This window comes from Physella acuta, unplaced genomic scaffold, assembly GCF_028476545.2.
Source record: "Physella acuta isolate Inbredline_101_S28 unplaced genomic scaffold, ASM2847654v3 ptg001578l, whole genome shotgun sequence".
NCBI classification, from domain to species: Eukaryota; Metazoa; Mollusca; class Gastropoda; family Physidae; genus Physella; species Physella acuta.
The window spans coordinates 5,045-77,133 of record NW_026733092.1 but is presented as its reverse complement, the minus strand read 5'-3'; the positions used below and the strand labels follow the sequence as shown (position 1 = coordinate 77,133).

General features: G+C 37.4%; 6 protein-coding genes and 1 pseudogene across 7 annotated transcripts; 2 read left to right on the top strand and 5 right to left on the bottom strand.

Annotated features, from left to right (window-relative positions):
* The first annotated feature begins 14,993 nt into the window (after positions 1-14,993).
* Positions 14,994-32,735, top strand: LOC131928976 (stromelysin-1). Of its 2 annotated transcripts, none has more exons than XM_059285160.1 (13): positions 14,994-15,460; positions 17,204-17,355; positions 20,089-20,264; positions 21,973-22,057; positions 22,904-23,052; positions 24,001-24,255; positions 27,091-27,124; positions 27,849-27,949; positions 28,737-28,916; positions 29,522-29,664; positions 29,953-30,107; positions 31,056-31,154; positions 32,188-32,735. In XM_059285160.1, the coding sequence occupies exons 1-13, from the start codon at positions 15,203-15,205 to the stop codon at positions 32,261-32,263; spliced, it is 1,863 nt and encodes a 620-aa protein (XP_059141143.1). In that variant the 5' UTR covers positions 14,994-15,202; the 3' UTR covers positions 32,264-32,735. The 2 variants fall into 2 exon arrangements, with proteins under 2 accessions (XP_059141143.1, XP_059141142.1); XM_059285159.1 differs by having other exon boundaries at positions 27,091-27,376.
* Positions 32,736-35,671: 2,936 nt separating this feature from the next.
* On the bottom strand, positions 35,672-37,214 carry LOC131928970 (large ribosomal subunit protein uL11-like; annotated as a pseudogene).
* Positions 37,215-41,105: 3,891 nt separating this feature from the next.
* On the bottom strand, positions 41,106-42,248 carry LOC131928969 (adenosine receptor A1-like). The gene has a single exon (XM_059285151.1). It carries the CDS (start codon positions 42,246-42,248, stop codon positions 41,106-41,108), a length of 1,143 nt encoding a protein of 380 aa, XP_059141134.1.
* Positions 42,249-46,271: 4,023 nt separating this feature from the next.
* Positions 46,272-47,366, bottom strand: LOC131928966 (rhodopsin-like). Its single transcript, XM_059285147.1, has one exon. It carries the CDS (start codon positions 47,364-47,366, stop codon positions 46,272-46,274), a length of 1,095 nt encoding a protein of 364 aa, XP_059141130.1.
* Positions 47,367-49,777: 2,411 nt separating this feature from the next.
* Positions 49,778-56,299, bottom strand: LOC131928964 (RWD domain-containing protein 4-like). Its single transcript, XM_059285145.1, has 6 exons — positions 56,162-56,299; positions 53,103-53,183; positions 52,669-52,778; positions 52,116-52,161; positions 51,599-51,706; positions 49,778-51,043 (listed from the first exon to the last, which is right to left on the bottom strand). Exons 1-6 carry the CDS (start codon positions 56,183-56,185, stop codon positions 50,861-50,863), a joined length of 552 nt encoding a protein of 183 aa, XP_059141128.1. The 5' UTR covers positions 56,186-56,299; the 3' UTR covers positions 49,778-50,860.
* A 937-nt stretch (positions 56,300-57,236) lies between these two features.
* LOC131928965 (peroxisomal membrane protein 2) lies at positions 57,237-60,393 on the bottom strand. Its single transcript, XM_059285146.1, has 5 exons — positions 60,138-60,393; positions 59,079-59,186; positions 58,565-58,727; positions 58,083-58,202; positions 57,237-57,847 (listed from the first exon to the last, which is right to left on the bottom strand). The coding sequence occupies exons 1-5, from the start codon at positions 60,248-60,250 to the stop codon at positions 57,767-57,769; spliced, it is 585 nt and encodes a 194-aa protein (XP_059141129.1). The 5' UTR covers positions 60,251-60,393; the 3' UTR covers positions 57,237-57,766.
* Positions 60,394-60,493: 100 nt separating this feature from the next.
* Positions 60,494-67,128, top strand: LOC131928975 (uncharacterized). Its single transcript, XM_059285158.1, has 5 exons — positions 60,494-60,601; positions 61,131-61,531; positions 61,947-62,198; positions 62,394-62,525; positions 63,035-67,128. The coding sequence occupies exons 2-5, from the start codon at positions 61,348-61,350 to the stop codon at positions 66,688-66,690; spliced, it is 4,224 nt and encodes a 1,407-aa protein (XP_059141141.1). The 5' UTR covers positions 60,494-60,601; positions 61,131-61,347; the 3' UTR covers positions 66,691-67,128.
* The last annotated feature ends 4,961 nt before the right edge of the window (positions 67,129-72,089 follow it).

Below are 72,089 nucleotides of genomic sequence, written 5' to 3'. Positions count from 1 at the left end.
CCCCTAAGTCGGAGTAAAAATGTCTAGAGAAAAAACAACATGAATGAATGCTGTTAGGTGTTAGTGTAAATAGCTTTTTGCTATTCACGGATAACCAATAAATAAATTATCTTATTTTATTTCTCATCAGCGAAGTGTAGGCCTTTAGATTTTGTCTTATTAATGTATTTTTACATAGATTTTTTTGTTCTTTTAATACAAGATATTAGAAAATAAAAACGATTTTTATTACAAGTTTTTCTTGCTTCCTTGCCATGTCTGTCTTTCTCTCTGTCTAGATCAAAACGGTCGAGCGAAATTTCAAGCACTTTTAACCAACCAATTTCTTTAGTTATTAAAATATTAATGTATTTTATTATATATTTAAAGAAAATCATCTTTCTCCTTTGTTATTTAAATGTTTTTATGCATTTGTGTATGCTTTGAATACCAATTTATGTAATCGAGAATCGAACCCTTAAACTCTCCTGCCGAATGAACCAAACACACGCTACCCACATAGCCAATCTGGCCAATTAGGTCAGCCAAGAGAGACCTTCCTGGTGGCCTGATTTCAGTGCGCAAGTATGGCAGTCGTACATAGACCTCATGGGAACAATGTTCCACTTGACCCGTGGACGTTGTTCGGTAACAAAGGGCGCTCACTCTTGTTCTGGTGGCTTTGACCTTCAGATCACATGACGATGCTGACGGCCAATTAAAAAAAATAAACCGGGAGTGATCTCGCCTAAACTTTCGTGAACATTCTTATATAACACTACGGGGATGGCAACTCGGAATATAGACACGATTTTTAATCAGTTTCTACTTACTTAAACTTTCTAAACACGGAATAGAATCTCGTAGAAAAAAAGAATTGCGCGCCAAGTGAACGGCAAACAATATGTGTATAATAGTGCGGAATACTAGTAATTTAAAAATTTATATGCGTTTTTGAGAAATCGGGAAAAGCGTAAAATACTACTTCCGGTCAACGGAAATTACTCAATAGAAGCATAGAATTAGATCCAGTTTATATATAAGTGTTCAGTATAGTCCACGTAATAGAATAATGTCCTATAAAGCCGAGTCAGTAAGCCATGTCCTGCGTGCTCAAGTCAATGCAATGTTGTCAAGGGTAGTACAGCCGCTGTCCTATGTCAGATGGTCACTAGTCCAGTTAATACAAGTGTTTGTTATTGAGTTCACTTTGTAATATCATGTCCTGTATGCTTACGGTACAGCTATGTCCTGCATATTTAACTCAAGTGCAATGATTTGCAGGGTAGTAAGTCAATGTCCTGTTGTCCTATATACCACAGTCAATATTGTCCGCCCCATAATGTTCTATATAGTCTACTCAATATTGTCCGGCATAGTTCATTTGTTTAATAAAAAAAATCACTGAAAGGAAAACCTTTAATGGAGGCCACCGAGTTGACGAGAATCCTTCCATCATATTGTTGAGATGGTTTAAAAACTTGCCGTAAAAATAAAAATTTAAGCCTAAAAATAATTCAAAAATTTAACATTTTTTTAGAATCAATGTTATAAAAGTTGCAAATCCAGATAACTTGAAATTTTTTTTTTAAGTTTAAGGCTACATTTCTATTTATTTTCATCGAACCAAAGTTATAACCCGAAAGTTTCAATTTCAAAAGACAAATCTCGATTGGCTGTACATAATCTCCGAGATTGATACTCTCAAAACGCCTTTTCGTAAAAACCATATAGATCTAGTAATTTGTACTCAAAACTTTGCCTGTACAATTTTCAAATATTTTTTTTAAACCACATGATCTAGTTCAGTCATGTTTGTTGTCATTTTCTGTGATAAAATGTACACAAACAAATTGTTTTTTGGCTTTAAAAAAAAGTTGTTTAGTTATCGTTGTATTTTTTTGTTAGGTTGTATTGTCCGGTTGTGTTAAATTTTGTCATGTTGTATAAGGTTGTGTTAAGCTAGGTTGTGTTGTGTTAGTATGTGTTGTGTTGTATCAGGTTGTGTTGTGTTAGGCTATGTTGAGTTTGGCAGTGTTGTTTAAGCTTATGTTATCTGGCAGTGTTATTTCAGCAATGTTCATTTAAAGCAGGTATTTCTTTTTCATTAAATCAACTATCTGTTTTTAACTATGGAAATTGTTTACTTAATTGTGTTGGAGGGGATCCCTTCCAACACTAAAATTAAGAACGAAGAACTCTTTATTTTTTTCACGCCATAACGTGCTCATTTTTCACGTAGTGAGGGGTTCATTTTCATACATAAGAAGTCCAATTTTCATTCCATCATAAGTGTATTTGCAACTATTTTTGTTTACTTTTCTTGGATGAATACATGAGGAGCGGGTGATGGTGGGTTATAGGATGTTGTGTAGAGGGTGTTGGTATGCTACAGTGTACAGGATGCTGCTATCCAGCTAAAGAGCCGGACCCTAACACCTACTGTAGCCAACAGATTAGCAACAAGCACCAACTTCCTGTCCACATCCGGCAAGAAGTGTTGTATTACTGGGTCCGTTAAAAACTCAAACTGCAGAAACTTTTTTTTTTAAACAAAACAAAACGTTGGTTTCCGTTTGATAACCAGGTCACAGAACTTGTCCACGATCCATTATAAGTGAGGCAAAGGTTGAAGTGGGGGAAAAGAGAGTTGAGTGTCTCAACAGTTTGTTTTGTCTCCTCGATCTTAAAAATGATAATCTGTACACAGCTTGGTTAGGTCTATATATTTTAGTATACGTTTTTTTCTATTTAAAAAAAAACCCGCCTGTTTACATAAAGCATGTGACGAATACTGGTCTGGGACATTATCCCCCACCCCCTGTCACGTGGCTGTCAATGACTGTGTGAATACCTTCCAGTCTGTGGCCTCCCCCCCCCCCTTTGGAAATTTCTCCTTCTTGAGAATACGTATTATTCACGCTACAGGAACAACGATAAACACGACGTTCTATAGAATGCCTTAAATGTCCACGCAATGTACAAAATGTTTCGGGATTCGTACTTTGCATAGTGAAAATAGGAAATTTTACAATGAATATGGCTCCGTAGTCTAACAGACCATTGGATGATTGCGCATTGGAAATCCAAGCACAAAGTCTCCAGAAGAGCTAGATGCTGCTCATGTATCAGACCCCCTCTCTCTACACAGCTGATGGTACCAGGGCTCCTTGATTGTACAAGAAGCTTATTATTATATCCAGAAAATTTCGCAGCTCTAAGGCTTAGCCTGATCATAGTTTTAGCCCAACCACTAAACCAAACCGTATGACAAAATATAACCACAATCATATTTATAGCCTAACAGTGTCCAAGAGTGACCTTCTAGATAAAAACTGACTAAACTAACTCGACCAACTGTGACCTTACTCACTGGACCAAAATAGTCAAAACTTTCTAGACCAACAATGACCTCACTCATTAGACCAACAATGACCTCACTTACTAGACCAACAATGACCTCACTCATTAGACCAACAATGACCTCATTAGACCAACAGTGACCTCACTCATTAGACCAACAGTGACCTCACTCATTAGACCAACAGTGACCTCACTAGACCAACAGTGACCTCACTCACTAGACCAACAGTGACCTCACTCACTAGACCAACAGTGACCTCACTCACTAGACCAACAATGACCTCACTCACTAGACCAACAGTGACCTCACTCATTAGACCAACAGTGACCTCACTCACTAGACCAACAGTGACCTCACTCACTAGACCAACAATGACCTCACTCATTAGAACAACAATGACCTCACTTACTAGACCAACAATGACCTCACTCATTAGACTAACAATGACCTCTTACTAGACCAACAATGACCTCACTCATTAGACCAACAGTGACCTCACTAGACCAACAGTGACCTCACTCACTAGACCAACAGTGACCTCACTCATTAGACCAACAGTGACCTCACTCATTAGACCAACAGTGACCTCACTCACTAGACCAACAGTGACCTCACTCACTAGACCAACAGTGACCTCACTCATTAGACCAACAGTGACCTCACTAGACCAACAATGACCTCACTCATTAGACTAACAATGACCTCATTAGACCAACAGTGACCTCACTCATTAGACCAACAGTGACCTCACTAGACCAACAGTGACCTCACTCACTAGACCAACAGTGACCTCACTCATTAGACCAACAATGACCTCACTTACTAGACCAACAATGACCTCACTCATTAGACCAACAATGACCTCATTAGACCAACAGTGACCTCACTCATTAGACCAACAGTGACCTCACTAGACCAACAGTGACCTCACTCATTAGACCAACAGTGACCTCACTCATTAGACCAACAGTGACCTCACTAGACCAACAGTGACCTCACTAGACCAACAATGACCTCACTCACTAGACCAACAGTGACCTCACTAGACCAACAGTGACCTCACTCATTAGACCAACAGTGACCTCATTAGACCAACAGTGACCTCACTCATTAGACCAACAGTGACCTCACTAGACCAACAGTGACCTCACTCACTAGACCAACAGTGACCTCACTCATTAGACCAACAGTGACCTCACTCATTAGACCAACAATGACCTCACTCATTAGACCAACAATGACCTCACTAGACCAACAATGACCTCACTCATTAGACCAACAGTAACCTCACTCATTAGACCAACAATGACCTCACTCACTAGACCAACAATGACCTCACTCACTAGACCAACAATGACCTCACTAGACCAACAATGACCTCACTAGACCAACAATGACCTCACTCATTAGACCAACAATGACCTCACTAGACCAACAATGACCTCACTCATTAGACCAACAATGACCTCACTCATTAGACCAACAATGACCTCACTAGACCAACAATGACCTCACTCATTAGACCAACAATGACCTCACTCATTAGACCAACAGTGACCTCACTAGACCAACAATGACCTCACTCACTAGACCAACAATGACCTCACTCATAAGACCAACAGTGACCTCACTCACTAGACCCATAATGACCTCACTCACTAGACCAACAGTGACCTCACTCATTAGACCAACAATGACCTCACTCATAAGACCAACAGTGACCTCACTCACTAGACCCATAGTGACCTCACTAGACCAACAATGACCTCACTCACTAGACCAACAATGACCTCACTCATAAGACCAACAGTGACCTCACTCACTAGACCCATAATGACCTCACTAGACCAAGAGTGATCTAACTCTCGTAACGCGGACATAACCGAGTCAGGAAGATCATCCCACCAGTCGGGCAGGCCTCAACACATCAACCTCCAACTAACTCGCATTAGGAACGGAAGCTTTCTCTTCTAAAGAAATCAGTTTGATCATTGCATGTCGACCTCTATTGTCCCAACTAGACCAACTCACTGTCACTAGCAGTGACCCTACTTAATCTACAAATAATGACTTCACTCACTACACCAGGAGTGATCTCTCTTACTGAACGAACAGTGATCTTCCTTGTGCTAAGTCCTGCGCTGTTACACCATAAGTCAGGTTCCACACTGCAGGGGTAACAAAGTCGTCCATTACAATAGAATCCGGGGAAGCAACACACAGGACAAGAAATGATTGCCCAATACAATGCTAGTAGGTTTAACACCATCAAGGCGGTTGTTCGTTTAATCATTAAAAACGTATTGTATAATACGCGGAAGTCGTTATTTTAAAAATAAAATAGAAAACAACCATTGTCACAGTTTTTTAAATATAAACTGATCATATTATTAAAATCTGTCCCACGTCTGAAACCTGATTCAACTTTTGGATACGTGTGAATTTCCTGTACTTTTGAAGTCGCTTGACTTTGTCTTATTCATGTGAAGCCCCATAAGAAGCAAAGAGTTGCAGCTACACCTCCCCAACGGAGTCTGTTTTGGGCGGCTCTCTTTAGTTGGGTCCATGTCAGCCCAGCATTCCTAGCATCACTTTCACCAGTACTTCGCAGGATTTTCTTGACCTTCCCACTATCCGCCAGCCTTGTTGCGTGTTTGCGTGTTTTACCAATTATCCGTGGGTAATGAGTTTTACTGTTGCCCTATGCTAAACCTAGATTCAGAGTAATTTCGGATTTAACATCAGGCATATTTATATCATGTTTACTATTTTAAAAACATTTTCAATACATTTAACTTTTTTCTAAAAATTCGAGAAAAAATTGCAAAGTGGGCGCAATCTTCATTAATTAAAAATATACTTTAAATCTGACCGTCCCCCCGAAGAGATGCTTCGAAGAAACTCTGGTCCTTTCACTGGTGAAAGTGAAGTAGAGTTCACTTGTTTATTTGATCTCGGCATTTGAAGGGATAATGTAGTCAGCTTTTAGTTTTCCTAACGTGAGTTAGGTACCCATCAGAGCTGGGTGGACCATGGGTCGTTCCACTGACTTGAACCCGGATTCAAACTCGGGTTAGCAGTCTAGAGCTCTACCTATTGGCCACGCCGTCCCATACACTTGCGTAGAGGGTCATATAATATTAGGCCACAGTTGCGGATCTCAGAAAGATGACCGTTACTTTTAGCATCAACACATGCATTGTAATACATACGGACGTTGTGGCGCAAACCATTGTTCGAATTATACAATTTTACCCTTATACGCCCAAATTTGACTAAACCTACATTTTTTTTAGAAATCTCAAAGATCACAAAAGGGAAGCTTGGAAGGGAAGTACAGGTTGACCACAATATCCATCGAGAGGGTCATAACATTAATATAACATAACATTAACAAAAGAAAGTGTATATTTTAACCAAGAAGCATTTTAGAGAGTTTTTTTTAGATTAACATTGGTAGTTTAGTACCAATTTGGTTATCTTTTTCCTACTTATTTAGAGACGTTGCTTAGAACGTATTTTATATATAGATTCTACATCTGAATACATTTAGCGATTACATGGGCATACAAAATTTGAGTTACATTAGTAATTCAAGTCAATATTTTATTTCATAGACTTGATTATTGCCTTTGTGAAGCGTGTAGTATTCTCTTGCACTTTGTCATGTAACGCTTTAGAGTTGATGTAGAAAACACTTATGTCAAATTTTAATCCAGGTTTCTAAGAATCTACTTAATTAAAGACGAGACTCATATTTTTGACAATTGCTTGTCCATTGTTGGCAATTCATGTTAATTTTTGTATTATGTATTTTACTTCTCATAAATACAAATTAACGAAGTGAAAATACATCTAGACTATGCCTACATTAAATAAGTTAATAGCACTGTTTATGATTTTAAGTTTAAAAAAAACCAGTATTTTACATTACAATATGTTCTAGCACTCTATCAGAACTAACACTATAAGGGATGATGAAATAAAGTTCGTCATTTTCTTCGAACTCTATCTCGGAATTGTGTCGTTGGCGTTATGCCAAGCCGCATTTATTCTCCCTGTATCTTGGTTAGGTACGTGATAGAGCTGCGTGAACTCATGGAGGTATCTTCGAACTTGATATCAAGACTTTGCTGGTGAAAACACCTATGTTCCACAAATGTCATATTGACCTCATACGTCAATTGACATCATAATGACTAATACAATTTTCCGTTGTTGTTTTTATCCAAGAAGGATATCCTTATTGTTTACATATCTTAAAGCATGTTAGTAATGAACCTGCCACATCATTTTAAATTGGGTGGAACTCCCAGATAATTGCATGTAAACAAGATTCGGAACTCCCACTGACGTCATGACAACACATTTTCAATATGACTGACATGCTTCACGCTGATCCTGCTCCTAAGTGAACACTTCAAAAAGTGTTATCTGCGTTGGAAGAAGACGAAACAAAACATGTTTGGTGAGTCAGACACAGTGTTTTGGCACGCGCTGGTCACGTGAGGAGTAAGGACTGACCAATCAACAGGATTAGAGTGCAGGATTAACGGTTGAGATAAGAGGGGCGTTCTTAAATGATGTAACACTGTTGTTGTAATCCACCCTTCAATCGTTGTTTTTTTTGTATCACACAAATTTTAATACAATATGTAATTTTAAACAGAGCTGGTTGATATTCCCGTTGTAGTTTTTTAACGTGAGATAGGGATCAATATGGGTTGACAGCCACTTTATAATGGGGAAAATGCTAAGTCTGTTTGGAAGAGATATGAAATGACATCGACGCTCTTCAGTGTCAATCGTGCCAGTGGAAGATAACGAAATTCAACATTGTATGATGACACATGGGATGGCGTGGCCTAGCGGTGGAGCGCTAGATTGCTGACTCGATAGTTTCGATTTCGAATCCGGGTTCAAGTTAGGGGTCATCCATTTATGACATCCACAATTTTTTTTGGATTTTGGACCCCCCCCCCCCCGTCCACAAAAATCCAAAATTCCTTATAAAAGTCCATATGCGTCCACAAAAGTCAGTTTTTTTCGGACCCCCACCCCGCGTGTGGACGTCATAAATGGATGACCCCTTAGTGGAATGTCGCTGAGTCCATCCAACTCTGATGGGTACCTAACTCACTTTAGGGAAAGTAAAAGCAGCTGGGCATAGTGCTGACCACATTATCCATTTATACGCCGAGGTAAAAAAAAACATATGAACTCAACTTTATGCTCAATGGATCGTTAGGTCTAAAAAGGAATCATTGCTTTTACTTTTTATATGATGACACGATGATTATTGTGTATGGTTAGTTGTCAAAAATACAAAAAATACAACGTTGAATTTTTAGTAGGATGATCGAGAGTCTGCGAAAAACAATATTGGATTTAAAGAAACATATGTTATGTTAGAGTAAAATAGTCTCAATTTCTGGCACAAATCGAGATATTTGAAATTCTACACTTAAAACGGAAAAATAGCTGTACTAATTTACGAAAAACAAAATTAATTTAATCAAACCCGGATGTAAAAAGCTATAAAGAAGATCGTGACGCTAGAATGGTGGCGTTTAAGATCCATCTTTCGTGAAAATGATAAAATCAACTTCGAAAATTAGATTCGTTATTCGACTAAACTCTAAACCATACACCTATATGTTACACAAAGCACTTGCACCTCAAGTTCCATATGTAGCTGTTCCGTCACACGGAAACGACGGCAAGGTTGGGGAGGAGAGCCCATGATTTCTATTTCCCAAGTCAGAATCACGGGCAGACGAGGCTCGTTGGCTGGGGAAAGCAACTCTCCTAGGAGAGAAAACTCGAAAATCAAACAATTTTAATGCTGGCTTGTAGTTTGTTCTTGGTTGGACAACGGCTATGTAAGCAAATCCAGACAAAAAGCAGACTGAATTTGGGATACACCTAGTCATATGGCGCATGTCATGTAATACTTAATGGTGTTGGAGGATATCCATCATTATAATTAAGAACGAAGAAGAAGAAAAAGAAGCGCGGAAGTGAATTAAAACATACTTAATCAAATAGTTACATCTCGTGTTTTGACTAATTCTGCGAATAAATTTTAAAATTCTAAGAGCAATTTTGAGAGTCTGAAGTGGTTTGATGTCAGTGGAAGATAACGACATTCATCATGTCTCTAACGACACGACGATATATAAATATGTAAGGTTTTTTTATGGCTAAAAATACAAACAATGTCTAGACTAAAAAGGGGCGTACAATGTGAGAGTATTTTAACAATACATGGGAAGCGTGGTCGAGTGGTAGAGTATACGATTGTTCTGTTTCGAGTCTCGAGTTCTTTTCCGAGGGTCGAAACCGTATCGAATTTCGGAATCCACACAGTCGTGAAGGGTATTCGAGTCGGCTGGGCATAGTGCTGTCCACATAATCTATAAAGATGGCAGGGCATATTGCTGATCACAGGATCTATAAAGACGGCTGGACATAGTGCTGTCCACATAATCTATAAAGACGGCTGGGCATAGTGCTGTCCACAGGATCTATAAAGACGGCTGGGCATAGTGCTGTCCACGGAATCTATAAAGACGGCTGGGCATAGTGCTGTCCAAAGACATTATAAAAATGGCTGGGCATAGTGCTGTCCAAAGACATTATAAAAATGGCTGGGCATAGTGCTGTCCACAGGATCTATAAAGACGATGGGGCATAGTGCTGTCCACAGAATCTATAAAGACGGCTGGGCATAGTGCTGTCCACGGAATCTATAAAGACGATGGGGCATAGTGCTGTCCACAGAATCTATACTGCTGGGCATAGTGCTGTCCACGGAATCTATAAAGACGGCTGGGTATAGTGCTGTCCACGGAATCTATAAAGACGGCTGGGCATAGTGCTGTCCACGGAATCTATAAAGACGATGGGGCATAATGCTGCCCACAGAATCTATACTGCTGGGCATAGTGCTGTCCACAGAATCTATAAAGACGGCTGGGTATAGTGCTGTCCACAGAATCTATAAAGACGGCTGGGTATAGTGCTGTCCACGGAATCTATAAAGACGGCTGGGCATAGTGCTGTCCACGGAATCTATACTGCTGGGCATAGTGCTGACCACAGACATTATAAAGATGGCTTGGATAGTGCTGACCGGAGAATCTATGAAAACGACGGGCATAGTGCTGACAACATAATCTATAAAGATGGTCTTCATAGACCAAACAACAGTAAAAACGGATGACAACGTTTAATTGTTGCCTAATCGACCATGAAATCATTAAGCGTACTATAAAATATCAAATTTAAAACATTATTAGCCTTTGGCTGCCATTAAACTTTATACTAAGGTTCTTTGGTTTAGTTTAGGATTAAGATTGTGGTTTGAACTATGATCTGGGATCAGATATGGCTATGCGGGTAATCATAATCAACATTTCCTGGCTTCATTTAATTAACAACCTTTTAAAACGCTACCATTGATCATACACCTGAACAGGTCGTTCATCTTATCCTGTTGTAGTCCAGTACATATGGGGAAGACAATAGGGCCTGTAATTCTAAGGTCTTAAAATCTACTAGCTGGCAAGTACGAGAACGAGAAGTTGTGACCTACTTACAAGCCCTATAGAATTTATCGGTTTCAATGGCAATGGTGTACAGAGGGGAAGAGTCAGCACTAAGAACCGCCGCCTTTGTTTTCCTAACGTGAGTTTAGTAGGCCTACCTGTAAGGGTTGTGTGAGAATTTCCCCTTTCAACTCCACTACTAAATATTGTGAGGGTTTTTACTACCTTTCAAAAGTCAATACTTAGCCACCTGACAGAATACTTGGTACATTTCTACATCTGCGTTTATTTATATTACTATTGTATTACTGTTATCAACTAAGTAGACGATTAGAAAAGTCATTTACAATACACAAATTCCCTCTCCCTACTATTGTATTACTGATATCACCTGAGTAGACGATTAGAAAAGTCATTGACAAAACACAGATTCCCTCTTTCATCACAAGACTAGATCCAACTGTTTCTCTTCCACACCACAGCAGCACATTCTCTACTTAAAAACATCACTATCTTTTACACACGTCGTACTTTCGTACATTCAATATCACTTACACTAACATTTACTTGCAGTAAACTTTTTTTTTTTGAAAACATAACTGATAACTGCACCCGTCAGAGCTGAATCGACTCGGGAATGTCCTACAGACTTGGGCCAAGGACCCGAACTCGAGTTTTTCGGATAAGCAATCATGAGCTCTACCATTCAACCACGCCGTTCTCAACCCATACCACGTTATAGTGAATATAATTAGTCAGCCAGTAATTAAAAACAGCGAGCAGGTTCACCATGCATGAGAATCAAACCAATTACTTAGGCATGTACCGCAGACACTTAAGATGTGCTTTGATTACCGCAAACATGGGCGAGACCTCCTTGAGGTTAGCGGTCTTGCTGGTTGGTGAAATACAACATCTGCACCTGCATTGCGTGGCTTCTCGTTAAACTCATGCTGCTGATTGTGTTGACTGCTGGTCAGTGGCGTGGCAGGTTAGAGGTTGGTAAAGGTGGCAGTGGCGTAAACAAGGGAGGGGGAGTTAGGGAGTAGGTTTAGAGCCAACTACTCACGTACAGCCTAAACAAGATTGCCTCACGTTAAGTTAAAGCTATTCGTAAGTTCGTATCGTTTTGTACTTACAATTTCAAATCTTCTGAAAGTCATGAAAACAACAGTTTTATTTTGTTAACTTTTTAAATCGTTAAGGATTTATATATATATATATATATATATATATATATATATATATATATATATATATATATATATATATATATATATATATATATATATATATATATATATATATATATATATATGGTTCCATGACAAATGATCTCAGTACAATTGATCTCAGACAAAATATCTCTTAATCTTTGTAATAGCATTTGATTTGAAAAAGTAAAAATTAAAACAAACGTACTCCTGAAAGGTGTAATACATACATGCTTATGTGTAAAACAAATAAAGTAACGGTAGCTATACAACATTAATGTTCAAAACACGCGAAATATTTTTCAAAAACGTGAATGGGTCTTCAGGTTCGTAATGTAAAACTATTGTTTTTATTGTATCATCAACACAAACATAACGTTTACGTTTCTTTGCTGGCAAGTACATTGTTATGATCACACCTCTCCAATACTATGTGATCATGTGTGAACTCTAGCTCGACATGTGCTAACTTCACATTTCCAAATCTCATTGCCTGCTGCTCCACTTATGGCTTTTATAAACATAAATTCATCAGAAACTAATGTCCTATACCCTTTCTGCGAGGTAACGAAAGAGGCCATAGCTGAGTAATCACCACTTATACTGCTTTGTTTGCAAGCACAGTAAGAGAAACTTAGCTTCGCGATGACCGCTGTCGTTTAAATACGCATTTGTAATTTGATCACTAAGGTGTGACCGACGCATAACTATTGACTTTAGATGTTAGTTGTATTATGGAGGGCGGATGTCTTTATCGTAAGTCATGTCTCTGCCATCAAAGCGGGCGGCCACCTTGATACGAAGGTGTGTCTTTATTGTTATTTCATTCCCTTTGATCCAGTTTCATCCACCTGACATGGTAGGATTGTCTCATGTTTGGCAAGCCCACCTACGTTGTCTATCGAAAAATCTATTTTAACTTCACAAACTGTATTAGCAATCTTAATTTTAAAATGTTTAATGCAACATGACAAATTTATGCGGCAAACATTTCTTAAAATTATTATATAGGCCTATGAACAACATTAAATATAGTAAACAACGCCATATGACAGTCAATAAAAAAATGTTCAGATCAACTAAAATCATCCAATTTTGCTGTCAGATATTTTGTCTGAGATATTTTGTCTGAGATCATTTGTCCATGATATAATTTGTCCTGATATATTTTGTCCTGGTATCTTTTGTCCGTGGGATCATTTGTCCTTGAGATCATTTGTCCTTGAGATATTTTGCGTAAGATATATATATATATATACGGTAATTTAAATTACAAGGTATATTAAATAAAATATTACATCTGTTATTAATATACTTAATAAACTCACAATTTATTTTGACTAGATGGAGTTAGCATATTTCCCCGTTGGTGTTAAAATTTTGCTAAAATTAACAAAAAAAACCATTTCCAAATGGGGCCCCGGGCCATTGCCTATCCGGCCCACGCGTTTGGTCCGCACTGCTCTCATACTAGCATATTTCGCACACGTGTGAGCGCTACAAACATCACTTCAGATGAGATCACATGACCAACTTCCTATCATGGTACCGTGCAGTACCTCCCCTCACCGTCCCTCACCCCCCCCCCCCCCCCGGGCCAGATGTCCGCTAGAAGATGACATCTGTCACTCTGGGACCAGCCGACGATGAAACACTTGAGTACGTTGACCCCACTCTACTTCCCCCCTCGACAACAGTTTTGGACTCGGCAACTGTCGTTTGACCAGGTCCGATTCCATCATTATTCAATGATCTGGTGCTAAATATAGATCTCGCAATGGCACAATTAGTGCACAAAAATAGGTCAACCCCACGTGTTTATACAACATAGATTCCCCCCCCCCCCCTAATTGTTCCTGAAGAGGCATTTCATTGTTTCTTGAGTAGACTCCATATAAGACGGCCTAGTAACCTCGATAAGTTTTAACTCTTACTAAGAAGTAAAAAAAATATTCACAGATCAGCAATACATAATAACCCGCTCTCCTTTATTTCACAACTTTACGTTGCTTACGTTGGTTTCCTCGTTAAACGTTGCTCCATTTAGCGCTTAACTTCTCTATAGCGTCATCATAGAGCATATATGTTTTTGTATTCGTCTTTATGCTACAATTCACTAGTTCTTACAATATCACTTCTATGTCTTTGGTGATTTGTCTTTGCTTTTGTTCAACCCCATATAGTTCAACAACCGCATTGTTCAACACCTGTATGGTTCAACACCTACCACAGCCGCACCTCCTTGCGTATGTCCTAACCACAGCTTGAATCACCAGAAAATACAATGGCAAGAAATACAGTTTGTGTTCTGAGAGGAGAGGCACTCGGATAAGAACGATATTATAACTGGATAAATGTATTTAAAAAAACACAAATTTACCTGTGTAACGCATGCAATAAGGGAGGAAGGGGTGATAGTGAATTCACGATCACACATAAACAGATTAATTAAACTATTCCAAGCATTATTTTTAAAAAAAAAGTTTTTATTTTTTTTTATTTTTATTTTTATTTTTTGTAAATTGTGGTAAAAAATAATTTCTTGACTTAAACTTCTCTGGGGAGGGTGAAATAAGCTGAAAAAGTGACGTCATTTATGAACAATACCTTATTATCTTTGGTCTGTTCACAAAAAAGATGACACATATTTTTATAAAACAAATTTCCGTCCATTCATTATTCATAAATGAAGAAAGCTAGAAATTTAAAATTTTTTTTTTTAATCTACCAAAAATGTAAACACAAGATAAACAATCAACAATCTATAAGGAAGCGCGAGTCAGCTAGGCTATGACGTAGTAGGTCGTCCATGTTGAAATGGTAAGTGGGTCACTTGAAGCGTTGCGAGAGTATAAAACCCGACACATTCCTTTCTCAGCCAGTTGATTTACGCGGATGTAAAAATAAATCAAGTTCGACAACTTGTTTTATTGTGTTTTTACTTTCAGTATTACTAAGCTTCGTGTCAAAGTGTAGATAAAAAATTAGTTTAAAAGTAAGAAAAGTAAATAATCGTTGTGTTATTTATACATTTATATTTTGTGAGAGCTAAAAAGTTAATATAAAGAAAAATTTAAAAAGTGACTGTTTTTAAAATGATAAAGACGAATAGAAATCCAATGTTGTGCATACATTGTTTCGACAAAAAGTCTTCGTCAGAGAAAACACATTTGAAGATGGTTGTGAAAAGAAACAGTTCTATTTCATCTTGTTTGACTAAATTATCGGTTTTTAACTTATCATCGACTTTTATATGGTGTGTGCTGCTGTTTTCGTTATCGGCATCTGGGGTCATCGGGAGGCCAGAGGCTATAGGTCAACAGGCGGAGAAAGATGAAACGGCTTTTGTAGATGTGAGTATTTTTTTTTTTTACATTTTGGTGCGGGGATTTGGCGGGAGGCGGAAGTTGTAGGGGACAAAATTTCGGGGCGTCTAAGTTTAAGGGGACAGTATTCACGGGGCGTCGAAATTACAGGGTATCATTTTTTTGGGGGAGGGGGGGGGGGTTAAATGTCGGTTTTCCTGACAGAGTTTCTTTCAGGCATCTCTTCGAGCAGGGAAGGATGCACTGCCACCTCGAGGTATGTCACCCCCAATCCCTATAGAACGAAATAGAATTTATATAGAAAATATATACTTTTACCAGTGTCCGCCCCCCCCCCCCCGGAAAATGTTGACCACCCCCCCCCCCCTCGAAAATATCAAGTGCCCCCCCCCCGGAGAAAAAAGTCTAGAAGAAACACTTTCCGCCTCCCCCATTAAAAATGTAGTCCTCCCCCACCCACCCACCCACCACCCCCAGGCCGAAATAGAATTTATATTGAAAATTTATACTTATACCAGTGTCCGCCTCCAGAGTTTCTTCCGGGCATCTCCTCGTAGAACCCCTACCGCCGACGAAGAAAGTCTACCGCCCCCCCCCCCCCCCACGAAAGAAATGGAATTTATATAGAAATTATATACTTTTACCAGTCTCCGCCCCCCCCCCCCCAAATGTTGCCCCCCCCCCCCCCCCCCCCCCGAGAAAAAAGTCTGGAAGTAACACTGTCCGCCTCCCACATTAAAAATGTAGTCTCCTCCCCCCCCCCCCCCAAAAAAATGATTAAAGTGTCCAAACCCCCCCCCCCCCCCCCCTACCCGAGAGCGTCTGAAAGAGATACTGATTCTTGAGCTTCAAATGTTTCTAAATGTTAGAGATTTGGCGTGTCTGGGTTTCGGTGAGCTAAGTTTGAAATTGTCTTTAATAGATGGATTGTTTCATGGGCAGAGGAGCGGGGACTTCGGAGTTTTTAAAAAGACAATTTGTCAGGGGTTAATATGTGTTTTTTTTTGGAAGGGAGGGTGGGGGGGGGGGGGGGGAGTGGGGAGTCACAGATCTCGGGCAGCGTAGTTTCTATGAATCGGAATTTTAAGGTTAGGCAGATATTGCGGGGCGACGTGCAGGTGATGTCACGGTTGTGGGATAGTTAACTATGTGTGTGTGTGTATGTGTCTGTGTGTGTGTCTGTGTGTGTGTGTGTGTATGTGTGTGCGTATGTGTGTGTGTGTCTGTGTGTGTGTCTGTGTGTATGGTGTGTGTGTGTCTCTGTGTGTGTATGTGTGTATGTGTGTGTATGTGTGTGTGTCTGTGTGTGTGTGAATGTGTCTGTCTGTGTGTGTGTCTATGTGTGTCTGTCTGTGTGTGTGTCTATGTGTGTCTGTCTGTGTGTGTGTCTATGTGTGTGTGTCTGTGTGTGTGTCTATGTGTGTGTGTCTATGTGTGTGTGTCTGTGTCTGTGTGCGTCTGTGTCTGTGTGTGTCTGTGTGGTGTGTGTGTGTAGACACGAGTTAAAGAAGTCTTTACTTCACGGGTCGCGGTTTTCTATAAAGTGTATTTCTTTTAGAGAAGGGGAGAGAGGTAGAAGAGGGGGAGGGGGCGGGGGTAAGAAAATCCAAAATACAGTTTTTCCAATTAAAATATATATCCGTTTGAAACAATAAAACCACATAAAATTTAACAAAAGCGAACATTTTACCTAAAAAAAAAATAACACGACAGAAATACAAAAAATAATATAAACTTTTTAAAACATTCGTTTTTCTTTTTTAAACTCAGAACTATCTTTCGTCATTTGGATATTACCACCACAAAGACCAGAACACAAACACACATTCTGTAAGTGACAAAGGGAGTAAACTCGATGAACCCCGGGCAGATAACCCACCAAAAGTTATCCACACGGACGAGGAAAGGCGGCACGCTTTACGGTAATTTAGAATTTAGTTTTAACTTTGATTAATACATTCATTAATTAATATTCATTAATTTTTCCACGATGTGATCGGGTGGTAGGGTATACGCTAACTAAACCCGCAGTTCTGGAGTTCGGTTGCATGTTGTCAGGCAGGTAGGGTACCTGTCATTAACCAGTTAACTTTAGGTGGGGTACCCCATCGTATGCACGGTCCAAGAAACAGATCAAATAAATTTGAACTGGTTCATGTTTTATAAATGTAGGGTAAAAAAATTATAGTTCCCTTTTCGAATCTGACGGTACATAGGGCAAATGAAGTAGAGCTCACCTGTTTCTGTAACCTTGGCTTATTAAAAGATAGTGTGGCTAGCACTATGCCCAGCCGCCTTTACTTTCCTTAAATTGAGTTAATTAAGTACCTATTAGAGCTGGGTATACTAAGTGAAGTTCTAGTGACTTAAATCCGGATTCGAACTTGAGATTTTCGCAGTCTACCGCTATACCGCTAGGCCACGAAGTCCCATATAACTGTCAGGTATGAAATGGTATTTCACTGACAGATGATGTGCCCATTATCTGCCACCCCTCACTTATCCCTGCATACCCCAATCTATGCTGGATACTTTTGAGTACTCAGGTTTCGATCCAGGATCTAATGGGTTAACAACGTCTAACTCCTCTACTAGACCACCTCGTCAGTGGCGTAGCGAGGTCGGGTATCACCCGGTGCGGCACCTAATGGTGTCACCCCCCCACGTAACAAAAATTATATATATATATATATATATATATATATATATATATATATATATATATATATATATATATATATATATATATATATATATATATATATATATATATATATATATATATTTACTTGTAAGTATATGTATACTTGATGTAATTAATTCTTTTACCCTTCCCCCCACCACCCCGCGATTCTCAACCAAACCGTTTTCCTCAGGCATATTTTGCAACGTTGAGTTGATGTAACTCCCCCCCCCCCCCCGGTCACCCGACGGTGATTGCTTTAAACTGTGCTCAGATAATACTAACGATTTGTATCTATATTTGGTTATAAATACAGCTGGATGTAGCATGCTTTCTCTATCATTAACAGGTGTACGTCATGGTGTTAACCCCCCCCCCCCCCCCCCCCCCCCCACCCCTCTCTATTACCAACCGTGTCGGACTATTTAATTCACTCAAATTAATCATTAAATTACGTGAAATTATCATTTTTCTGTATTTTTATTGATATCTTTTGCCTTGATGTCAACCCCCTACATGATGTCACCCGGTGCGGTCCGCACCCCCCCCCCCCCTTACTACGCCTCTGCACCTCGCCCATATAAATAAGAAGTAAATTTTCGACCCAGTTTCAATCCAGGATCTACTGGGTTAACAACCTCTAACTCATCTACTAGACCACGCCGTACAAGCAAATGAGAAGTAAATTAGAGATCATCTCTGACTAACTTCTACATTAGAGCGCTCAAACTTCCCAGTGTCATTTCAAACACTTCACTTTATTCATAACACATTTCCACGAAAACACACGCTTTGTCAAGAGGGACACACAGAAAGTAAAATATTTAAAAACTCTAACCAGGAACTCACAGGCCACGCGGCCACGATTCAAATACAATAAAAACGTGACGGTAATTTTAAATTACATTCATCTGTTTCCTGTGATCAGAAAAAAATGCTGATACTGTTGACAAAGTAAACAAAGAACGATAGGTGGGACGAGGGCGGGGAGGGAGAGGGAGAGAGGGTGTTTAAACTACATTCGTTCAACAAATGTTTTACATGCTTACATGTTTTTGTGAGTCGCAAGACTAAGTCAACATACAAAATAAAATAAAAAGTAGAGGTAGTTGGCTACAAAATGCATTTAAAGCAAATTTCCGATAAAATTGTGTCGTTTTAAAAGAGTGCTGTTTAATGGTGTTGTCTTTGTTAACAATACATCCTGATTAACTGTATGCGCTTTTCACTTCATCATAACAAATCACTGTTTAATGGTGTTGTCTTTGTTAACAATACTTTCTGTTGATTGTATACACTTTATAAGAACAAATAAGTGTTTACTTGTGCTGTCTTTGTTAAAAATACTTTAAGCTTTATTGTATATAGATATCACCAAAACAACTAAGTGTATACTTGTTTTATCTTTGTTAACAATACTTCCTGTTTGATCGTACAGATATCACCAAAACAACTAAGTATAGGCCTACTTGTTTTATCTTTGTTAACAATACTTCATGCATGTTTGTATAGATATCACCAAAACAACTAAGTATATAGGCCTACTTGTTTTTATCTTTGTTAACATTACTTCATGTTTGATCGTACAGATATCCCCAAAACAACTAAGTATACACTTGTTTTATCTTTGTCAACAATACTTCATGCCTGATTAGTGTCATCGCCAGGTTATTTAGCGCCCTAGGCTAAACTTATTAAAAGCGCCCCCCCCCCCCCCCCCCAGCAATATTTTTCGAGCCCCTGTATTATCAGAGGCGTAGCGACCCTTCCCGGTGCCCCGGGGACAAACTTTCGATTTGCACCCCCACCCTTAAACTTTCAATTTATTTTTCCAACCCATTTTGGCGCCCCCTTAAGGACAGCGCCCTATGCGGCCGCCTAGTTCACCTTATAGGTAGCACCGGCCCTGTGCATGATTGTATAGATATCACAAAAAACCAAATGTAACTGTTAACCAATGATGTATTTGCAGACGACTTCAAGCTTTCTACAACCTCCCCCTGACCGGGGTGTATGACGCCGCCACCCAAAATTTGATGAAGGGGGCGAGGTGTGGGCGGGAGGACGTGAAAGACGATGAAGATGTGGAACAATTGAAACAGGACGGCAAAACAAGGAGGAAGCGCTACGCTGTTGCCAGATATGCAGGTATTGTTTAGCAGTCATTGTGTGTGTGTGGGGCGGGGGGGGGGGGGGGAAGGGGCAGAGGTGTAGTTAAGGGGGGCGGGAGGTCAGAAGCATAGCTAGGGGGTGGCGGGGGGGGGGGGTACATCCATGACATCACGTTTCTTGACGAGTTTTTACCTCTTCCCCACCCCCCCCCCTTAAATGATATCACACATCAGCTTACCAAACCCCCTAATAATTATAACAAATTTTGCAAACAAATCATTAGAATATTTGTTGCGTTTAGAAGCTTTGCAGATAAAGAAAATATAAAATGGTATGATTATTGACCTAGGTAAAAAAAAAAAAAAAATATATTTTCTACCAGAGGCGTAGCGACCCTTCCCGGCGCCCGGGGACAAATTTTTCGATTTGCACCCCCCACCCCCTCAAGATTTCGATTTGCACCCCCCTCTAACTTTCGATTTGCACCCACCCCCCACTCAAGATTTTGATTTGCACCCCCCCCCCACCCTCAAGATTTCGATTTGCACCCCCCTCAAACTTTCAATTTGCATCCCCCTCAACCTTTCAATTTATTTTACCAACCCAATTTGGCGCCCCCTAAGGTCGGCGCCCGGTGACATATGTCGTCCCACCGCCCCCCCCCCCCCCTCGCTACGCTACTGTTTTCTATCCATTGAGTTAGAATTAAAGCTGGCTTGTTTTGGTCTTGGTTTAATCTACGTACATGTAGGGTATTTGATAGTACGTTCTTAGAGCTCACTTAGTTTAGTAATGGTTGTTAGCTCAATACTGAAGCATATCTACATCCAGTGGCGTAGCGAGGTCGGGTGTCACCCGGTGCAGCACTTAATGGTGTCAACCCCCAGAAGCGTAGTGATCCTTCCCGGGGACAAACTTTCAAATTTTCGATTAGCACCCCTCCCCCCTCAAACTTTCAATTTGCACCCTCCCCCCCCCCCCACCTCAAGTTTTTCTCTATATATTTTGCTATTTTTTGCCTTGGTGTCACCCCCCCTAAATGGTATAACCCGGTCGGTCCGCCCCCCCCCCTCGCTACGCCTCTGCCTACATCTACTGTTAAGTAAAGTAACCTTTCGAACCTGACGGTCGATTTGGGCAAGTGAAGTAGAGTTCACCTGTTTCTGTGACCTCGGGTTATAAACGGATAGTGTGGTCATTATTATGCTAAGCCGCGTTTACTTTCCCCAGCGTGAGTTCGGTACTCATCAGCGCTCTACCTTAAAACCATGATTTTGTTTTAAAAAAAAAAAACGCCACAATAGGGGTCGTCCATAAATGACGTCACACTTGTTGGGGGGGGGGGGGGGGATGGGTGGTCCATAATTTGTGACGGTGTGTGATGAGGGGGAGGGGGGGGGGGGTCAGACGGTGCGACGTCACACTTTTGCATTATAAAAAAGCACGTTAGAAAACATAATTTTTGTCGCTATTTCGCGTTTTAGAAAACTGTTTTAATAAATTGTAACAGGAATTGATTAAAATACTCTATTTCGACAGAGTTCAGACAAGATTTGGAAAAATATCGATGTTTTAAGAAAAATTCTACTGCAATTTTGAGGGGGTGGGGGGGGGGGGGGTGGGTTGTAGGCTGAGATGTGACGTCATTTTAGGGGGAGGGGTCTGGCTTTTTGTGACGATGTGTGACGGAGGGGAGGGAGGGGGGAGGTAAAAATCGTCAAATGACCCCTTATTCTGTCTTCAGATGATACCATTGCTAAATGGAAAGCAGATAAGTTAACATGGAGAATCACAGCCCCTTCTAAACAAATCTCTACAAGTCAACAAAGGTAAGCAGGTTTTTTTTTCTAATTAATGAGTGTCACTAATTAAGATAAGATCACTACTCAACATGTGACCGATAACCTTTGACCTAGTTAACGTAGAGGATGATGGGAAGGACTGGACCTCTTTTGCGTCTGAGTTTGTTTTGGTTTCGTCATGCGCGGTTGGACGATTTTGATTAGACACAATACGCTCTTTATGTATGCAGTGGTATATTACTCTGTGTGGTATCTTATGGGAAAATCTCTGGGCTTAGAATATTGGATGAGGAGGGAGGGGGGAGAGGGAGGGGCTTTGGCTTGCACTCGCTGGGTGCTTGAGGCAAACGACAAAGTCCAACGCGACGTAACCTGGATTTTTTTTTTTGCGCAGTCATTCAGTGCGAATTTAGTACGCAGCGCAGTTGTCGAGCTAAGTTCAATGTAAACACGAGCACGCACACTCGCACACAATCACGACACTTGTATACACATTTATATACACACAATTTAATAGGTATTCGATACTTATTGCTATGTAAGTGTACAAATAAATAAAAACATATATATATATATATATATATATATATATATATATATATATATATATATATATATATATATATATATATATATATATATAGTGTATATATGCAACATACATACGTGTATAGCAATATATATATATATATATATTTATACATATATATACATTTATATATGTATATATATATATATATATATATATATATATATATATATATATATATATATATGCATCACAGGAAACAAATGTTGCAAAAATTAATAAAAATTAATATGGTTAAACTACATGTACGATGGTCTAATCTAATTCAAAATGTCTTCTCACAGAGATATCTTCAGACGGGCGATTGCTGTGTGGGGTAATGTGGTTCCGGTCAGGTTTGAGGAAGACAGGGGTACCGGAGAGCCGGATATCGACGTCAGATTTGTCAGGCGGCAGCACGGACCTTCGGACGATCCGGTCTTCGATGGTTCCAGTAAGTTTGGTTATCAGGTTGAACACTCTCCCCCCCCCCCCCCCCCAAATATTTTATCTCTTCCGACTTACCTCCCCATCCACACTCAACGTCCTCTCCATTTCTGTCTTCTCACTTCCAACCTCACTACCGCTAAATTTAGTCCTCTTATTTCAATCGTCTAATGCCATTCATCTAATTTTAATTGTCTATTTTAATCGTCTAATTTAATTCGTCTAATTCATTCATCTAATTCAACCGTCTAATTTCAATCGTCTAATTCAAACTTCTAATTTTTTAATAATCTAATATCAATAGTCTTATTCAATTGTTTGATTTCAATTCTCTAATTTCAATCGTCTTATCTCAATCGTCTAATTTCAGTCGTCTAATTTTAATCATCTAATTTCAATCCTGTAATAAAGAATCTAATTTTAACCGTTTAATTTCAATCGTCTAATTTCAACAATCTATTTTCAATCCTTAATTTCAATCCTAATTTTAATCGCCTCATTTCAATCAACTAATTCCGTTAATTTAATTTTAATTGTCGATTTCAATCGTCTAATATAAAATCGTCTAACTTCAATCATTTAGTTTCAATCCTCTAATTTCATTCCTAATTTCAATCGTCTAATTCCATTAAACTAATTTTAATGGTCTATTCTAATCGTCTAACTTAAAATGGTCTAGTTTCAATCCCCTAATCTCAAACCCCTAATCTCAATCCCCTAATCTCAATCCCCTAATCTCAATCCCCTAATCTCAATCCCCTAATCTCAATCCCCTAATCTCAATCCCCTAATCTCAATCCCCTAATCTCAACCCCTTAATCTCAATCCCCTAATCTCAATCCCCTAATCTCAATCCCCTAATCTCAATCCCCTAATCTCAATCCCCTAACCTCAATCCCCTAATCTCAATCCCCTAATCTCAATCCCCTAACCCCAACCCCCTATCTATTTTTAGACACCGACCGGGCCAATGTCCTTGCTCACGCCTGGGGCCCTCACGTGCAGCCCAAGGGCCTGAACGGTGACGTCCACTTCGATGAGGACGACACGTGGTCCAACACGGACACCCTGCTGGGCGTGGCCGTGCACGAGCTGGGCCACACCATGGGGCTGCTGCACTCGTCGGACAGCTCGTCCATCATGTACCCCGTGTACAGGGACTCGACGGTTCTCACGAGAGATGATCTGGATGGCATCAACGCCATCTACAGTAAGTCGGTTTGTCGCTTTGTCGGTTTGTGAGATATAGCTATTAATATTATCTACAGTAAGTCGGTTTGTCGTTTGTGATATAGCTATTAATATTATCTACAGTTAGTCGGTTTGTGGTACACGCATGTCGATGTCTTCAACAGTAAGTCGGTTTGTCGGTTTGTGGTACACGAATGTCGATGTTTTCTACAGTAAGTCGGTTTGTCGGTTTGTCGGTTTGTGATATATGCATGCGAATGTTTTCTACAGTAAGTCGGTTTGTCGGTTTGTAGGTTTGTGGTACACGCATGTCGATGTCTTCAACAGTAAGTCGGTTTGTCGGTTTGTGGTACACGAATGTCGATGTTTTCTACAGTAAGTCGGTTTGTCGGTTTGTCGGTTTGTGATATATGCATGCGAATGTTTTCTACAGTAAGTCGGTTTGTCGGTTTGTAGGTTTGTGGTATACGCATGTCGATGTCTTCAACAGTAAGTCGGTTTGTCGGTTTGTGGTACACGAATGTCGATGTTTTCTACAGTAAGTCGGTTTGTCGGTTTGTCGGTTTGTGATATATGCATGCGAATGTTTTCTACAGTAAGTCGGTTTGTCGGTTTGTGAGATACAGCTATTAATGTTTTCTACAGTAAGTCGGTTTGTCGGTTTGTCGGTTTGTGAGATACAGCTATTAATGTTTTCTACAGTAAGTCGGTTTGTCGGTTTGTCGGTTTGTGAGATACAGCTATTAATGTTTTCTACAGTAAGTCGGTTTGTCGGTTTGTGAGATACAGCTATTAATGTTTTCTACAGTAAGTCGGTTTGTCGGTTTGTCGGTTTGTGAGATACAGCTATTAATGTTTTCTACAGTAAGTCGGTTTGTCGGTTTGTGAGATACAGCTATTAATGTTTTCTACAGTAAGTCGGTTTGTCGGTTTGTGGTATATAGATATCGATGCTATCTACAATACGTCGGTTTGTCGGTTTGTGGTACACGCATGTCAATGTTTTCTACAGTAAGTCGGTTTGTCGGTTTGTGAGATACAGCTATTAATGTTTTCTACAGTAAGTCGGTTTGTCGGTTTGTGGTATATAGATATCGATGCTATCTACAATACGTCGATTTGTCGGTTTGTGGGATATAGCTATTAATGTTATCTACAGTAAGTCGGTTTGTCGGTTTGTGGTATACGCATGTCAATAATATCTATGGAAAATGTTTTTTTTTTTAAAAGGGGGAAGTATCACCTTGACAACGGAAAACTTACGAAAAAAATTCGCCAAACAAAACCTGTCATGCATTTACCCATACATTTTTTACCATAGTTATTATGATTCATCAGCTATAAAATAGCATAAAATTGAAGGCCTATGTATGATTAAAAAAAAATCTGACCATAATAAGATAATACGCATTAAAAAATTTAAAAAATTCAAATTGCATTAGAACCGTATGGTTGTTGTTCCGACCATAAATAATACTATTAAAAAACTTTATACCAAATTTCAAATACCTTGGTTAATGTGTTAATAAATTGTGAATTTAAAAAAAATGTTGCTTCTTTTAGTTCTACGTACACAGTTTTCCAACTTACAAATAGATCTTTCTTAACGTCATCACGATGCTACTGACAGTATTAATTGTCTGAATTAGGGAATCCCTTTGTGATGAAAATTGAAATTTATAGAATTTTTTTTTTTAATACTTTTATTTGCAATTTAAAACAAGTACAACATCAAATTCTTTACATAATTTCGAACATCAAATGAAAACGAAAGGTTTTGCAAATGTACATAATATTTACATGATGTCATGTATGTGATTTTACAAAATTGAAAGGCATAACAGTAAAGGGGGTGAAGGTCAAATGCTAGTGACAGGAGTCCGGGTGAGAAGTGGAGGGGAAATTGTTCAAAGATATAGAATTTTTTTAAACTATTAAAAAAAAAGAGAAGCAAAAACTAAAATTCCAGTGCTGTTATAATTCTATATGCCAAATGTGAAGTTAATTGACTAATGGTTGAACATTTTGTTTACAAAAGAGTAACAAATATGCAAAGAAATAATTATTTCTTTTTAAATATTTTTCTTTATACATACTTACGCTGACAATTATATGCTGCATTAAAGCTAATGACACGTAATTACTGCTATAAAAATTTGACAGCTGTAGGCCTCATAGTATTTTTAAACGATTTTTTTGTTTCTCTCCCTTAGTCTGGGTTGATACTGCCCCCTTAAAGAAGTCTACATTAGTTTGTAGTTTCGTATATAGAAATTGTGTGTCGGCGTGGTCGGAACTCTCCATTAGTTTGTAGTTTGGTATATAGAAATGGTGGGTCGGCGTGGTCGGGTCGGTATAGCTCACAGTGGCTAAACCGAAAAGTTCCGAGTTTGAACCTCCGGGTAGATATGGCTTCACAGCCAAGGACAACAACTCACCCAGGGGAGAAAACTCCAAAATCAAACAACTAATGCTAACCCGGCATTACTAGGTCACCGGCCAGGGTGCATGAGTTCCTAGATGAACTTTAACGGCCACGTGTTGTGACCAAGGCGAGCCACCAAGATGGAGGCATCCGGATGTGGTTAGGCTGTCAAGAGGGGTGGGCACCGCCATGCGATACTTATTCTCAGACACACCATTCTGTGGTGCCCTAACGACCCTATCAAGATTTAAGGGATGATTTAGATTTAGACTTTTAGATATAGAAATGGATATTATCTTCAGTAAGTGGGATTTTAGCCCATAGATGTCAATGTTATCTGAAGTATGTAGGGGTTTTTTTTTTGGTACATAGAAATCAATGGTTTTTATAAAAACTAAATTTTTTTTCAACATTTTTTTTTCTTTACAGAGTCCTGGCCAGAATCCAATCGCCCAACTACAAGGTACCCCATTTCTCATAGAGGACAGTGGACACCGGACTCACGATACCGGACCGACAGACCGGAAACACGATACCGGACCGACAGGCCGGACCCCCGCTACAGGCCGGAAAGACCGGACATAGGACACCGGACCGACAGACCGGACCCACGCTACAGGCCGGAAAGACCGGACCTAGGACACCGGACTGAAAGACCGGACGCACGCTACAGACCACAAAGACCGGACCCACCACACAGAACAGATTTACCTGGGTAGGTCTTAATGACGGTGACAATGCGGAACGGAAAAGTGCGCATTAAAAAAGTGCGCAATGGCATTTTATTTTTTATTTTCTTAAATCGGGCATTTATAGATATTATCAAAATATGTTAACATGTAAATTGTAGCATAAAAAAAAACTTTCCCACAAAATTGGACACAAATAAAGAATACTTGTTTTTTTTTTTGCGCATGTTTCTGTTTGCGCAGTTTTCCTTTGCGCAATATTCCTGTTTTCGCACTTTTCTGGGAACCCTTAATGACAGATTCAAACGACAGAAATGACAATAGTATATTAGCATGTTAGCATAAGTATAAACAGTCATAGTGGTATACACAAGCAAAATCTCATCTTCAAAATCTTGACTTTTTCAAACTTTTCATATGTTGCCTTAGCACTTAAACCTGTCCTACACCTTGAACTTATGATCTAACATCTACCCCCCCCCTCTCTCCCCCTCGCAGACGACCATTCTTCACGGTCAAGCCAGAGTGGGCCGTCACACCAGCCACGACAACCCCACAGGCCTTCTGCCAGGAACTTGACGTCAGCGCCGTGTTTGAAGGTGAGCAGACAATACGGTAACTTAAAAACTCGCTGGGTCACTTTTTTTCTCAAAAAACGAAACAATTAAAAAAGACAACTTGTTTTTTTTTTTTTTAAATTAAATTGACATTTTGTTGAGCTGTGATTTAACCCAGAACTTAAGTTAAAACGTAACTAAAATCTTTGCTTTCACTATTCACATGAATTTGTGGGTACGGCTAATCGGTGAAAACTACACATAAAATTTAAAAAAAAACTCCAATTATTAAACGAATTAAGCACTGGCCTACTTATACTGCTATCATTAACAGCAACTGTACATACTTTTTTTTTAATTTTATTCTGATCAACTCGAATGGTCGAAGCAATTTTTAAAAATCATTATTTAGGTCTTTTTTAGTTTTTTTCTATAGTACAGCTAATTGTTTTCTCAAAGAATCATCATCTTATCTGCTCCCGGTTTTGCCCATGACATAAGGGGTAGATGAAGTAGAGTTCATCTGTTTCAATGACCTTGGCATGCAAGGTGTTAATTTGGTCAGCATTATTCCCGGCCGCCTTTGTTTCTTGAACTTGAGCTTGTTACCCATCAGAGCTGGGTGGACTCGGGGACGTTCTACTGATTGAACCGGGATTCAAACTCGAGATTTTCGGTTTAGCAGTCTAGCGCTTTACCGCTAGGCCACACCGACTCCGTTTCTTAAAGAATAGCTGCATGAGATTATTGAATTCAATAAATATATCTTTACACCCAATCAATTAGGTATTAATTAATTAATGTAATTAAATTATGCCATTGTTCCCAGACCCAACGTCCAACAGCCGAGGGAACTACATGGCTATCACTGGGGAGAACGTTCACCATCTCGCACCAACTGGTGCCCTGCTGCGCACCACGAAACTCACTTCCGTGTACCCGGAACTTCCCGACAACATCGACATCGCCTTTTCCGTCAGAGAGACGGCTCAGCTATTCATTATCAAAGGTAAATGGTCAGCTTAGTTTCAGCATAATGGGGGTGGGGGGGGGGGGGGTGTCCAAGTTCTTATAATTAAAAAATAAATGTTAATTTTAACTTTTTTTGGGGTGGAGGTGGGGGTGGGGGGGCTTTAAAATTGAATGGGTAGAAACCTTTATTTACTCCCCACCCCACCCCCACCCGCAAACTGCCACACCGTCACAATCCTCTCACCCTCTAAAATGAAATGACAAATTCTAATCCCCCCCTCCCTCCGTCGTTCGTGATAGACACCTCCCCTCCCCCTCCCACCTCAATCATATCTGAGATGATTACGTTTAACCCTAACCCTGGCTCCAACCCTGGCCCTAACCCTAGCCCTAACCCTGGCCCCAACCCTTGCCTAACCCTGGCCCAAACCCTTGCCTAACCCTGGCCCCAACCCTTGCCTAACCCTGACCCTAACCCTAACACTAATCCTGGCCCTAACTCTAACCCTTACCCTGGCACTAACTCTTAGTCAATTGTTGACAATATTCATGACCCTTACCCTGTTCCATAACGACCCTAAAACAGCTTTACCATACACAAATGAAACTAAAACCTAAATGTTGACGTCATTTCCTCCGCAGGCAAGCAGATATGGGCCTACAGAAATAACCAATTAAAAAGCGGGTATCCCCGTTCTTTAGACGGATACAGGTTTCCGGAAACACCAAGATTCGCTTTATCGTACACAGAAAGCAATGGACGCTTAAGAACTCTTTTGTTCGGGGTAACTATTTTTAAAAAAATCATTTTCATAGTGTTTTTTTTTAATGAAGGGATAATAATTAATACGGTCAGCACTATGATCAGCTGCCTTTACTTTCCTTAATGTAAGTTAGGTAGTTATCCGAGCTGGGTGGACTCACTGACGTTCCACTGACTTGATTCGAACTCGAGACTTTTTGGTTAGTAGTCTGGCGCTCTACCGCTAGACCACCCCGTCCTATATTATACCGCATGATGTCGTAACATTAATCAAAGGCTAATTAAGCTTTAATTATGTGTCCCTCCACAGCAAACTTACTTCTGGGACTTCCGAACCGACAGAGAAGAGGCGTATCCCGTCAGTCCACAGCCAATAGCCAACAATGTGTATCGAACGCTCCCGCGTGACGTCATGTTTACCACCAAATGGACTGACGACAATGTGTATGTCGTCACTAGCAACAGGTGGGGGTTGGGCGGTTTCTGTCTGTTTCGTTGTAGAGTCGGGCTGTTTCTGTCTGTTTCGTTTACAGTTGGGCTGTTTCTGTCTGTTTCGTTGTGAAATTGTACTATTTCTGTCTGTTTCAATGTGGAGTCTCGCTGTTTTTGTCTGTTTTGTTTAGAGTTGGTTTGTTTCTGTCGGTTTCGTTTACAAATGGGCTGTTTCTGTCTGTTTCGTTGTAAAGTTGGGTTGTTTCTATCTGTTTCGTTGTAAAGTTGGGTTGTTTCTATCTGTTTCGTTGTGGAATTGGACTATTTCTGTCTGTTTCGGTGTGGAGTCTCGCTGTTTTTGTCTGTTTAGATGTGGCAATTTCTGTCAATTTCGTTTGGAGTTGAGCTTTTTTTGTCCGTTTCATTTAAAATTTAGGCGGTTTCTGTCTACTTCGTTGTGGAGTCTCGCTGTTTCTGTCTGTTTCGCTGTAGATGTGTTGTTTTTGACCACTTTGTTTAGAGTTATGGCTGTTTCTGTCTACTTCGCTGAGAGTTGAACTGTTTATTTCCATTTCTTTGTTTCATCTGCTTCAACCTATCACTTCTCTAAAGTACTGGTGCATTGGTTAGAAAGCCAACAACACAGCTAGATTGAACACAAATAGTAGTAGAATTTATATAACTTAAATCTGATTGATGTCCACATAACACAACAGGGGACGCTACTTTAATAAAGTGAGAGTAAATGACTGACATAGTTAGCTCCCTTGTATATTTTGACAAACAACTCTAACCAAATGTTACGATGACGACACTGGGTAATTCGTAACTAACAATATCTAACGGCATGTATTTAGTATAAAATGTTTGTAATGGGACGTGCAATTGCCAAAAAACTCTGGTCCTTAAGCTTCTAACCTAAATCCTAAACATGCGGGTTAATTACGGCTTCTAATACCATGTGATTTTTCTTCTTTCCAGCTACTTTATTTTCGACCCGCGGCAAGGGAAGATAACTCATGAAAAACCGTTCGCTGGTAAGCCAGCGTGGTTGCAGTCCTTGTGTAACAGTGGACATGGGTAAGTCAAAATTTTAAATTAAAAAAAAAAGTAAGCCTCAAAATTCATTGATAAATCAGTTCCCGATTAGTGGCTCATGCTATCCGTAGCTATGTATACAATCGTAGTAATTAAATACAGTTTTTTTTAAAATATGTTGTTAACGATAAGAAAAGTTAGCATTTTATATACTGGATGGTAACTTACTTGACTTCATTCTCTTAACTCCTTGTGGAGCACAGGGCCTCAACCATAGCTGAACATTAGCTATTATTTAGGGATCCTGTACTTCACCGGTAACACAAAATCACTTTAGGACACCCCCCCCCTCCCCTCCATAAAATACACAATAATTACAAGACCAAAACTTTGTACTTTAAAAGTTTTAGGATATTTACTACTATGAAGTTGAACCGCACAAAGTTAAAAAAAATGCGAATAAAATAATTCTAAATATAGATGAAAAGTTTAAATTGAAGCAAAATTTTCACAAATAGGTGATGTCTACTACTTTCATTTTAATAGTAGACATACACATTTAGCGAAAATAAAAAAATGTAAACACATTTAAAGGTAATGTTATATGACATAGCTTTATACCCCCCCTTACCTTAGTAAAAGACAATAAAATTACAGTCGATTAACTGCGTGTGTTCTCAGCCTTCTGTCCAAGGGGTTGGTGGGGGGGGGGGGAGAGGGGGGGGGGGGGGGGGGGGGGCTTGGCACGTCCACCGACCCCCGGACGAATTAGAAAAAAATGTGATTTGTAATTTTGTAATTGCAAAAACATACTTTAATCAGTGATCGCACACTTAAGAATTGTATGTGTCCTCCCGGAGAATAGCATTTTGTTTTGAAAGAAATCTTGGTTAATCTATGAGCACGATGTTAACGTTGCGCACGATCTCTTGTCTTAACAGCAGCTGTAGAAAAAATACGTTTAGATACGTTTTTTCTTAAAGGAAAAAAATAGTGTATGATTTAGATAATAATACTTATATGAAATAAAACGATAATTATACGAATAAAACACAACTTTTTTTCCCTTGAACAGATTGTCAACGACAGGCGTGCTAGTTCTCTTGATTTCCTTGCTAGCGTTCTTTACCTCAAGTCAAGTCAATGGCTGATAAAGACTATATGTTGTATTGATCGATTGAACAGTGTAAATCGGAAGCAAATTTCGTATTGTGCCAACTTGGTGTTTGGATTTTCACACGGTGTTGTGAACACATAACTCAAAGTTCACTGTGGCGTCATGGTCCAGAACTTTGAACTCAGTTCACAAAAGCACTTGTGTATAATTAACTTGCTCAAAACTCATAACGTCCCTTGTTTTTATTATGACGTCATTTATTGTCGTAAAGACGTCACTTGTTTTCTAAATGGCGTAACTCGGCTTACTTTATGCTAAAAAAAAAACAAGTATCCAGATTTTTTTGCTCCTACCTGCCAAGAAGCATTTCCCTTTGCAATATTAAAGTTGCGATTTTTAACAATGAACTATAGAGGGTTAACAATATTCAGCAATGCTAATATTTTTAATAGGCTACTATTATGTCACAGTAATTAAACTATAAAAAGATATTAATATTCCATAATCATTTATAGCAGGCTAGTAGTATTCTACAATCATTGAACCATTGTAGGCTTTCTATATTCCACAATCATTAAATTATATATGGCTATCGATAATCCACAATCATTGAACCACTGTAGGCTACAACTATTCCACAATCATTTAAACACATTAGACTATTGCAATCCTACAAATCATGTATTGTAACCACAACATGCTACCAATAATCCACAATATTCATCCCATTTAACCCAATCACCATATTTCACAAACATTAACTATAGTAGACTATCAATTTTCATATTGCAACCATTGATATCTATTCAGATATAACCGCAGTATATTAGCTAATTACTTTTGTATGTAAGACCTTTTGGGTAACATTCCAATAGTTCCAACAGATTAGATATTATGTTTGTTTTTTTTTAATGCTGAAAATTTGCTGATATTCTTTGTATGTAACTTATGCATTCCTGACAATTAATCTGTGATACATGATATATTATGTCCATTCCAATTACCGTAAACATGCTCAAAGGCATTATTTCTGTAAAAAAGATTTATATATTAATTTATTGTTGTACGATTGCATGAGATATATCTAATATATATATATATATATATATATATATATATATATATATATATATATATATATATATATATATATATATATATATATATATACATTTCTTAGCTATTTATGAACATGACCACCTATTCTCATCTCATATGATTGCATGGATTATAATTGTTATATTTCGTGGGTAAATTATGAATATATTCATTAGCAAATATTATATAGTTTATATAGCTCATATATCAAAAGCAAGGTATCTGTTTTTCAATACATCGATACCTTGCTAGCACATAGCCTATATTATGTTTTATCTTAATTATGTATTCTTATGATTCAGGTTAGTTTTCGCAAACGAAGTCGCATGCGGTTCTTGTATAAATAAAAGTGTCTATGAATTGATAAGAACAACTTAGTGTGGGTGTTTCTGTGTACGCGTGTTTGTATGAGTGTATGTGTGGGTGTCATTTCATATCATCTATTTGTATATCTAATATAATTAATAGCCTAGACGTATATCTATTTCATAGGGCTGTATATTACTTTGACATTCCTGTTCTTAAAATAGCTCAATTTATGTTGTTTTGTTAGCGTATATCAGTGAGTAGATTACATGGACCCCAACGTGTCTATCCAGTGTTGTTTGGTTTACACATTTGTTTAAGTCGATGCTGACTGATATAATTATTTTAACACATTCTCAGATGTATTTTATACTGCTCAACTACCACCAGCTAATGTATGCAAAATTACTTACTGGAATAATAAATAATATTTAAACAAAAAGCAGATTGAGTGTTATATTTGTTTTCCTTTTTGTTATGGTTATCGAGACGTCTTTTATAATTATTTAAACACAAAAAAATATTTTTAAAAACTTATAAAAATGCACTTTTAAATGCTCTGAAATATTCAAATATATATTTTTGGAACAATATTAGATCTACATGTTATTTTATTCTAGGTATTGTATTATTTGTTGCATCCTTTAGTTAACATTTTTAGGTTCTTTCAAAGAAAAGGAAGGTAACTTATTTGTTGATACTTATTTAAAAGTTGCAGTGTCACTTCCAGAGTCGTAGCGAGGGCGGGGCGGGGGTGCGGGCCGCACCGGGTACACCGTTTACGGGGGTGACACCAAGCCAAAAAATTGCAAAATTTACATAAGAAAAAGAAGAAATTTATATAAGAAAAATGATTTTTTCGCCAGTTCAATTAATAATTAATTAAAGTTAAGTAGTCTTTTAAGTATAAATAAACAATTATTACAATGGGGTGGGGGTGACACCAAGACGTAAACGAGCTAACTGTAGAGAAAACAATGCTATTTCCAAATGTATTATTAACAAACTATAAATAAACATCGTTACCATTAACTATTAAGTATGCGGTGATTAAAGCTTATACATATACATGTAAGCGTATTCGGCAAATATTTAAATTATAGACATACAGATCCATAGGGAAGATGAAGTAGAGTTCACCTGTTTCTTTGTTCTCGGCTTATGAAGGGATGGTATGGTCAGCCGCTTTTACTTTCTAAAATTACTCAGGTACCCATTACAGCTGGGTGGACTCAATGACGTCTTACTGCCCCGAATACGGATCGAGATCCGAACTCGAGATCTCTGGTGGTAGTAACCGCTCTACCACTCGACCACGCCACCCTTTCTTAAAGCAACACTATAATGTCATAAACAGAGTTACTTCCAGACATCTCTTCGGGGGGGGGGGGGCGGTCCGAAGAAAGTCTACCCCCCCCGAACAAAAAAAATAGAATTTATATAGAAAATATATACTTTTGAAGTGTACGCCCCCCCCCCCCCACGAAAATTTTTGTCCGCCCCCCCCCTCGAAAATTTCAAGTGCACCCCCCGGAGAAAAAAGTCTGGAAGAAACACTTTTCATAAAAATAACATTATGAACAGTATTCTCATGTTTCCCAAGCATTTTAAAGAAAGTAATTGATAAGTTATACGTTTGTCTTGACTGCAAAATGTCCTTTGTTTTGTAACAAGGTGCTTCTCTGTTGTATTTTTTTTATAGAAACAGCTGATTTGATACCTCGTAGAAATGTGTAATTTATTATTTGTTTATTTGTGGATTTGATGCAAAACTTGTAACTGAATTATAGTACCTTTTAGAAACATTTGTTTCTAAAGACAGAGCAATGTAATATAATTGTAATCTAATTAGACATTAGATTAGTCATTCTTTTATTTAAAAGAGCAGGTTTGTTTTATTATTAATTTTATTTTCAGCGCATTAAATTTGATTATAGGGGTTTTTAGACTTATTTCAGAAGTTGATGCCACTTTCGTTATTTCTGAAGAGCTTTGTCCCTTTATTTTTCAGTTGTTTCTTTTAAAGAAAATATCTCATTTATTCATCTGGAACTTCAACTTCTCCGCTGTTGATCTTCTCAATAACTGAATGAGGTGGAAGCTTATCAATGGCACAGACAATGGTGTGCGGACCTTTGACCACAGGTGCTTTGACCACAGGTGCTTTGACCACAGGTGCTTTGACAATAGGGGGTTTGACAGGGGGTTTGACCACAGGTGCTTTGACCATAGGGGGTTTAACCACAGGGGGTTTGACCACAGGTGCTTTGACCACAGGTGCTTTGACCATAGGGGGTTTGACCACAGCGGGGCTACGACCATAACGGAGCTTTGACCATATGGGGTTTGACCATAGGGGGGTTTGACCACAGGTGTTTTCGCAGCAGAGGGTCTTTGATCACAGGTTGTTTATCAACGGGTGTTTGATCACAAGCGCTGTGTCGGCTTTAAACACAGGTGTTTTTTCCATATAGGGTCTTTGATCACAGGTTTTTTTATGTCCATATGGGGTCTTTGATCACAGGTGGTTTGTCCAATGCTGGCGTTTGCTAATAAGCGCTTTGTCCATATATTGTAATGATTTATATTAAATGTTATGTAATTATATTTTAAATTGCGGCAGGATATAATAATATGTTAATTCATCATATATAAATACAAGTCATCTAAACCATACAATTATTACTTCTTTGACTACACTGTTGGCATGTTTTTTTTATCATTTGTTATCCTTTCTATTTATGTTTTTCAAGTACATCTACATTATTTATTTGTGAAACGTGTTATATGTCGCATTATTTATTTTCCATTTATATTTAAAATAAATTCTATGAGGCGTAGCACCAGCATTTATGTGGAGACTAAAATATCGTTCTTAACTTTTTTTTTGTACGTTAATTTCTATTAATGGACTCCCAGGAAACATGTATAAAATCGTATTAATTGTATCACAAATTTAAATCAAATAACAATTTATAATATCTATTTTAAAATCTATATATTATGGTTAACCCCACTCTGTGGTCAAAGCTCCGCTGTGGTCAAAGCTCCGCTGTGGTCAAACCCCCTATGGTCAAACCCCCTATGGTCAAAGCTCCGCTGTGGTCAAACCCCCTATGGTCAAACCCCCTATGGTCAAAGCACCTGTGGTCAAAGCACCTAGGACCCAGCCAATGGACTGTGCAGTTCCTAACACTTCTTTTACAGTGCCAGAGAGTTCTTTCACCATGCTGCGAGAACGCATTTGTTTAGCTATCTTGATTATATCATCCATTGTCAAGATGCCATTATGCTTGACATGTTTAACCTTCTTTCTGTCTCTGGGAGGTTCTTTTAATGCACGATTGCTGAAGCACTAGGAATAACCTTTACTTTAGCTTGTCTGTTCTGTACTACAAGCTTTACTGTAATTTTGAGACCTTTCCAATCAGCGGTTCCCTTCTGAATGTCATCACCAACTTTCTTTGGAGACAAGCCCAAAGGTCCAATCTTATGAGCAAGCGAAGAAGTAGCTGGTACTTCACCTCCAACAGCCCTGCAGTAACTATGGAGGTTGCACCTGGATCAAAGTTTGGAGGCATTCTGAGCCACTTAGTGGTCGGCAACCTTTTGAGACGAAAGAGCCAAAAGTTACAATTTACAACATTACCCGGTTTTTAAAGAGCCACTAACATTTTTATGTCAATAGTATATTTGTTTAGTATATATATAATCCTAAACAAATATCATACTATATATATATATATATATATATATATATATATATATATATATATATATATATATATATATATATATATATATATATATATATATATATATATATATATATATATATTAAAATAAACAGCTTTGAATATATGAGATAATCTCATTTAAATTCGTGTTGAGAGGATCTACTATGTAAGTAAGAGTACTTGCATTTGTTTTGAATAGCTCAAATCTCTCAGTGAAAACACCCTTCATTTTGTTTATATTAATGCTGAAGTGATTGAATAGTAGCATTGGTTTCATAACGATATTTTTTTCAGATCTTTCGCAATTAAGTTATTTATCGCTCATCATGTATACAACAAAAAAATTTTTTTTTTCGAAACAAACTACCTTTTCAAGCAAGACATAGGCTAGATTTTCCTTTAAGTTTTACACTTAGCTGGTTTAGTTTCTTTGTGAAGTTGAATGTTTCAATTCGGAATATACAATGTAATAGGAAGTACACTGAGATAGGGAGTAACTAAAATTAATATTCAAATGGAATAGTGAATGTTTATTGTTTATAAATATTGTTATGTCGTTTATTACAGAGTTTTTATGAGTTTTGGAAATAAAAATAAAATAATTATTAATATTTGTGCATGGAGCTGAAGAGCCGCAACTTGACATCAAAGGAGCTGCATGCGGCTCGCGAGCCGCAGATTGCCGACCCCTACACTAAAACGACAGTTATGATTTTATTTTTCAGGATCCAAAAATAACAACAACAATAGGACCAAAATTAATATCTAAATGACAGGATTTTTTTTAATTATAGAAAAAATCTTGATAGTAAGCTAAAGTGATTAATTTTAAAGTATAACTAATGATTTTGAAATTTATCACTTAGACAAATATAAAATTTATAATTTATTATAGGCCATTATTATTAAAATAAAATTATAATATCATAATAGACTTAAAATGTTAAATTGTGTTACCTATATACGTTTTATATTAAATTGCTGATTTAAATGTTTTTTTCTATTTGTTGCGTCCCTTGAATTAAAAATTCACATCAATTGATTTATAACACTTATAGCGAGGGTTTTCTAATGATCGAACTACTCTTTTAACGGGTCGTCACTTCTACAAGGGTGACGGTCGGAAATGTGTGATTATGTGTCACGAGGAGGTAGTGGGTGGGAGAGTGGGGGTTGAGGATCTGAATGTGTGACGACACAATTTTGCATTCTAAAAAGCAACGTTAGAACTGCCTCTTAGCCGTTATTTCGCATTTTTCAAAAATACATTTGTTTTTCGTAAATTGCAATAAAATTAATAAATACACTCAATGGAGGAAGAGATCAGTAAATATTTTTGACCGAAATAGATATTGTAAGAAAAAGTGTAATTTTGAGGTGCTAAGGCGTGGTGTCACTTTCTTTTTAGGGGGGGGGGGGTGACGATTAAAGATTTAAAAAAAAATGATCTTATAAAAACTGTGTGCTACTTGATGGTCATGAAAAAAAAGATACATTAACATTCCTTAAGTTCTGACAAGGATTAGTCTTGAAAGCAACGATTCAAAGGAAAGAATTGATGTTTCCGATTTCAAGCATAGTATGAAGAAATTAGGGACGGCGTGGCCTAAGCGGTAGAGCGCTAGGCTTCTAACCCGAACGTCTCGAGTTCGAACCTGGGTTCAAGTCAGTAGAACGTCCCTGAGTCCACCCAGCTCTGATGGATACATAACTCATGTTAGGGAAAGTAAAGGCGGCCGGTCAAAGTGCTAACCACACCTTCCTTTCATATGCCTAGGTCAAGAAACACATGATCTACTTCATCTGCATAATGGATCGGATCTAAAGAGGATTCTTTACATTTTTTTTTTACTTTCTCGTATATACGAAGTATACAGAAAGTCTTGTAATCGTGTAAAAAAAAATCGAGATTTTTGCAAATCTCGAAGTTTTACACCTCCTTGAGTCGGAAAAACTTTGTTTTGCAATCTTGTACGCATGTCTGTGTGTATGTGTGTGTGTGTGTGTGTGTGTGTGTGTGTGTAAACACGATAACTTGAGTACCGTTACAGCTAGGTTGATGAAATTTCATATATAAGTATCATATCAAAATCGTAGATACGTATAGATTTTTGAGCTATTTCCGATAACCGGAAGTGGAACTTTTCTACTTTGAATTTTTCAAAAGCCTATAACTTGAGTGCTATTTCAGATAGATAAATAAAATTTCACATGTAAATAAAAGATCTAATTCTCTGCCTTCTATCAAATTTTGAGTAATTTCTGTTGACCGGAAGTAGTAATTTTTGCTATTTCCAATTTCTCAAAAAACGCATTTGAATTTATAAAGTACTAATATTATTCCGCACTATTATGCACATTTTATCTGGCGTTCACTTGGTGTGCAATTCTTTTTTCTACGAGATTTTATTCTATTTTTAAAAAGTAAATATTAAAAAAAAAACATGTCTATATCCCGAGTTGCCATCCCCTGTTTTTTCATATAAGAATATTCGAGAAAGTTTAGGGGAGAACACTCTAGGTTTATTTTATGAAGAAATTGAATTCATATTTTGTTATATTCATTTAGGAACTATCGTTACAATCAATAGTGCAACTCCTGCATTGCAATCAATCGAAATAAACTCATCCGCTGGTATGAGATATCTTTCCACAGCGTTTGATAAACTGGTTTTCACGCATGATACATGGGTAACTATCAGTGTTACAGCCTAAACAATCTCAGCCAATTAGCAAATGACATCACAGTTTCTCAGAGGCGTAGCGACCCTTCCCGGCGCCCGGGGACATACTTTCAATTTGGCGCCCCCCTCGGGAGCAAATTTTCGATGTGCACCCCCCCCTCGAACTTTTCATTTGCACCCCCCCTCAAACTTTCGATTTGCACCCCTCCTCGAACTTTTCATTTGCACCCCCACCCCTCAAACTTTCGATTTGCACCCCCCCCCCCCCTCGAACTTTTCATTTGCACCCCCCCTCAAACTTTCAATTTGGCCCCCCCCCCTAAGGTCGGCGCCCGGGGACATATGTCCCCCCCGCCCCCCCCCCCCCCTCGCTACGCCTCTGCAGTTTCTTGTTGTTAGAAAGAGGAGCGTAGAAATCATTTGAGGAGCTAAACAATGGCAACCGTCTTCAAGTACCGGAACTTGCGTACTTCGTAATTGTAATATTGTAGGGGGTTACCCCGACTCATGTAAGTGTTACGTGTCACTTTGTTATACGTTATATAGGTCGTTGGATCCGATTTTAAGTTCCCCCCCCCCCAAAGCCTTTGTATAACAAACAACAACAAACTGGAAATTTTGAAAATCTATGTCTTGAACAAAAATGAAAGTTTTGCTATACACGTTTAATATGCATTTGTTGTTATTAAATTTTGGAGTTTTCTCTGATAACGAGACTCATCTGACTGGGGGTTCGAACTCGGGACGTTTCACTTTAGCAGCCATGAGCTTTTACGACCCGACCATGGGCTACTCCCTTTATCTGCGAACCACGTAAAGATTAAGCTTTAAGATTAAAACAAAAAGCTGGCAAAAAGAAAAAAAATGAAGCTTAAATCTCAATTGGGTTAGAAATGTTGATTTTAATGTGTTTAGTTTAATCTTAAAATCAATTTTAATATATTTCATATAAAATAATTTTATGATTTAAAAAAAAAAGGTTCCACGCCCCCACGCACCCCTCCCCCTATTCGCATTAATGTGTATGCTATCTTACAGTGAAACCCCCATTTTACCCAGGCCTATTGGTCGTTTGCGGATCATTTTTTCCTGTCATTGGCTCCCGCTGTCTCGGACCGGTGAATACGGACACAAACGTGTCCTTGAACTTGCTGCTCATGGCCAGGTACACGAAAAAATTCACCGAGGCGTTGAGCGACTCGGTCACGTGGGCGAACGACCACGCGACGAAAAACAAATTCTGCTCCGCCTCCCCGGTGTTGAAGTCAGGGGCGGCGATCATGGCAAGGGAGTACACGGACCCCGGTAGCAGACAGGTTATGAACACCACGGCTATCAAAACCACCATCTTGCTGGCTTTGGTTTCCTTGGCAACCGCAGCGTCCGTCCCGCGCGCGGCAGTGATTTTCCATTTCCTGGATTTGTTTAGATTGATGACGAGGATGGCAGTGCACAAGGCAACGAAGACAAAAGCACCGTCGCAGAGGACGACGCTGAGACCTAAGGTGATGCTGTTGATTGTGTCTTTGTTTTCAGAGAAAACCAACCCGATGAGACTGGCGTTTCTGGTGGGGTACCACTTCCAAGCGAGATGCGTGGAGAAATAGACTGGGGAAATGCTCAACGCGACAGCGATGAATATCGCGGAAATAATGACGACGACTCGGCGAGGGGTTAGAATAGTTTTAACCTTGAGAGGCACGGCCGTGCAGAGACATCGCTCAAACGTCACGAAAGCCGTGATGAGACCGCTCACCCGCGTGAAATAAAACTTGGGCCACCCCCCTGTCAGGTACTGCGTCCCGCGGGAGTCGAGAACCGTGTTGGTGTCCGCGAAAAGAGGGTTGTAACAGACGCCCATCCAGAAGAGGGCGAGCAGACCGCAGATGTCCGAAATGGCCATGGCGGTGAGCGATACGTTGACCGTGTCTTTGAAACCTTGCCTGTGAAACACCAGCAGGCTCAGCACGTTGGTGACGATCCCGAACACGCTGATGACGTCATACAGCACACACTTGACGATGACGGACACCAGGGTCAGTACTTCAGAGCTGACCAAAGGATGATGTGTTGGTGAGGTCTGGACAACGTTGGGCAACTCCTGGCTGTGGTTCATGGTGGAGACGGTATCAGCTACGTTGCTGTAGTTGTACCCGTTTAGTCCAGGTTGGCCTATGTCGCTCATAGATATCATTTTTAGCACAACCTTTCAACCCCCAGAAAATATAGCTTTCCGGTTTCTTTTCGTAAAATACAAACTTCCAATACTTTTTAAATCAAAGTGAAAAGTTTTGAACAGCAGTATAAATACCACAAATTAAAGCTTTTTTAAAAAATTGTGTTGCTTAAATTTACCCAGCGGTTAATATTTTTAAAAATCTTGGCCATAAATAAATACATTTGAAAGGGAAAAGAATTTTATAGTTTTGGAATTGGTTTCAAAACAAAAATTAATATATACAGAGCCCAAACATATAGGCTTTTAATTAATTTTCCTTTTTAAATCCGAAACTTATTTTTAAACGATATTTTAGGTATTTTAAATTATGAACTACGATTTTTACTGTGGGTTATTGAATGACTAAATCAGTTTTTAAAGTAAGAGACGGTTCCTTATTTCTATCAATCATGATAAGTATGACGCCAACTTAAGCTGAAGCTAAGAATAAGAACAAAGTACTCTAAACATACTCATAAAAAAGTTAGGATTTAACTACACTTTAACAATAAATAGTTTGGTCTCTTCATATCTACAATACAACTTTTTTGTTCTTTGAAATCATAGCAGGCAAGTGCATTTTATACACCTAGGTAGGCGCGTATTGATCAGAAAAATGTTAATTGATTATTGATTTTTAAATAATCATATTACATTTCTGAAAAGAGGCAAACAAAACGAAACAATCTTTTTTTCAGTGCTGCTAATGATTATTTCTCACATATGTTTACCTTCAATGTGAGGGGTTATTTTAGCGATTGCAATTATTTTGTGTTGTTACACTAAATGACCCCGATGATCTAGTTACCGAGAGGTGGCGTTTTGCCACAAACGTGAGTTTTTTAAAAGTGCTGTGGTGACACACCAGGAAGTATCTCTTGTTTAAACAGCGAAATCGGTAAACAGATCAAGTCTTTTCCATAGTTGATTATTCGAATTATCATAATTAAATTGATTAAATAGCAAAATGTTATTTGATTAATTAGTGCTGCCTAATTTTGTCACAAATATTAATGCAATAAGTAATAATTGTGAAATTTTGAAGTTATTATTTGTTTTTAAATATTTGAACAAATTTATAATTTGCAGTTGTTTTTTAAAATTAAAAACTGATAAAAACAATTTCTTTTTTTTATTGTTATACCCGTAGATGATTTTGAAACAACACAGAGAACTACTGAGTGTTTTATTATATAATAATAGTTTGGAATCTTTCATTTTAACAAAAAATAAAAAAATAAATGGACTAATTTCTCTGTTTTAATAATATAAAAAAGAGAATTAAAATTTTCGAAATCGGATACGTTTATTTTTTAAAAACAGGGCCAAGCTACATTTATTTGTGTAGTGACTTCATGTTTTACTATAGGAAATACAACTAATATGACCAGGTTGGATTGTGTGTGAAATCAATGCGATGATTAAACCGGACAACTTGCAATAGGAAAGACAGTGATAATCTAAAAATTGTGTTTGCTCTACTTCTTCTTTTTCTTCGTTCTTAATTTTAGTGTTGGAAGGGATCCCCCCTCCAACACAATTAAGGATACATGTCAACTGATTATGCGCCATGGAGGCCATTGACTGCTTTTCTTTTTGGATTTGCTTCCATAGCTTTAGTCCAACCAAGAACAAACTACAAGGCAGCAGTTGTTTGATTTTGGAGTTGTCTCTCCTAGAAGAGTGGCTGTCCCCAGCTAACGAGCCTCATTTGCCCGAGAGTTTGCTCTACTAATTTGTGAAATCGCTGCTAAAGCTTAAAGTAACTAAAAGGCTAACTAGAAATGGATTCTTGAATTACACACTGCCTCAACATTTATTCCAAAAACACATAAAATCTGCACCGGTAATTACAATAATCTAATGATGTAATGGAATTTATAAACAGGAGCCACAAGCAGTCAAATATTTGTAAAAAAAATTGCCCTTCAACAGGTGGATCATTCATTCAACGTGCTGTACATTTAAAGAAAGAAAAATAAAAACTCCGGGCATAGACCTACATAAACTAGATGAATCTCAACAGGGCTACATAAACTGAATGAATCTTCAGAATGATAGCATCTGATTCCATTCTAAGGATAATTATTACCGGAGCCTGCAAACAGAACTTTACTGGTCATCCGTCCACGTTCTCGCTGTCACTCATTTTTAGACCAAGTCTTGTGCTATCTTGGCATCAAACTCTTCAGATATTTCGGTGCAGGCTTGTATGATGTTGTAGGTGCTCACAGTTTCTATGAGGCATCTATTCGCGGGGGGGGGGGGGGGGGGGGGGTAGCAATGCCCCCAAAAGCACGTCTACCACCCCCTCCCTCCTCTACCGGAATAGAATTTATATAAAAATATATACTTTTACCAGTTTCAAATCTTCCCCCCCCCCCCCGCCAAGGATAAAAAGTGAGAAAGAAGCATCTTATTCCGGTGCTCTTATGGTATGATGCCATATGATTGCGAACCTTATCACTCTCACATCAGAAGTCAGTATATTAATCTCTGCAGATTCTGCTACTAAATCTCAGCTGGAGGTTTTTTAGCTCTGGATCTTCATATTCATTGTTGACGTAATACTCCTTAACCCACCATGATGAGCTCCTTCACGCTGTCGGAGCAGGCTAGCATAGCATCACAACCTTGACCTCCATGACGTCATGGAATCTTCTTCACGTCTGCTTATAAAAACAGACATGTGCTTTCCGCCAAGTACTGGCCCCACCAAAATTGTGTACAAAAACTTGCATGTTTCATAGAAATGATGTCATGAAGTGGGGGAAAAGTAGGCTAGTAGAATGGTGTCTTAAAAAGGGAAGGGAGTAGGTCAGCTTGAAGGTGTCGTGAAGGGGGTAAAATTAGATCAAATCAGAGGCGTAGCGAGGGGGTGGGGGCGGGGGGGCATATGTCCCCGGGCGCCGACTTTAGGGGGGCGCCAAAATAGGTTGGAAAAATAAGTTGAAAGTTTGAGGGGGGGGGTACAAATGAAAAGTTCGAAGGGGGGGGTGCAAATCAAAAGTTTGAGGGGGGTGCAAATCAAAAGTTCGAGGGGGGTGCAAATCGGGAAGGGTCGCTACGCCTCTGGATCAAATAGTAGTGTCGTAAAGGGGAGGAACTAGGTCAGCATGATGGTGTTGCAAAGTGGGAAAGGATGACAATTTTGCCCATCACTTTGAATGTTTCTACATTCACCTTAACGAAATATGTGTTTTCCAGACCAGCAGACAAACAACAAAAAAACACTTTCTCACTGTGCTGATGCTCAGATAAAATCTCACTTGACCTTCTTCGTCTTCATTCTTAATTTTAGTGTTGAAAAGGGATCCCCTCCAGCACAATTAAGTAGACGCGTTAACTGGTTATGTGCCATTGACTCCGATTTCAGCCTGCTTTTCTTTTTGGATTTGCTTCCATAGCTTTTGTCCAACAAACAACAAACTACAAGGCAGCAGTTGTTTGATATTGCATTTGTCTCTCCTAGAAGAGTGGCTGTCCCCAGCTAACGAGCCTCATCTGCCCGAGGGTTCGAACTCGAGACTTTTCGGTTTAGCAACCACGAGCTTTACCGAATCGACCACGCAGACCCCTCTCACTTAACCAATCTAACAGATACAAACGTAATAATCAATTGTGAATCATGACCTGATACAGTCTTATACTGACCTGCTAGCTCAAAATGACGAGGCTAATTAAGATGTAATCAACTGTTGGGTTGTTGATTATTGATGTTTATTTTCAACTAGACATTTCTTTTTTCTAGAAATATTTTCAGTAACTACCTGTACGATAAAGAGCGTTAGCTGAGTTCTAATTAAAACTACACATACAATCTTTTTAAAAAGGAATATTTTCTTATTTGAAAATATTTTCTGTGCGATAAAAGACATTAGCTAAGTTTTAGTTAAAACAACACATACAATATTTTTATTATTTGAAAATATGTTATAGAAAAAAATATTTAAAGCACGGATTACGGCTTAGATGGAGGAGAAAAATCCAAAGAAAAATTCACTTGTTGTTTTGAACACTTACGGTACTAACACTAACTGTAAGTTCCTTTTTATATACTTTTGCGCTGCTTTTACGCATGACTAAATGCCGAAAACACGCGAAAGTCTCAGTAAAGGTTTGCTTAAACTTCGAACTCATGTGAACGTAGACCAAAATATTTAAACTAGCGTTGATGGCTTCGGAAATGTGGATCACAGAAGCCAGGGTGAAAAACAGATTTCCTTGAGCCTCTCCTGCGTTGAAGGAAGGAAAAATAACCATGCCGAGTGTGACAAGCGAGCTAGGAAACAAACAGACAATAAACACTCCCGCTGTGAGTATGACCATCTTGCTAGCTTTGGTTTCCTTAGAAATTTTTTTGCCGGTCACTTTCGCAAACGATTCTTTGAATTGCATGGACTTGTTGATATTGCAGACGAGAATCAGGGTATTCACCGTAACGAAGATGAACGAACCGTTACACAGGACAACGTTGAGGCCAATACTTATGCTGTTTATTGTTTCTTTGTTCGCTGAGAAGATAAGACCCACAAGGGTTTTGTTTCGACCCGGGTAAAATTTCCAGTCCAGGGTCGTGGCTAAGTAGATTGGAGAAATTGACAAAGCGAGGCCTATGTATATAGCGGAAACGATGACCAAAACTCGTTTCGGGGTCAAGATTGCCTTGACTTTTAAAGGCATAGCAGTACACAAACACCGTTCAAAAGTCACGTACGCGGTGATCATGGCGCTCACACGGGTGAAGTAAAACTTGGGCCACCCTCCAGTAAGGTACTGAACCCCGCGGGAATCTATTATGATATCCGAGTTTGCGAAAAGCGGATTGTAGCAGACGCTCATCCAGAAAAGAGAGATCAAACTGCAGGCATCAGAAACCGCGATGGCGAACAAGGAAACGTTGACGGTGTCCTTGAAGCCAATCTTCCAGAACACGACGAGATTCAGGCAGTTGGTCGTGATGCCGACTACACTGCAGAACTCGTACAAAGCGCTTTTGAGGACGACGGAAATCAAAGCCAGGGCCTCGTCGCTGATTATTTTGACAGGACCGGAAGTGACGTAGTATAAATTATTTTCGTCTGTTGAATTCATCGTGGTGTGAATAGGCGTAGATGTGGTCAAGTCGTCTTGGTTGTAAAAGCAGACTTTATTCAGAGGATATTTCGTTTTGCGCTGTTTTAAAGTTAATAAAATAATTTCACATGAATTCAATACATCTGGTTTGGAAGCATACACATATGAAGAATTGCTTTAAGAGCAGTGTTTCTTTCAGGCATCTCTTCGGGAAGAGGGGGGGGGGGGGTGGAAGAAACTCTGCAGGCTCTATCTTAGCGCCTTTACTTTTCTCTTTGAACTTAAGTGATCTCCCTTTGCATATGAACAATGGGCTTAGCGAGGTGTTGGCTTATAATACTTTAATGCGTGTCTTTGCAGACAGAATACACCCACTATTAAGAGACTTTGGAGTTTGGAGAAAGGAGGGGTGTGGCGAGTATCTTATTCCTGAAAGTACTAAAATATAACAAGAAGGGTGGGCATATTGGTTGGGAAATAATTAACACAAAGTCAGTTAGGATACATAACCAATGTCTATAGTGTCTTACCTTACCAAAACCACTAGAAATGCATATTGATGGGCCCACACGTCAAACTACATAGAAAAACACCATCTATCCAGAACAATAAATGTGGATTTAGATAGTTTCATTCTTTACATATAGCTTTACGATACAATGATTGAAATAAGTCATAAAAATATCCTTTCAAACCTGGACGTCCATTGGGTAGATGAAGTAGATCTAACCTGTTTTGTGACCTCGGTCGTATAAATGGATAGTGTAGTCAGCACTGTGCACAGCTGATTTTACTTCCCCTACTGAAAGTCAAGTACCCATCGGAGACTTGGTGGGGTGGGGGGGGGGGGGGGGGGGGAGGTCTTACGGACTCAAGCTGAGACCCGAACTTGTAAGCAGTTATCGGACCATGACGTAAAAAAATGAAATAAGCCTTGCCTTGTGCTACGCTGTTCGTTAATTTCAGAAAGCGTTTGATTCTATTGATCATACTACATTTCTTAAAAAAAAAAACAAAAAAAAAAAAAAAAAAACAACTAATTCCATACATATTTCACGAAACGACTCTTCTAATAGATCAAAAAAGGTAGTTCACCTAAACTCAATTTCGCAAAAAGAAAGACATCAACATAGTCCCCAAGGGTCCAATGTTCCTTTCAGACTTTCTTTCTTCGATGGGGGTGGGGGGTCACTCGAAATTTTCGGGACTCAATCTCCGGGGTGGGGGGGGGGGCACACTGCTAAAAGTATATATTTTCTATACAAATAAATTCTATTTCGTTCAGTTTATGACTGGGCAAACATTTTCAAAAGCAAGTCACTGCTCCCCCCTCCCAGAAATTTTGGTCCGCCCCCCCCCCCCCGGAAAAAAGTCTGGAAGAAACACTGCTACCCATTTAAACAAAGCGGGAATACGTTTGCAATCTGTAAATGTGTATTTGTGTATGTGAATACGTTGACTTGAGTACTGTTTAAGAAAGGTGGACGATATTTCATTTATAAAAATAAAAAAAAGTTTTATATATATATATATATATATATATATATATATATATATATATATATATATATATATATATATATATAACTGCACGTCCACTGACCTTCAAGTTTCTAAATAAATAATTTAACCGTTTAGTGTTAACTGCAAATTTTTGTCTTGCTTTGCGCTCATTATATATGAACCAAATAGGCCTATAGATTTAGTTTCACATATAGATTTTCTTGCCATTCTCTGACTGTTGCAAATTGAGTCAATAAAATCCAATTAGGATTGTCAACACAGTTATAGGTCTTAGCCAACCAGATCCAATTAGTATTGTCAACACAGTTAAAGCCTACAAAATTGCCAGATTATTTGTTCAGTTTTCTGTTTGAAACAATTTTGAAGCTTAGTTTTTGTAAACTTCAGGGTGATTAGTGTATCTGATTTTAATAATTATCAGAATGAAATGTGACACTTAAAAGAGCACAGGATATGAGCCAGTATCAGTTTATTCTAGAACTTGAATATTGATCATGTAACGGAGATGTTAATAGGGGGTTAATTAGATTGATCAGATAATTAAAACAAATGTTTATGTAAGTTTAACAGGGTTAAACAAACACAATTGTCTAGCATCCTTCCAGCTCGATTTTTAACAATTGAATAAACTTATTTTTTTCAAGAACTATTAAAATAATTCTGGTTAGGATGTGAAAAAGGTGATTTTTTTTTGGTGTAAACATTTGTTTTTCAAAGTATTCTTCAACATCTGAAGTTAGTGTTGATTTAAATAAAGAGTCACATCTATTAGAAGGTGTTTATAATTTTTTAAATTGAATTTTCTTTTTTATATTTTGAGTAGGCTAACTATTTTATTTTACAAAAACGGGTGAACTTGTAAAAAAAAAAAAACCCTCACATAATTAAATAAAATGGATGTTTATTTTTATATATGTAATATACACACAGAAATGAAGGTTAAATTAATTGATTTTATGGATAAAAATGTTATAAACTAAATCACCTATTTTTGTACGGATTTATTCTAATGGTAATACACCATACATACAATCACAATGAATCATAACTAGTTCAATCAATGATACCAAGTTTTGAACTGCTAAAGCTAATCTCAAGAACATTTTCATACTGCTAAAACTAAACTCAAGAACATTTTCATTTTTAACAAAGATTTACTAGACAACAGTTGTTTGTAATTACTAATTAGATTAACAAATTCATTCTTAGCAGTCTGTAATTAAATCCACAAACTCATTCTTAGCAGTCTGTAATTGAATTAACAAACTCATTCTAATTACAATTAACACATGACAACAGTTTCCAGTTATTTCATTGAGCATTCAATACACACAAATCTAACACACAAAACAAATGAAGAAAACCCATTATTTGAATAAATGCTTATTATCAAATACTTCACTAAATTCAGCATCCAGATACAACACAATTTTAAACAGCATCTGATAGATAAAATGATAAATGCACACCTCACACATATAAACAGATACTAAACACAACATCTCAAATGGCCAAATTCACAGTTTAAAATTCTATAAACAAATATGTTATTGAAGATTTATTGGGGTACTGACCAACCAACCAGTCACACTAAGCTGGTCTAAAATTAAATACCGCGAACCAAGCTAAAAAAAATAGTTTATGACTAAAACAAAGCTCAAATAAAATTTAGAAGTGTTTGTTATTAAAAGATAATCTGGGAACATTATTTTTTAGAATTATTTTAATTTTACTTAAATAATTTATATATGGTGAATTCATTCAGGAAGTAAGATAATGAACCAAATGTGGCATTAAACTTTAAATGCTCTTAAATGGAGCAAATTGTAAACAATTTTCTTTTCTTTTGAATAATGTAAACTGATTTTTCACAATTAAAATTTCTTTATTTAAAGGCACTACCTAAATGAACAAGACCAGCAGACCCACCCAGCCAGCTTTCAGCAGACGTGCAGCAGACTATAAATATCACACAGATGACTAGCTGGTCACTCCTGTTTTCCTCCGGTCTGTGACAAGTGTTTTATAATATCTACCCAGTCCCAGCCGCGGGGGCGGTCAGACGTGCCGAACCTGTCAAACAATCTCCTCTTCTGGGATTTGGTCAGCTGCTCCTTTTTATCTTTTTTGGCAGGAGAGTCATCAGATTCATCTACAGTTTCCTGGGTGGGCTGGGAATATAATTTTACATGTAGAAAGATTGGTAATCTACACAGTTTATTCAGATCATGTCTATGGAATTTATATATACTAATGTTAACTTGCCCAAAATCTAGTAAACAGAAATAATTTTCATTTTATAATTTGATAGTATAAAAGCTATTAGTTTTTTATATTTAGTAATTATTATTAGTAATATTAATAAAAATAATTTTAGTAAAAGTAAAGGGGCGGACATCAAACCAAAAGTCTAGAGTTTGAATCTTGGTTTGAGTCTGTATGATGACCCTGAGTCCAGCCAGCTCTAATGGCTCCCTGAATCACATTAGGGAAAGTAAAGGCAGCTGGGCATAGTGCTGACCACACTATTCCTTCATTTGCTGAGGTCACTGAAATAAGTGAACTCTACTTCACCTTCGTCTGTCCCAGGTACAGTCAGATTCGATAGGGGATTAGCAGTCGTAGAGTTTACAACATGTATCATTTAAACTTGCATAAATCGAACAAGTTTGACAGCTAAAATAATCTGCAGAAAAAACAACTGTTGTTATTTGTTTACAACTCACCGCACTTATAATAGGTGTTTCAGGCTGCTCAGATAGCAAACTGTCCAAGTTGTCCTTGACCCACTCAAACAAGGAGAAGGTCATGGACATGCCCATTAGATCTTCTGTCTGTGAACATTAATAATCATGAATTTCATATGATATCAAGCCAAGTAAATTACAATAATCACATTAAAGTCAGAATTAGCCATTTAGTCATGTAAATTTAAACTTATCACACATAGTTAATTAAAATCTTAATGACTTATAATTGACCTTAAACTTTTTTCGAAATTCCCATACAATGTCAGAAACCCTCTCCCCTAAATCCAAGCACAAATTATTTAAAAAATTACTTTTTAAAATGAAAAAAATGACATCTAAATTTCAGACAACACCCACTCTCCATAATGACACAAATGTCTGAACTCTCCATTTTGGGATTGTGGCATCATTTATTGATGAGCACCCGCTAAATATCCCCCCCCCCCCAATTCCCTGAATACACTTGTGAATTTGACAATATTTTGTCTCTAACCTGTTGCAGCAAGCCAGCTTTAACTGCTTCTTTCACAGATGGAATGCTTAGAGAGAGAGAGATATCGGAGTAAAAGGGTGTTTATTAAAGTAAGAATGTAATGAATGTTTAAGATAGAACATTAAAATCAATGTTGATGAATACAATTTTTAAAACTCAGCTTATGATTTTGATTACAGATTTAATTTATACTGAATTAAACTTGTAAAAGTAGCTCTTTAGAGGTAATGAAACATTAGAATATTACTACTAAGTAATAATTTTAAAATTTTCTCAAACTCATTGATTTTTTTTCATTACTTTTGATCCATTTTTTTAAAATGGGCATCAAGACAAAATTATATTTATCTATGATGCAGGTGATAGCAACATGCTGCTCAAAATATTAATTGCACTACTGATAAGCACTGTGAAATACTTGATACTAATACTGGCCTAGTACATTTTTTTGCAACTAGATATTGTTTCTAGCTTCAACTAGGCTATATGATTTATACAGGCAAATTAAAAACTACCACTACAGTGTGTTCAAAACAAATGAAACAAATCTTACACATGCTTGTTGTAGAAAAGTTCTAAACTTATAGTTGGGGGTTCTTCTGGGTAATTTGGTGGCCAGCTTATCTCCACAAGGAATGATTTGTAGCTGCCATCTTCACCAAACTGTCAGTATAAAAATGTTTGTATATGCTTACAATACAAGCTAATACAAGTCTGTATTGGATATTGGTGACTGTGATATGATATATTATCTGCGTAATCATATATTATAAAAGTTTAAATTAGTTTAATACAATAAAGGCACAATAAAAGAACTAAAAATTATATGAGAATGTTATAAGAATAATTTTCATTAAAAAAATTCATAAATGAACTTTGCTATCCAAATCCAATGCTACAATTGTGATTGTTTATATTTATTATTTGAGTTACTCCCTTGAAATTGTATCATAATCTGATAACCTATTTGCAATGTTACATAAATACCTTATACTGAAACACAGTCTCACTGATTTGCTTGAAGGCATTGTCACCATCATAGATAGATTTTAAAACTTCCAATTCTTCCTAGTCATAAAGAAACAATGTATACTATTTCAATAAATTAAAGATCGCGCACATTTTGTAAGACATGAAGGGGTAGGGTGGTGGTGTATTAGTCTTTGTTAGGGTAAAGCAGGGCACTAGGCACCATGTGGTATTATGCCCAGTTGGAATCCCACCCCAACAATAATATCCTTAGTAAAACTGCTAATCTACCAATTAGGTAACAACCACTACTGTTCCTTGATCATAGTAATAGTAGAGGATTCATATTAGGTCTATATTTAATGTGAGCTGACCCACGATGTAGCATACCCCACTATTTAGTTGTTTTACTTCCTATTTTTCAGTAATTCATAATTTGTGAATTCGACACTATCAATGCTGCGACAGAAAATATTTTGCTTTAAAACACTACCAGTAGCTAGTAAAGGACGATTATCCTCACCCTCACTTTCCACCCCCCCCCCCCACGAGAGCAGCCGTCTGTGACGACAGTTTACAGACAACAATGGAAAAAATAATGCAGAACTTGTTATTTCCTCCCTATAGTTTCAAATAGTTTAAAAACATAATTGTCTGCCCCTAATAGGCGTCACTAATTCGACCCAGCTCAATGATTGTAAGCAGCTCACCAGACTGGTGGGGGTGGTAGCTATATGGTCTGTTGAGCTTATGTAGTGGTGTCCCCCATGGTCCGTCCATGAAGAGAATTATATATATAGTATAGATATTTTATTTATGAACCACTTGGCCCAGCAACAGAGCAGATCTAATAAGAATACTTAGTCTAGCACTCTAGCTCTTCTATTCAACAATTGTATGTATTGTAACTACAATCAATTCATCATAGTATAATTCATAGACTTCTAGAGATCAAGTACTAACTACAAAAAAGTAACTAAATTCTATTTTTTCTAGGCTAGAGGTAGAGTAGAACTGCAGACTGGATAGTGGCATAGTCACTATAGCACTATAGTAAGAGTTATAGGCCTAGTCGGCCTAGTCACAATTGTTGTGACTATATACTATATTATAGTGACTTCAGTGACTAGGCTTACTAGAGTGACTATGCCACTATCCAGTCTGCAGTTCTACTCTACCTCTAGCCTAGAAAAAGTAAAATGTTCACTATAATTAATAAAAAATAATTATAGGCCCTAGCCCTAATCAAACTAATGCCTAATTGAATTGTTAATTGTAGGCTAATTAGCTTAGGCCTAATTATTTTTTACGAAGGGACTACTAGGAAAAAGATTTTTTGCCCCAACGTCTCCATCTAGTCAGCAAAAGATAGCTCTGCGCAGTGACCTATGGCTAGGGTTTGGGCTAGGATTAGGGCTGGGGTTAGGGCTAGGGTTCTGCGGTTGTAAACACACACATGCTCAGTACCATCGAAAACAGCGCCGCATAAGCAAGTCGTAGTTTCTCTCCATTGCGCATGCGTACCTATTTCCGGCTAACATTGGCCTTATTACTTATTATTATTAGGCCTAATAGTAATTTATAGTTCAATAGATATTGATACTTTAGATCAGGGATCTCCAAACTTTTCAGCCCGAGGGCCGCATTAGCTATCAAATATAAGTTCGGGGGCCGGAGTTTCTTCCAGGCATCTCTTCGGGGCCACCCCCCCCCCCTTGAAAAACATCTCTTTAAAGGAACTGTGGTGTAAAAGTTGTAATATTAGGAAAGTCTCACTTAGGCAAATACTTATAAAAACCCACCCGCCCTTTTTTTAACAGTTGTCTCTAAGGATGTCATTTGCTGGATAACTGGCCACATTTACCTTAAATGGTAATTGCACCCAATGCTACATTTTCAATTTGTTTTGAATGTTTCCTCAAACATTTTTTTTTCGTGGACAAAACGATCTCTGGGGGCCGGATGAGAGGACCTTGCCGGCCGCATACGTCTGCGGGCCGTAGTTTGGAGACCCCTGCTTTAGATTATTAGATACTAGATCTAGATCTAGCTAGATACTACTAGATCTAGATAGTAGTAGATAGAATGATAGATAGATCTAGAGTAGATTAGATAGATATTATTTATTATTAATAGAATAGAATATAGAGTGTAGTCAGTAGTCTAGCTAGTGTGCTAAAAGTCTAGTTAATATAGGCCTAATAGGTAATAGTTAATTAGGCCTAATAGTAATAATAGTATTACTATTTAATAGGGCCTAGGCCGGTAATCTATCGTTTTGGGTACGTAAAATCGCCCGCGGCTATTTATGTACGAAAACGTTACCTCATTGTCAAGGCTTTAATAGAAGTATATTGTCATACTTTTGTGTTAAATATTATAGATAAATGAATAATAAACCTAAATCAATGGCTAAATATATCGATATAGGCCAGAAATTAACTTTAAACAGCAGTGTATGAGAGCAAGATTTGCTATAGGCCTATAAACAGCAGCCATTTGTAAAATAGAGTGGCTTCCCCTTGAATCTGGCGCTAAAAGCTTATAAAAATAAAACTTAGACAAGATGGCTGCTATAGTAAATGAGCATGGTTGCATCTGTTGGAAACATCGCTAGTCTTCATTTATTACGGAAAAGTTTTAATTCAATTGTTTAAAAACAGGTACATAAATGAATCAAGGAAACATTTCTGAATTTTTTAAAACATAAATCCTCCTCAAAATGTGAAATAATTATTAAAATTTAAGGAGTCACCTGTTTTTCACATTACAAATCGCGGGCGATTTTACGTACCCAAAACGATAGATTACCCCTAGGCCTAGTTATTAATTATTAACTTATTAAGTAAAAACAGAATATGAGAATAAGTCTGTCTAGTCTACTCATGTCTGATGTCGTCATACTCAAATCTGTCCTTCTTAGTCATTCTAGCTAGACTCTATTCATTTCTCTATTGATTGATTGAGTCGTCTAAAATTACTTAAAAATAAAAAAAGGTCCTAAATTAGAAGAATAGAAATAATATTTATTAAATAGCTAGGAGCTTAACATTTGATTTTGACTACATCTAGTCTACCTGTTGAGCCTCATTTGACGCCATTTCTTATTGCATAAAATAATGTTTTTGTAACTTCTTTGGTTTTAGAATATCGAGTAGAACATTTTTTACAGAGATCAGATGCAACATTCAATGGGCGCAGCCATTTTGAAACAGACAAGGGAAATAATGCACTAAGAAAATAATTAACTTATCTACTAAAGAACGCCTTGGCGAACTTGACGTAATAAAAAAAAATAAAAACTGTGCATTTTTCAATAATAATTTTAATAACATTATAAAAGAGTGTTAGATCTAGTTAACATTTCCTAAATGAGCTCAAACTGCATGATTTTCCAATATTAATAAAAACAATGAGCCACTTGTTTATGAAAGTACTTATGAAGTTGTGACTGTTTTTAAAATGTCTAATATGTTTTCTGTTTACTTTACAAGATAAATCTAAGTATACAGCCATTTCCAAATGGTTAAAAAAAGTTGATTAGAAAAATGAAAAATCATGCATCATAATTAAAAGTATACCACATTCTTTTTAAAAACAAAATCTGTATGATAAAATGTATTTTAAAAAGAATATTTTTAGACATTTATTTAGAGATAAGTTTTTTCATTAATAATCAAATAAATTTTTTATTACATTTCAATTAATTGGATATAAAAAAATTAAGTGCGCTTTCACAACATAAGATATATCTACTTTTATCAAAAAAGCTTTCACAACATAAGATATATCTTCTTTTATCAAAATAATTGTTAAGACCATATTTTTTATGTATGCTCAAACATGTTTTGATGCAGTGTGTTTGATACATTGCACTTAAATTGTAAATCAAGTTTGAATTAAAAGAATAATTTTTACTTGTGCATAAAACTGTTAATTTTTTTATAAATGAAAGAGTATTTAAAATTTAATGAATAATCTCTTCATTTTAAAAAACAAACAAGGAAAGGGGTAAAAGAAAGAAAATTACAATGTTAACATTTTAAATATATATAATTATAGTATATTATATAATTTTAAAAGTATGATAATAACTAATGAAGAATTTACACTATAATATTAGCTTTGTAAAAAAAAAATTTTTAAAGCATTTAAAGAATAGTACATTTCAAAAAATATTATGCTACATAAAAGTAACACAATTTTCATATTATAAAAAACAAAGTATAAAATCTACACTAAATACTATTTAGTGAGAGTCTCAACAATACATAAATGAAGCAGTAAATGATAATTCTGTACATTATTTCCAGTACATCAAAAACAGCATAAACTAAGTCTCATGGAATTTTTATTGTCAGGAGTTATTTTAAACATGCACTTTCTTTCTTTATGAACAAACTTTGTGTAAATATAAAAATGTCTTGTTACTGAACACCAAATTTATTGTAATAATATACAATGAAAAAAAATTCTGATGATATAAACCATAATAAATAATATACTTCTTTAAGCATCAAGCTAAAGGAGTTAAAATTTTACTCCTAATATAAAATCTTTGTCTGTTTAGTAATACTATATACCGAAAAATGTCATATATTGCATAATATTTATATAAGTCAAATGGCAGCAGCAAGCTCTGGCAGTCAAAGGATTCCAATATTTCATCAGGATGTAAATCATTAACCAGAAACCTGTCTCCTTTTGATAGATATAAATACCATCCACACCAAGGCACAGATATTACCAAACAGAGTGCGGAACTGAAATTTAAAAAGTTAATAAGTCAGAAACAGAAATAGATTTTTAAAAGATCAAAATCAAATAGTTAATTCTTTGACTATGATGTGGTTAGATTATTTTTTAACAGACAAAATTTCCAATTCTTCAGTGATCAATTGTTAATTTGCAGAGATTTTAAAAATAAAAGGTTGCAAGTCATAAACTGTGTTAAGTTTATAATAATAAAGTTGAGTGTATTTGTTGAAAGGAACTTACCTTTAAAGGGACATAATTCATGTTAATGTACTGGACAATTGACCAAACTGACCAATTTAATTTAAGAATCATCCAGTATGTTTCTCTGATTCTTTTAACTGCTCCTTTGTTTCCATGACCCTATTAAATAGAACAAAACATTGGTAATATTTTAGGATCTAGAAAGCTTTACTTGTGAATATTTGGACAATAAAACTTATATCAGGACATTAGGGTTTTGGTCTCATACTACACTATTTTTGATAAAATATTAATTTTGCAATGCATTCCTTTGACTATATTATGTGTATTCAAACTAGTAGTTTTGAAGTTATTTTGTTTTTATTGTAATTTTAAAAAAAATTTTTTTGTTTCATATTCTTCATCATCACATTTAAAAAATTTCATGAGTAAAAAATTTGAATAACTATCTACAACATTATTCATTTTTTTTAAAACACTGTATCAATGAAGTAAACAAACTGTATTCTTTTAGTACCTACCTCAATGATGGACACATAATACAAGAATATGAGCAAGAATGGTGGAGCAAAAACAATCCTGTCAAACAAAACTTTCTTCCACTGTGAATTGGGCTGATTTTTAGGAAATAGCTTTTCTAAAAAGGCATAGAAGTGATGTATCAATGGGCCATTAACTAGAAACCTGGAACAAAAGTAAAGTACATAAATTATTTTCCTTTAAAATCACACAAATATTAAAACACTCTTTTGTAAAATTACTACAGTAATATTAATTAAGCAGGACATAAGCAGTTTTTAATACATTTTACATTTTTTTTTTGCAAGAAGAATTAAAGTACATTTGTAAAAAAATTAACAAATACAGAAGTGTCTATATCAACTATATGAATGTTGCCTACCGGCTGAATGAAGTAAAACAGTAAAAAAAAAAATTAAAAACAATTATTTTATGACTAATACAACTGTATAAATATAGATAGACTAAACCATAGTAGTTTGAATGAATTCAAAGAACTAAATTTTTATTTCATACCCAAATGAAGTATAAGCAAAGACACTTCTCCAGTTTATTCGGCCTCCTGCTGACTTATCTGGAGCAGCTATTTGTGAAATAATATTCCCCACACCAGATACAATAGCACTGAAACACATAAAGGTGTAACAAAATGTTACAAATTATTATACAAAAAACAATTTTCAAGTACTTATAAATACACAATGGTAAGAGCTATGATACATTAGATCAGATCTTAAACTGAAATATTAAGCTTTTGGCCCAGAGTTTGTATTTTGCTTTTTACAAAATTTCACTTGAGGTTTGTGGATTAGGGCTAAGTTTAGAGTTAGGCATTAGGGTTAGGGATTAGGCACTAGGGAAAGCGATTAGCCTGATTAGGGTAGGTTTAGGCATTAGGATTAGGCATGTTAGGCATTAGGCCTCATTAATTTAGTGTAGGGATGGAGATTAGCAGTGGCGTAGCGACCCTTCCCGGGGACAAACTTTCAAATTTTTCATTTGCACCCCCCCCCCTCAAACTTTTGATTTGCACCTCCCCCCCCTTCCAAGTTTTTCTCTAGATATATTTTGCTATTTTTTGCCTTGGTGTCACCCCCCTAAATGGTGTCACCCGGTTCAGCCCGCACCCCCCCCCTTGCTACGCCTCTGGAGATTAGTCATCTTTAGGGTAGGGTTAGAATCTAATGCCTAAACTTAACTCTAACCGTTATAGTTAGGTTTTTAGGCATAAAATATTTAGAATAGGTTTCATTCAGGGTAAGTGATATTCTGATAAGGTTAGATCTAAAAAAAAATCTCATACAAATGAGTTAGGCCTAATCAAAATGAATTAGTCAATATTATAAAAAGTAAAAGGCTAAGACTTAAGACTAAGGTACATCTAGGCCATTCTAGGCCTAGGGCCTATCATTTTTTAATTCAGAATTATTTTTTTAATATGTAATAAGTAGATCTAGAGATTCTAGATCTGGACATAAGTTAATTAATAGTAATAGCATAGGCAATAGGGCTAATAAATAATTAATAGGCCTAGATCTAGGCCTAATAGTGCCTAATACTTTATTAATTTATTACTTTGTTGTAGCTTTTGTGATGACAGGTTTTTCTTGCAACAAACGAATATACTGTTGCAACGCTTTGTTTAAAATACCGTCGTCTTTTTTAGAACTTTTTGGATTCCCTGCCATATCTGAAGATCTTCTAGCTAGTCTAGTATTTGGATCTACGGTCTACGCCTAGGCTAGTCTAAATCTAGATCTATGGCGCGTGATATTCCTCTATCTATCTAGTTGCACTGATCTTGAGTATTTTAGGCTGTATGGGTGACGCTTTGAACTTTGAACTTTGAAAACGAAAGTTGACTGGATAAAAATACGGACTTCATTACGAAGATCTCGCTGGACTTCGCGAGATTTTCATCAATCAAAATGGCAGCTGATCAATAGCAATTCTGTTTATTAGTTATTGAAGGAGAATTTTTAAATTCACAACCTTTCCATATTCCATGGAACGGTATCCAAATTCAGATATTTACCTAGGTAGCCCAACAGCTATTGAAAAATTTGCCACGAGCTGCTATTTCTTTCATTTTGTGTGTCTCATTCTTATTTAAAAAAACTTAGATCAGCAGAGCAGTCAGCCAGGCTTATTCCAAATTTTCCTGCTTGAGAAAAAGAATAATTATTAAATTCTTACACTTCACTTTAGTAGTTATTTAGGCCTACTCAATTACTGTGACTGTTAGAACTGCAATAAGCAAATGCTAAACTGAAACTCGATCTCGATGTAGATATCTAGACTAAGTCTGACTAAGTGCTAAAAACGCCAACAAATGGGAGTAAACAGTGGAGTAAACACTAAACACGTACCCTGCGTTTATGATTCGAATTCAGAAGTTAATTTAAAATAATTTTGAATGATGCCCATATAGTAAGCTGAGTACAGTGAACCTGGCTTTTATTTTATAATTTATTGTGAGTAGGAAAAATAATAAAGCCAACATTATCATCTGGAATCTATGAATCTAGATCTACAGTTCAGGACAAAATTGGATTTTTTTATTTTTAGAAGTCTGGGCCTGCATTGGGGCATCTGCAATTTTAGGCAGTCTATTCATGAATGCTAGATTGAGATCCAGGCCTGCTGTTCTTAATTTGATTTTTTACAAATGGACCCTGAACAATATCTCTACTCGGATTACATCTCACAAGCTAACAAGAGAATGCAAACTGTAATCTTTCAATGTTGCCATTAATTTACTACAGAAGCCTCACTTCTGACAAAGATGATGAATGTTTCTTGTAACAGTCAACAAAAAAAAATGTTTTCGCTGCTTGTGGTATTGTTAATTTGTGATCAGACTTCAACAATTTTTCTGGGAGTTTCAGAAGTTAAGAAGTCCAATGACAGCCTAAATATGAGCGATAAACAAGATTTTTCAAGTATGCCAAATGATCAAGGATATTCAGGTAGATTCTCCATTTGAGTTTGAATTAAGCGTGTGGTTAGTGCTGAGTATGACCATGTAGGCTTTGGCTTATCAATTCTTTTCACTTTTTCTAAACAAATCATTTGTTAGCATTCAAAATTTGTCTTACAGTAGGCTATACAAAGCATAAGTTTAAAGTTAGTTATTTGAGTGCAATTAGTTTTAATTTTAAGTTAAATTTTAAGGCCAAATGATATCGTTATTTTAGACATGAAGTATGCTGAGAGTATGCAAAGCTATAGGCCTCATTATAAATTATAGTTTATAAATCCAATTGATGTTGTTTGAATTTTTAGTTACTCTAAAAAGTAATCTATCTTTTATCATCAAATGATATGACAGTGTTTGCCACTTATCCATTTTATATTAAATAAACTTTTAAAAATATATTTCAGATGATAATTTAAGACTAGGCTGTATAGACTGGCAAGGAAAAGTGGTGGCACATGGTGAAATCTATGTGCCCAACCATGAAGACATGTGTTCACAGTGTACATGTGACCAGAAGTTCCCCATTCGGTGCCAGTCAGTTGCTTGCTCACCCCCTCTCAACTGCCTGAAGCCAGAGATCGTCAAAGGGGCTTGCTGTGAATATGTGTGTGTTGACAATGGAGTTGCTAATGGGAATGTTACTGGAGATAACTCAAGTAAGGGCACTGTTTTGTAGTCTAATGCAATGTTTATGAAATTAATGTTATGAACTTCAATTTAAAATTTGTTTATAGTATAAATCGATAATAGAATAAGAAACATAATTATAATAACTGATTTTGTAGATAAGAATAGAGGTCAACTTAAGTCAAATGATCTTTAAGTTTTTTATATTGTTTGATTTTTTTCAGATGATGGAGAAAGCATCACTAATTTGTCTCTTAGATTAATAGCATCAACAGTCACTTCATTACTGGTTCTTGCTTTGCTTTTATTCATGGTACACAGACTTAGACAGCGCAGATTACTGTTAGCTATGCGGCGTAAGTTTTTGTTGCTACTTACAAATTTTTAAACAAATTTACCATTTAACCTAACCTTCACATGAAGTAGCATTTTTATCCACATTTTTTTTATAATGTTTATTTTAGCGGCATTGAAATACTAATTTATTTTGGGAAGGGAATTTAAAAGTTGCTGGAAGCTTCTATTTAAAAAAAAAATATGCGTACTCATCAAAGTATTTGATTAAACCAAATAAAACTATAACCTATATCATCATCTTTTTCTGTTCGTGTCCAAGACACATGGGGCATATAATGTAGAGTTACTCTACTTCAGAGACCTCAGCATATGAAGGGAAAAGTGTGGTCAGCACTATGCTCATCCGGCTTTGTTTCCCTAGCGTAAGTTAGGTACTCATCAGAGCTCAGTGGACTCAAGGACTTAAACCCGGATTCGAACTCAAGACTTTTGGGTTATCAGTCAAGTACGCCGTCCCACATAACCTATATAGTATATTAAATTTGACACTTTGTGTTTTTTATTTAAGGTTTTGAAGCACGTGCCAATCAAGTTCACAGTGAAGATACAGACAGTGAAATTTATATTCCTGACGCCTTTCTGTCCGTAGAATGCCCACCTTACACAGACCCACCTCCTCCATACTCTCCACCCAAACCACCCCAAATACTACCTGGCGAGCAGCCTCCACCATACGAAGAAATAAACCAAAACGGCGACGCTAACGGGAATTCTGCTAACGAAAACAGAAATGAAAATACCAGCTCGTCTTCTGCTCCAAACCCAGTTGTGCCAACAGCGGGGGCAGTCAGAGAGAATGTTTCTGTAAATAGACATTGCGGAAGCTCCAGTGCTGTAGCTCAGCAAGAATCACAAGGGAGATCAGTTGATTCCAGACACCAGCGATCAAACAGTGGTCCAGTACGGGCACAGCACCCCTTGCCTGCATATGCCAGCACAGATGTTGTCGATGGTTTAGGCGTGGTCATATCCCCTGGGTCAGACATAGTCAGCTACTCACCTTACAATGACGGCTGGGCCATGTGGCTGGGGGACCCCTCCATTCACAGCTCACACGTCCGGTACCGGGATCAAGGCCATCACAGAAATTCATACAGGGACCGTCCCAGGTCTCTGGGAAATGTCAACAGCTGTCGGGTGACACCCGTGCCGACGATAACTGCGTTTCAGCGGTTCTCAAATATTTTTAAAAGAGACAGTTGGAAACTGAGAAACAGGCGCCGGCCTGGTAGACCAGCGTCCGAATACAACATGCCTTCTCAGTATGCAACGGTCCCCAGGAATGAAATGTCCGTCGCCAGCGACAGCCACCACCAGCATCATCACAGTAGGGTGAGGAACTACCCCCGGCCACACAGCGGCAGGTTCCCTGACGGCATGTGCCTCAGCTATGACAGTTCCCAGGGAACGTACACGCTAGGTCCCCTCAGCCCCAGCACCAGTAGTTCCAACAGCACCAGCAGCACGGAGCCTTCAAGACAGCATTACACCATCAGCAGCAGCACCCCCGCGGCGTCCACCTCGAGTAACCACACCAGTATTAACCCACAGGGCGGCGTCTGTCCCATGTTTGACGAGCCACTGGTCAGCTCGTTTCACAGACAGCAGTTCCACAATGACCTGTGCCAGCACTTGCCCCCGCTTCAGTTAGCCGGCCAGCAGGAGGTGCCCACCCCTGCCCCTCCCACCTCCTGGGGTTCCAGTGTGTCACAGAACCAGTTTTCTGCTGGGTCAGCAGGTTTGGACCAGCACACATCAGGACAAGCCAGCCTTGAGAACACTACACTCGTAAGATCACAAGACAATGCAACCAATGGATTTAGCAACGTGCGTACATCCTCATCTGTACAAGCTTCATCATCCCATCCCACATATGCCTCGTCGTATGCAGATACACGGCAGTCGCTGGCTGCATTTATCATGTCCAACCCATCTGCAACCAGCACAGATTTAAAGGAACACGCACCAATCCCCCATTCAACTGCAGAACCAACCTCATCCAACTCTTTGCTATCAACTAGAACAGATACAGAAACACCCCACCCATTAACTGCAAACTATTTCTCTACTTTTCCATTGCGAAGTTTGAACACACCCCAGTCATCTAGAGAAGAGAACACAGCATACACCTCTGAACACCTGGCAACATCATCATCATCTTCTCCATCCCCAAGCCCCCCTCCACCAATTGTAGCCTCGTCGGGTGCTTTAAGAAGATCCCAGTCTGGCATGTCACAAGCCTCCATCTTCTCTGTCTGCTCAGAGACCGGGGAGAAGAAGCTGAAGAACAACTTCCCAGCTGAAGGGGAGTCCAGAGTTATCTCAGCAGAATCTCAGTACCCGGACTGCCACAGCTATACCCTGTCCCGGCTCCCTTACAGCAAACATGAAACTTTAGCTGCGACCCACGCCAGAAGTAAGTCAGACACTGATGGCACCAGTAAAGATGAAGGTGCTAGAGCCACGCTGCTTGCCTCCAACAAAACTGGTTCATTAGATTTCAAACAGCAGCCAAACCAATCATCAGAGAGTGCTGACATGTCTTCAAACTCAGTCCTAAATAACACAACTTTGAGCCCACCTTTAGATTTAGCCTGTGGTCTGCCTACAGCTACATTGCAGCAGTTCACAAGTGGAATCAAATCAACAAATGATGGCCTAGCCAGCTGTGTACTGCCTAGGGAACAGCCTGAAGGTGGTGAAGAAAACAATCTAAACACTGCCAGGATGGACAAAATCAACATGAAGAAATGCCTGCCTTCTGTGTATGAGGAAGGCAGAATGAGCCAGTCTGTCAATATTCCGCCCCTCTCTGCGCTGTCCAGCAACACCAACAGCAAGATGACAGCATCCTGTACGTATAAAGAAAACCAGCACAACTACGATCCCAACGATGCATCCAGCAGGGGTGATAAATCGCATGAAGCTGGGAAGAAGCAGAAGAAGAAGAGGTCCAAGGACAAGAACAGCTCCAGCCCGCAGTACAACAACAACAAATCAAAACACAACTCGTCCAGTCCCAAGCATGTCCGCGTCCACATTGGAGACAGGAAGAAATCAGAGGAGGTGCCTGAAGATAAGTTTAGACCAACCAAGCCAGACAAGAAATTAAGACATCAACTGGGCGCCACCAGGCAGCCTGTGAGGTTCACCGACATGGTCGGCGCCAACAAGCTTATGACCAGGTCTGCCGGCGATGCGTCTATGGTATACGGCAATGCTGATGTTTACCGGGGCGGTGGGGACTATTTTGCTTCGGCAATCTCCCACCCGCTACAAGAACCCACATTCCCTACGTATCCAGACCCATGGAATTACCAAGAGGCTCTTCATGATCCAAGTTTATCAGCAAGGCCTGGGATGAATGATCTAAACCAGCCACCAAACCTTTTGAAAAATGACGCTTCAGACAACGTGGTCACTGTGTTCCCTATATGTGGGACGACTGCCTTGGCGTCGGGGAAGTTCCAAGATGCCAACCTGCAGACGAGAAAAAAAGGAGGGTACAGGCGCCAGACGGTACCTGAGAAACCAGGTGCCGGTCCGTGTCGGCATAAATCACGTCCAAAAACTTTAGCCACTGCCTGTGATAACATGCATGATAAACGCAGTGACAATCTCACAAGATCTTCAGTAGTCGCCAGTGATGTTTTAGTTGGGCTTTGGCCATCTGTCGTGGCTGGTGAAGGGGTAGTGGTGGGGAAAGGTGCTAGGTCAGGTTTCGGTCATGATCTAAATTTCGAGGACCAGAATGGTATACCAGAATGGCTTGACGGCCATGATGTGGACTTTGTGCACAAGAGAGCTCTGAACTACGACGGCCTGCAGTTCCAGGTGAATTCCAACGGCAACAAGCCAGGTGTTCGAGCCGACGGAAACAACGACCCCCTAGCCACGTGCAACAAACTCTTAGCCATGCACCCTGGGAACAAATCTGGACTCAGCAGTGACTTGTCTTTTGTCAGCCGTGGCGCCACCGCTCCTGGCAACAGGTCCAAGAAGCGCCAGTCCCTCCCGTCATCAATTGGGGCGGGGCCAGACAAACCTTTGAACCCTGGGGAAGGGGATGTAACCAAATTCAGGGGAGAGAAACAGACCTCTGATGCAAAGCATGACAGGATGGCTTTAAGTGATGATTACAGTGAGGCTACTAGCTATGTGTGATGTCTGTCTCTGTGTAGATACTGAAGGTGCTCATTCTATTCTATTGATGGCTCTTTTCTACCATCATTGATGTTCATTTTTTAAACTATTTATAAACACAGCCTGTATTGCTAGTAAACCACAAGTTTTGTCAGCTGTATAACTGAATGTAATAACAAGATGTTAGCCACTTGTCAATCACTGCTACAGTATATTATTCAGCATTTGAGCATTTTATTTATTATGTTTTTTTTTGTAAAATATTGTTTTTAACACATCAAGTTGAATCTCTGTGTAATCTAGATGTTTATCAAGTTTACCTATGTACCAAATTTATCTCAGACATTCATGTCATTTTTTAATTTTGTTTTAACACATTGTAAGCTAATCAAAACACAATTGTTTTTTATATAGTTTTTTTTTAAAATCTATTTTCAACTTTTATATGTGAAAAAAGAAATCTGTTCTACTTTTGTTTTTACATTTTATGATTGTTGGCTTTCTTAAAAATAATTATGAAAACATTTTTAAGATTCTAAAATTTAATGATGTGGTAGTTGGCAAATTAATTATGAACACCTATTAACTTTAAATTAATTTTAGTGGTGATAGATATTATGATAGGATTATCTGATTATGGAACAAAAGCCTGCCATATAATTAGGGGGCTGTGTATTAAAGATTTATTTTAATTAAAATTCATCTTTTAATTAAAACTTTCCCTTTAACTGACACTTATATTTAAATAGTATTGTAATTAGGCCTAGAACTTTAATTAAAACTTCAATTTTAAAGATTATCTTTTAATAAAATCTTATTTTTTTAGTTCTATACCAAAATAACTGTTAACTCTCACTTATTAAAGTGCTATCATTATTTTAAGGATTAGATTGTTTTTGAAGGACCTTGTATTAGTGTTTCTTATAAATTTGCAAAAGATAGTTGAAGTTTTCACAGTCAGTGTCAAGAAAAAATGTTCTGTGAAGGTTAACTGAGAAATAATGTTTATTTTCAATCTGTTTTTCTAGTCTGTTGTATTTCTAGTTTAACATAGTTTGTTAGTGTGGCAGATTTTTACCTGTTACAAACAATATGGTTTTTAATTTTGCTGTAAAATGATCTGAATAATTTTTTATTTGTATTGTTTTACCTGTCAGTTTTTATAATTGTTTGGCTACTTTTTCAAGAAAATATTTATTTTACTGACTGCTAGATAAAAATTTTAGGACCATGCTTTTATGTAATCAAATTTATCTCCCTCTTAATGTACTTCTTCAGTTTAACAAATTGTTTCCCCTGAATGTGATGTAACTGCAAATGTAGCTTTATTTTACACCGCATCATACATTTCTCATCAGATAAGATCACAAACTTTTAACCACTGTTCTTCAAAATGACCCCTTGACTTACACTAAACCACTGTAGGTATGTATTATCTTAGTCTTCTACCCAATCTTAGTCAATCTTTTACAGACTGCTGATTATGTGTCCACTTTATACAACTGTCCATCTTTCCTTATGGTCAATGTTTTTAAATATGGCTAATCTCTCCTTCCTCAGAGACAGATTTTTCAAGTGTGATCATTTATTATTCAAATGATGTATAAGGATTTATATTATATCTACATTGATGTAAACATTGCCAAGAATGTGTAATTGTATTGATGTGTAATATATGCATTTAATTTTTAGATGAATTTTTAAATATAGTTGGTTGAAATATTGAGACAACTTAACCATTCAATCTTATTCATATTTTGAAATTTTGTAAACATATTTATAGTCAAAAGTTAAAATAACTTGTTGTTTTGTGGTACTCTGTTTTCATTGTAGTTTGTTTGCAAATACTGGAGCATGAATAGCATGAGTTTATAAACAGCTTTGTAAGTGTAGTGTTAAGTAAATGATATGATAATATAGTAGCTTTTAGAGTAATGTTTGTATTGTGTATACACAATGATAGGTATAAATAGGTAGTAACTGCTGTGCTAAGTCATTGTACAATATTGTACATCAATTTGTTCTATGAATTTAGCTAAGTCATTGTAAAATATTGTACATTAATTTTTTCTATTAGTTTAGCTAAGTCAGTGTACAATATAGTACATCAATTTGCTTTTTTAATCTAGCTAAGTCAGTATGCAATATTGTACAGCAATATGTTCTTTTAGTTTAGTTAAGACTGTGTACGATATTGTACATCAATTTGCTTTTTTTAATCTAGCTAAGTCAATGTAATTTGTTATCTTCATACATTTTAGCCAAATGAAAAATGTAATTTTCTTACACCCGTGTTTGAAAAATATCACATTGAACATTCTGTATGCAACATGTAAGCTGTATGGTTGTAATCAACCGCACCACAGATTAGAATGTATCTTGGATTAATTTTCAAAATTGTGTAAAAGAATTATTAATCTTGCCTTTTTTTGCTGAAGGAGTTACAAATAAATATAAGATATTCAAAGAGAAAACATAGGTGTAGGTTAATCTGTTTAGCTAAAATTTGCTAAATGGTTTAAAAATAAAAGATTAGACTTTCAAAGAGAAAACATAGGAGTAGGTTTATCTGTTTAGCTAAGGTTTGCTAAATGGTTTAAAATTAAAAGATTAGACTTTCAAAGAGAAAACATAGGTGTAGGTTTTTCATAGTCGCTAAGGTTTGCTAAATGGATGAGAGAGAAGTGTCAAACTCTCTAACTTAGGTCACATCAGTGTTAAACCCCAAGTATAACTTGCATGCTTGTGTGTATGTTCAGCAGTGTAAAGAACAGTTGTGTTTAATGTAAACCCTAAAAACTACTTGATGGATTCTTTTCTTCTCTATACTTATTTAAAAAGCATGGTGTTCTACGGGTTCTATGATTGTAAGTAGATACAAGTATTTAATTGTAACGAGATAAAAATATTGAAGTGATTGTGTTTGTCGAGCTTATTTTATACCAAATTTTTGGGGAGATGCAATACAGTGTATTTGATACAGTCCACAATTGATGTATGTTTTCATATTCACATTTTGATGTTTGTTCTACAAAATGGACAGATAAGTAGTAACTGGTAATTTTTTTTTATGAAGCTATAATATTCATGTCTATGTTCATTGGTAAGTCTGTTTGCTATTAAGTACTTGTGGATGAGAAAATTTAATATGCTCGATTTTTTTGTTATATATTAAACAAGTTGTAAATATAATTGAAGATCAATTTTTATAAGAGTCCCATTTTTTTTATTTAGTTTAAAACAACTGCAAAAAAAGGTATGTGAACCCACTGGAAGTAAATATTTAGATTTAGAGTTTTAGCTTCTCTAACCTGGTTAAATTAATATTATTTATGGTAAGGACAAGATTTTTTTTAATAGACTTTTTCTTCAATAAAAAAACACAAATTATTGTAAACTGGTACACAATTTTAATGAAAAAAGAAGAGCAACTTAAAATGTTTATGACAAGAAGAATCAATCTCACAGAGACTGTTTAGATTGTGTAGTGTTGTCTTCTGTAGTCACCATACAATCTTGTGTAGGGGGGGGGGGAGGGTTGGTGATCACAGGGGTGTGGCTGTCGTTTTAGTGTGTGTGGTGATTCTCGGTTGACCAGAGTATCTATCAACAGGCTGAACCCTGTATACAATATATGAACAGAATGTACAATTAAAATTTGTTGAACGTAACAAATCTTAACACAATCCTATGACCAGTCTGAACAATTCATTATTTTTTCAACAATTTTAATGATGTTCGCTAATTAATTTTAAAGACGAGAAAACACCAAACCTATTTATAACAATGTTTTTAAAGTTTTATAACCAGTCCACATATGAATGGGTGCAATCTCATATTTTTTTATCCTATACTCTTGTGTGCACTTAAGTGTAAATATTCTGAAAAATGTATTGCCATGAAAGATACTTTAAAAACTAATTACCCCAAGGTGTAGACAGAGCTTTAATAGTGAGGTTTTATCTCTACTTGACCTTTCTGATTACTTACAAAGACTGTAGTTTTGTTGATACAAGAGAATATAGATAAACTAGTTTTGTTGATACAGGAGAATATAGATAAACTAGTTTTGTTGATACAGGAGAATATAAACTAGTTTTGTTGATACAGGAGAATATAGATAAACATGATGGGGTTGTGTGTAGGAAGTGATAAGCCAGTTGTATCATGTTTCTTCATCTGCTCTAACCGTGTTGTGAAACATTGGGTGCTCATTTCTTCTTCTTATTGCTGGTTATTTCTCATGATTCTATCATTATTATCATGTAACTTATCATCATGTAACTTATCATCATATAGTACTTTCAGGCTTATCCGACTTGTCATGTGATACTTGCAGTCTTATCATTCAACTTACTGTATGGTATTTTCAGAGTTATTGTTACAACTTAGGGTATGATACTTTCAGACTTATTTAACTTAGCGTTTGATATTTGAGAATTATTCCTCACACATCACATGATACTTTCAGACTTATCCAACTTATCACGCTTTACTCTCAGACTTACTTTATCACATGATACTTACAGACTTATCAAAGTTTCCACATGATACTTTTAGACTTGTCCAACTTATCACATGAGACTTTCAGACTTATCCAACATATTCTATAGGTCAACTTATCACATGATACTTTCAGACTTATCCAACTTATCACATGATACTTTCTGACTTATCCAACATATTCTATAGGTCAACTTATCACATGATACTTTCAGACTTATTCAACTTATGGCATGATACTTTCAGACTTATTCAACTTATCGCATGATACTTTCAGACTTATCCAACATATTCTATAGGTCAACTTATCACATGATACTTTCATACTTATCCAACATATTCTATAGGTCAACTTATCACATGATACTTTCAGACTTATCCAACTTATCACATGATACTTTCAGACTTATCCAACTTATCACATGATACTTTCAGACTTATCCAACTTATCACATGAGACTTTCTGACTTATCCAACATTCTATAGGTCAACTTATCACATAATACTTTCAGACTTATCCAACTTATCACATGATACTTTCAGACTTATCCAACTTATCACGTGATACTACCAGACTCCCACTATACAATGCCTTGATTCATCTCTTCACCCATTCCTCTGTTCACCAGAGACCACAAGTACTTGAATCAAATCATGCTGTTGTTTTATCTTACAACATAAACCCCCATTCATACCTAGCTGAATCTCAGCATAGTTGAACAGCAATAGTTCATCTCGCTTGAACTAGTTTTACCACCTATTTCCTAGGAAACAGTGTTTCTTTCAGACTTTTTTTCTCAGTGGGAGGGGGCGACGGACACTGATTAAAGTATATTTTTTCTATATAAATTATTTTTCATCGGGGGGGGGGGGGGGGGCAGTGCACCCCTTATCCCCCCCCCCCCCTGAAGAGATGT

What these genes read in the sequence shown, in the direction of transcription:
- LOC131928976 (XM_059285159.1), top strand. Translation starts at nt 15,203, where the DNA reads ATGATAAAGACGAATAGAAATCCAATGTTGTGCATACATTGTTTCGAC. An exon ending in ATCTCTACAAGTCAACAAAG is followed by an intron (nt 22,058 to 22,903) that starts GTAAGCAGGTTT and finishes GTCTTCTCACAG; the next exon opens with AGATATCTTCAGACGGGCGA. An exon ending in TCCGGTCTTCGATGGTTCCA is followed by an intron (nt 23,053 to 24,000) that starts GTAAGTTTGGTT and finishes ATCTATTTTTAG; the next exon opens with ACACCGACCGGGCCAATGTC.
- LOC131928965 (XM_059285146.1), bottom strand. Translation starts at nt 60,250, where the DNA reads ATGGCAGGGAATCCAAAAAGTTCTAAAAAAGACGACGGTATTTTAAAC. An exon ending in ATCACAAAAGCTACAACAAA is followed by an intron (nt 59,187 to 60,137) that starts GTAATAAATTAA and finishes TATGTGTTTCAG; the next exon opens with TGCTATTGTATCTGGTGTGG. An exon ending in ATTATGTGTCCATCATTGAG is followed by an intron (nt 58,203 to 58,564) that starts GTAGGTACTAAA and finishes TCTATTTAATAG; the next exon opens with GGTCATGGAAACAAAGGAGC.
- LOC131928975 (XM_059285158.1), top strand. Translation starts at nt 61,348, where the DNA reads ATGATGAATGTTTCTTGTAACAGTCAACAAAAAAAAATGTTTTCGCTG. An exon ending in AAATGATCAAGGATATTCAG is followed by an intron (nt 61,532 to 61,946) that starts GTAGATTCTCCA and finishes AATATATTTCAG; the next exon opens with ATGATAATTTAAGACTAGGC. An exon ending in TGTTACTGGAGATAACTCAA is followed by an intron (nt 62,199 to 62,393) that starts GTAAGGGCACTG and finishes GATTTTTTTCAG; the next exon opens with ATGATGGAGAAAGCATCACT.
- LOC131928966 (XM_059285147.1), bottom strand. Translation starts at nt 47,366, where the DNA reads ATGAATTCAACAGACGAAAATAATTTATACTACGTCACTTCCGGTCCT.
- LOC131928964 (XM_059285145.1), bottom strand. Translation starts at nt 56,185, where the DNA reads ATGGCGTCAAATGAGGCTCAACAG. An exon ending in AGACTGTGTTTCAGTATAAG is followed by an intron (nt 52,779 to 53,102) that starts GTATTTATGTAA and finishes TTATACTGACAG; the next exon opens with TTTGGTGAAGATGGCAGCTA. An exon ending in AAACACCTATTATAAGTGCG is followed by an intron (nt 51,044 to 51,598) that starts GTGAGTTGTAAA and finishes TTATATTCCCAG; the next exon opens with CCCACCCAGGAAACTGTAGA.
- LOC131928969 (XM_059285151.1), bottom strand. Translation starts at nt 42,248, where the DNA reads ATGATATCTATGAGCGACATAGGCCAACCTGGACTAAACGGGTACAAC.